Source organism: Helianthus annuus, chromosome 11, assembly GCF_002127325.2.
Source record: "Helianthus annuus cultivar XRQ/B chromosome 11, HanXRQr2.0-SUNRISE, whole genome shotgun sequence".
Taxonomy (NCBI): Eukaryota; Viridiplantae; Streptophyta; class Magnoliopsida; order Asterales; family Asteraceae; genus Helianthus; species Helianthus annuus.
In genome coordinates this window covers 339,953-412,041 of record NC_035443.2, presented here as the reverse complement: position 1 = coordinate 412,041, position 72,089 = coordinate 339,953, and the positions used below count along the sequence as shown (strand labels likewise).

The following is a 72,089-nucleotide window of genomic DNA, read 5'->3' as shown; positions in this document are numbered from 1 at the left end:
TCGGAGAATGCCAGCTGATACAAGCTTTTCAACCTCTTGGCAAGCTGCCAGGCTTCTTTCAGGTGCCAAACTTCTTTTCTTTTGAACCACTAGCTTGACATTCGGTGGTATTCTTAGCTCATGTTCAGCAATGCTTCGAGGGATCCCGGTCATGTCTTCGGGAGACCAGGCGAACACATCGCTGTGATGTTTTAGCAGCTTTTCAAGGTATGAAAGAGTATCTTGAGAGAGGTTGGGGTTGACCCTTATCCGCTGTTCGGGGTACTTAGGGTTGATGACTAACCCCTGCTTGTCTTTCTCGTCATTGGAACTCTCTCCTTCGATCAGGTAAGCTTCCTGAGAGGGTTGAAGGGTTGCAATCCCTTTCTCGGTTGGAAACTTGACAGTGCCATGGCCAACAGATACAGCCATGTAAAATGCATATTGTCCGGGCCTCCCTATGATTACGTCGTAGTTGGAAGGGATGTTGATAACTACGAAGGTTAGTGATCGGGTTCTTTCCTTTAATCCCTCCTTAAGACAGACATCAAGGGTTATTTGCCCCAAAGGCTTCAGGGTTATGTCAGCGATACCCTTTATGGAGGTCCCGGAGGGTTGAAGCCTTGAACGCTCCTCGTTGCTTAGCTGATTGAAAAATTTCTCGAACATGATTTCAGTGGCTGCTCCCGTGTCTATGTATGCTTTGCATGTTTGCAAGGTACCCACGATGGCTTCAACCACAAGGGGACCAGGGAGCGGGTCCTTCCTTGTTGGGGGGAAGCAGACGCACTGAAGCTCCCAATCCTCCAACCGTCGCTTCTTGTAAGGGACCTTTTCGTCAGAATATACCATGTTTACTTCCTTCCCTTTGTTTTCAGCCATCTTATCTCGAACTCCCTTGACCAAGTGGGCAAGTTCTCCTGATTTGACAGCCTCTTCAATTCTCTTTTTCAGCTGGAAGCAATCGTTGGTGTGATGTCCCTTTTCTTCATGGAATTCACAGAACTGAGTGGAGTTCTCGTTTTTCCGACTTTTGGGAAGAGGCCTGGGAGGTCTGAAGTTTTGCTTGACCTCTTCCGTTGCCAGGATTTCTTGAGGGGTTTTGGTGAGAGGAGTGAAACTCATACTCTTATCCCTGCTTGGAGGGTTTCGCCCTTCAACCCTTCGAGGGTCTGAACCCTTTGAGCGTCTGTCGTAAGAATTAAAGTTTCCTCTCTTTCTGGCTGGGCTGCTGCTTCGCCAACCGGAACCCCTTTTTCTTTGTTCTTTGATATCAACAGCTTCTTCTCCCCGGATGTGAGCCTCGGCTCTTTCAAGGGCTTCTTCCAAGGTTTTGGGTAGAGATTTGTTGAAATCTCGTGTGAGATACTTAGAGGTTATGGCGTTCATAAAACCGGCAACCCTCATTTTCTCATCAGCCCCCACGTAGGTTAGCCCTTCTTTCTTGTACCGTTCAATGAATGCTCGTAGGCTTTCATCATCTCGTTGTTTTATCTGGAAGATCACTGTCGCGTCTTTAACGTATCTCCTTTGTTGGGAGAAGTTTGCTAGGAAGCCTCTGCTGAGATCGTCGAAGCTTCGAATGCTTTGAGCTGGTAGGTCGTTGAACCAGATTCTAGCGGACCCAACAAGAGTTTGCATGAACATCAGGCAGCATTCAGCGTTCGTCCATTTTTCTATTCGAGCAGCTCCAGTGAAGATCTGAAGGTGATCTTCGGGATCTTCAGTCCCATCATACGTTCTGATGTGAGCTGGCATCTTGATTTTAGACTGAAAATCATAATCAGCTATCTGTCTAGAAAAGCATGAAAGGTTACTTGGCTTGTAAGGTTTAGCCAGGTCTTCTTCATGTCTTGTGCCTACGTTGTTGTTGTTGCCAGGGTTTCCCTGGGTGGCAAGCACCTGATTGATGAAGTGTTGCCAGGGGAAGTTGGCCATCATTTGAGACATCATGTTGGGTATGAGATTGAAACCCTGAAGGCTTCCCGGCCCAACCGAGCAGCTTACCCCAAGGGGGGTGCTGGCCACAGCACTTCGTGCTAAAGGGAGCACGGATAGGGCTTGCTCCCACGTGGTAGTTAGAGAAGTGGGACAACTGGTCACCGGGGATTGTAGGAGTTGGTGAAGTGTTAACTCGTGTCCCAGAGGGGTACCACTAATAGTTGGTTGGGAAGAGAGAATGGGATGAACAGTGGGGTTCGTCACAGTGGACAGATAAGGGTGCAGGTTTGAAGGGTTGCTAGGACCGGCTTCACTTCTTGTAACGAAGGGTGGTAGAGGTGGTCCAGGAGATAACGTTGGCTCAGGCTCGTCGTAATCTAGACGAATCCTTACACCCTTTTCCCTTTCTCTGTTCACGTGTTGGTTAAGAAGTGATCTCAGCTCAAGGAAGTTATGAGCGACTCCCTCGGGGGTAAGTTCAACGCGTGTCGGAGTGTCAGACACACCAACGTTGGGAGACGGAGCTCCAGATCTGGATGGGGTTGGTGTGTTAAAGGTGAGGAACTCGGGTGTACTCCCCGGAGTTGAAAAAGGCGTTGTTATTGTTGTGTGAGCTTGACCACTTCCCGGGGTAGAGGTGTTAGGGATCTGGTTTACCTCTCCCGGAGATCCACTTTCTGACATGGTGGTTTGGAATGGAAGGAGCTACACGTACCAGGTCTCTTTTGAGGAGAAACAGCGGCGTAGCCCCACGGTGGCGCCAACTTGTTGATGCAACAAATACGGGACCAAGGATGGTAGCTGGACTGGTCAGGCAAAAGGGCTGAAAGGTTTGATTTTGCCTAACGCAGGTCGCGGGGTCCCTCCACGTTTGCAAAACGTGGAAGGAGGTTCACTAGTATATTTGAGTTATTTGCTTTGAAGTTCTTTCTCCAAGATTGACTCGGATCCAGAAAAGAAAGCAAATAGAATGAATGAGATGAATCTGATGAAGAGTTATTTGGAAGTGACAAGAACTCTTCAAATGACAAGAGATTAAGGAATCTCTCTGCTTTTCGGAATGTCCTTGAAGTGTTATTGAGCTGTCTTCTTATAGTGGAAGACACTTCTCGAAATGGCATGGACTATACTAGTGAGACCTGTTTGCTTATGGAGGGTTTCCCCTTTTGGGGTTGAAGGCTTTGGACCCCTGGTTAATAGGGTGTGCCTGTGCAGACCTGCTCTGACTTTGTGAGTTGGTGAGCGTGAGCTGGTGGGACGAGTTGGTGGACATGACTAGTTACTGTTCCTCGATTCCCTCATTATACAGCTTTTCATCCGATGAACCTTTCAACCTTTTAAGCTCTTTGCATATTAATAGTTTTATTTGTCCTTGGGCTACCCCCGTCGTCAGTTTATATTGGTTATTCACTTGTTCATGTAAAGCTTGTCTTTTTAAATAAATATAATATAACTAGGTTAGAATCCCGTGTATTACACGGGTTGAATAAATGTATTTTTATATAACAAATAATATAAAAATATATATGAAGGGGTATGGTCCCAGATCTCGCGTCAGCATCGACCGCGAGTGACCATTACCCTTATCAAAACCCCCACCAGCCAACAACCTACTTGTTCCCATGCGAGAACGCGTCGACACAAGGGTTGAATCCAATCTGTCTAGTGATAAAGGAGGACTTACCTGGAACATGAGAACGGTAGAGTGATGCGACATAGCATCACATCTGGTGTATGAAAACGGAAGTATTCACAGCGATGCGGCCTCGCACCGCGTCCAGTGAACACTTCTATCAATACAAGGAAGCTGGATAACAGCAACAGTCACCACAGGCGACGATGCGGCCAGCACCGCATCTCGCGTATTTCTTGATCACAAGCAAGAGACGCGATAACATCAGATGTCACCGCAGGCAGCGATGCGGCTCGCACCGCATCCTATACGCTCAACAAGTGGGATTGACACCACAGTGCAAGTGGCACCAATGGCAGTCACCTGTCAGGGTTACGTAAGCAACAGACTGACGTGGCATAACATCCACAACCGACAAGCCTGACACACCTGCAAAGGTGCAGCACGTCGTCAGTCCGTCCATCATCCTCCTCCTTCACTCCTCGGCTATAAATACCAACCCCAAACCAGATTTGAGGTATCTCTTCACAACTCTCTCACTACTACTACTATCATACTTTGCTTCCCAAAGCAGATTACTGATTCTTACGCCGGAGAGTGGTAACAAGGAGCACCCCCACCCCATCCTCCTTGTTACGAGTCACGGTTTGTTTCCTTGTGCAGGAGATCAACCCACCGGTGATCCAGACAGCGATCCTCGAGAGGAAGGGATTAACCCTTCTTGACGAGACCAGTGAGTTAATCCTGCCCGGTTAACCATTGTTTCATCAATATATATCTTTAAAAATCTTGTTTATTATAGGGGTTGAATAAATATAATTTTATTTATCAAATAATAAAACAATATATAATTAAAAATCTCGTTTATTATATGGGTTGAATAAATGTAATTTTATATATTAAATAATAAAAAAATGTTGTATTTTTAGAAACCACGTGTATTGTACCGGTTGAGTAAATTTAATTTTATATATTAAATAATAAAAAAGTTACATTTTTAAGAATCTCATGTGTTATACGGGTTGAGCACATGTAATTTTATATATCGAACAATAAAAAGTTATATCTTTATAAACTCTATGTATTATATGGATTGAATAAATCTAATTTTATATACTACATAGTAAAAAAAGTTATATTTTTAAAAACCCCGTGTATTACACGAGTTGCATAAATGTAATTTTGTATGATAAAAAATAAAAATATTATATCTTTAAAAAACCGCGTTTATTACACAGGTTAAATGAATTTAATAAAAAAATATATCTCGTGACTACTTTTCTTGGTGTATGTAATTAATTTTACCTAAGTTATTTCTAATCTCTATATTCTTAATGATATTTCCCTAACAACTTATCCATCTTTTTTCTGTCTATAGTTCCGTTTTAATCTCCAAAATAACATCTTTAATTTTACTAAATTATTTTATAATATTACCCACTCCTTTAGAGAAATTATTATTATTATTATTATTATTATTATTATTATTATTATTATTATTATTATTATTATTATTAAATCTGATAAATATTTTAAAATATTAGATTATCTCCTATACGAATTATTTAAATTTATTTTATATTTAATTTTATAATTATCTTTTAATTGATGGCTTCAATGAATGACATGTGTCCTTTTATTGGTTTCTTTTATTATATAGTATAGATTATGTAGAGTGAATTTCAAGTTTTGTCCTTTATCTTTAGGCCACTTTGCAAGTTTTGTCCTTTATGTTTAAATTTGACGAGTTTTGTCCTTTATGTTTAAAAATCAAGCATGTTTTGTCCTTTATGCTTGATTTTTAAGGACAAAACGTGCTTGATTTTTTAAACATAAAGCACAAAACGAGTTTGATTTTTAAACATAAAGGGTAAAACGTGTTTGATTTTTAAATATAAAGGACAAAACTCGTCAAATTTAAACATAAAGGACAAAACTTGCAAAGTGGTCTAAAGATAAAGGACAAAACTTGAAATTCACTCTATAATGTATTTTTCAGTAAAACTCATTTTAATATCATTTTCCTTAACCGAAATTTTGGTTGATAAAATTGTTTTACCCGTCATGTTTTTTATTAAACAAGTATATTCAAGTAGTTTTGTATTATTTTGAAGATGAAGATGCCTAAAAATATAATTTATATTTAATTATAATATAATTGATATTATAGTTTTTAAATTAGTAACCGGAAATTTCAACCTTAAAACCGTCCAAACATTGTTAACTTCGTGCTCATTGGCTTTAAACAAACATGGGGGACCAGCAAATGAATTGACTGCGCCACGTGTACGATGCACAAAAGGCCACGAACCCTTCACCAATAATATTATAATTACGTAATTATTGAAGCATCTTTTTTTTAATCACCATTATTGGCTTTACTTTAAAAAAAAAAATGGTTTAATATTTGAATTTGGCAGTTGGTACCGACTTTTTTCTCCACCACCAACCTCTTTTTCAATGTGCCTAACCGACCTTTTATGTCATGGAGAAAGTAAAAGTTAATTTGTTTATTCAAAATACAATAAATTTGACAAGTAATAATCAAGAGGGTGTGGTCAGAGTTTCCTAGAGGCTTTATTAAGCCACGTAGGATCCATGTCAGCTATGGAGGCCTTCTTTAAATTGCAGGGTGTGGATGGAGCCCCACCTGAACAAAATTAAAAAAAAAAAAATTGATTGGACCAAAACTAATGGGCCCCACCTGAACATTTCAACCTTGGCGGTACCATGTTGGCGAAGAGAAGATGACGCCCCCCCCCCCTCTTAAAATGGTGGGTGAAGGGGTATGGTACCAAAAAGCCGCGCAAACCTCCATTAAGGTTGCGCGTGGGACCATACTCCTTATCTTAATAAACTTCTTATCAAGAGTCTCGCGCGAGATACACCACTTTCTGCTCTACGTCGCGCGATGTCCCGCCCACAAGAAGTTCGGATATCAACACTTAGCATACTAAAAGAGCACATGGTCATACTAACCCGCGCGGGGTTAGTTAGATGCTCAACAGGAACCGCATAGGAGGGCAGCGTAAGGCTACCTCCAGTGGTACACAAGGTACAAGTGGCAGTGAAGAGAGCCAATGAGCGTCTAGCAGGCTCTGGTCAATCGTGCACCACGATCGTCTGACGAGAAGTACGTAAGGATGCCTACGTGGCACCAATCAGGGGACGGAGACATCTGTCCCACGATCTCCACTTGTCTGCTGATGGCAGAAGAGCAGCAGGGCCGACAACAACGACACGTGGCTCCAATCAAGGTGCGCCAGCACCAAAGAACTTCTAGAAGCCACTAAACGGTCTACACCAGCGAGACAAAGAGCACATCCGTTGTGTTGTCCATTTCCGGCCCAAGGCCCATCAGCCAATATCCTCTTACACCTCTCCGGCTATAAATAGAGACCTCATTCCACAGGTTAAACATTCTACTCCCTCTACTCTCACTCTTAACACTTAATTATCCCCCAAAGCAGTCGCTTATTCTCACGTCGGAGCCCGGTTAAGAGGGAAACCCCCACATTCCCCTCTTAACGAGTGACGGTGTTCTGTTTTGCAGGATTGAACCTCAAGTCGGAGCTCAAATATTCATAAGAAGATTAACCATTATGGTAGAAACATAAACCAAACTAATTAGTCCCTTAATTGGTTCAGTGTTTCTTCAGTGGGTGTGGTGATGGAGCCCATATGAGCGCTATACATGGTGAGGTGGCGGGAGTGACGCCCCCACACCCTCCAGCCTAACAATTTATGTGTTAATAACCGTCATTACTCCCATCCGATTGCCACCCGGTTGCATTACAAATTCAAGTTCTTTGATTGGTTCTGATTCGGATTTCTTTAAATTGTGAATCTTTTAACAAATTTCATTTCCTTAAAGCGAACACATCCTAAGAGGATTTCAAATTATTTTTATAATAACGTTGATGTAATTTTAAATTTACAAATTATATATAAAAAACATTAGAACGGTTAACATAATCGTTTGTATTCATGATTTATTCCAAATCAATCTATTTTTAGTTGTTTGTGTCAAGCTATGTTGGTGATTGTTGATGTGGAACGAAGGTGACCTGAGCAATAGAGTTTTTTAATACGTTAATAAGTTGCAGGAAAATAATTAATGTTATTCTATGTATATGGCTTTCACATGTGGAATTGTTTATTCACAAATCTGCAATTATCTGACTAAAAGGATGCAGAGCACAACCTCTATGCCATGATGATATGTAAAGTTATAAATAAGGGTATAAGGAATGGTTAAACATTTTTAATAGGTAAATTTTCAAATCGATCAATCAAACAGTGTTACGTCATTTTACCTATTATGTTTACCTATTGCTTAAAAACGTTGGCGGTGGTTAGATATTTTGGAATAGGTAAACTATTTAAAAAAAATGTGTGATTAGTTGAGAAGGCATGGACCCCACCACACACACCCCTCTCTCTCCCCTTCCCTCCCTTCACCGAGTCGGTGATCATTCACCGAATTTCACCCTCATTTCGGTAAACATTCAAGCGGCAAAAGGTTGGCGGTGGTTGAGCTGCGGTGCCGAATGGGTTTACCGCCCCCACTCCGGACACCCTAAAACCAGTATTATTATCATTTGTGTAACTGTGTTTGCAATATCTTTTACATTATTTTATTAATCCATATATTAAAACGAATATTTTATACATTTAAAAACTCAATCTATTCCGGTGTCCCAAATACATTGTGGAGTAAAATGCAATTTTACTCCATTTGGTTTTGTATCGCTGACACCCTTACTCTCTATTTTCAAAAAATTGTTGTCTTACCCCCACGTCTGGCCAATTGCATCAATGTTCACCCGTCAGCGTGTGAAAAGACGTTTTTGCCTCTCATAATAAAAAGAATTAGAGTGAACAACACATTTACACCATGTGCTTTAACTCTGCTGACACGTTTACACCCTGTTTTATTAAAGTCGTCTTCCCCGGCAATGTTCCGACCACTTCGGCGATATTCCGACCACCAGAGCAAAACCTGCAACTCGTCTCTAAACTAACCGGGTTCATGCTCGCCTAGTCGAACCTATAACGCATGTACATTGCTCTGTTCAACAGTATCATCCCGAACCCATGACCCGTTTGCAACCAAGTTGCACCAACCCTACTCGAAATCCCATGAACACACAAAAAAATACCGACAATGGAGGTCGGATGTGTGACACCCCGTTAAAAATGTTCTCACTCATACTAGCTCGACAGTGGCTGCCTTAACTTTCGGGATGGAAGTTCTTAAAACTTGGGGATAATGTGACACTCTAGGTTCTCCCGAGCAAATATCTTGTAATAACATTGTGTGTATATACGTTATTAAGTGAAAGTTGCGTGTTGATCTTGATATGCTATGTGATCCTCTTGTTAAGTGATAGGTTGACAATGTGCACGTATGATATACATAGATATATATATACATATAGTAAGCCGAGACCATGAACCCGACTCGAGACCACTCGGTCTCGAGTGAACATTAAACGGTTGGGCCGTGTGCACTTGAGCCCATTCGGAACCCATTAGGGTGTACCGACCTTAGAACGGGTATAAAACCCATGCCCAAGCCTACCTTCTCTCATTTTTGGCATTTCCATCATTCTCCCACACTCACTCACACACACTCTCCTACACTCCTTCAATCACTAAAACCCTAAAGTTCCACCAACACTCTCCTCCCTTCTTCTCGGAACAACCGGCGACTAAGGAAGGAGCTCCCGGATCTCGGTGAATCCCTACACACCTCCACACTTTAGAACCGGTTAGTGCCTCTTTGTGCATAGTTGAGAGATCTTTGATATAGATTCTTGCTTATGAATGTTTTGCTTGACTAGATGATAATTATGGCTAGCTTAGTGATGGATTTGGTGTGATGAAAATTAATAGGTGACTATGTGCAAGGCATGTATTAGTATGACATTGTTGTTGAATGATGATATGCAAGGTGTTAGATAATAGGGATGTGTTGTATGTGTAGTCCTGGAAATATATGATTAGGAACCGGTGATGATACCGATTTGAGTGCATGCTAGGATAAGAATTTCTTAAACACTCATGCATGTTGAATATGTAAAAACCCTAATGATGAACTGTTTGAATGTTGTTATGAATATTTGAAATCCGGTTGTTTGATCTATTTTGATTAGCAATTAGACAAGAAAACATGTTTGTGTGATTTGATTGGATAGTACACAATTACATGAAATTGCAATTCTATTGGTTAGTACATCAGAGGTTCTAGAAGAACTTCATGTGCACGAATCCGTGGTTGCGAGTCGAGACCCCCGGTTGCGACTCGAGACCAACACGTGACAACTCGAGACAGACTGCAAGAACTCGAGACCGGCAAGGTCTCGACTTGAGACTTCATGATCTCGACTCGAGACTGGACTCGAGACCCCTGAGGTTGCGACTCATGCCAGCACTACTCGAGACCAGGTGTTCGTGACTCGAGATCTCCTGGTTGCGACTCGAGACCGCTTGTCCTCGAGTCGAGACCACCTAGGCTAGACTGGGCTGCTTATCTTCGTTATTGGGCCAAAGTGTGTGAACTGATTCATGCGTGTTACTGTTTAATCTATGTTACTGTTGCATGGTGTTGTTATAAACAAGTGTTAGAGTAGGCCCAATAACTTAGTGTATGAATAGTCAATGTGTATGTTGTGTGTTATACATGCTACGTGTTAAATACGTGATTTGTTTGTATCCGAGCTTGACCCTCACTGGTAACCATGTTAGGACGTGGTGACCAGCATACTTGACCAAGTAAACTGCCTGCCAAGCAACCCAAGGTGAGTTCACAACTTTAAAGCATGCGTTCCCGGTGGTTGGGAAACGGAACTAAAAGCAACGCTATCCCCTTGTAAGGGACACAAACCTACTTTTCTCCCCTTATGCGGGACTTTTAGTTAGTTACTATTTATATGGAATGCAACAAGCCATACTAAACGCAACTCTATCACTCAAGTCCCTACTACTTAATATCGATTAGTCGCCGGGGCCTGGCGAACGGGTTATTAGTTGATAGCGCTATTTAGGTCTTACCAGCCTCACACCGTGCCCGTGTATGGGATCGGGAGTGAACTAATAGACTCTGGCAATCCGTCAATGATGATAGAACATTGACAAACGGGGCACTTTACGAAAACGTACGGTCACATAAGTATTCGGTATTGGAAAAACCAGTTTAGTAGCTTACTTAAGGGGTAGCTCCCCTTGGTATAATATAAATGAGTAAATTAACTAGTGAAACAAGTTTTTGGTAATTAAAAACTGGACAACTCGTGGACTCGCCAACATTTTTGTTGATACCCTACTGCATGCTTTGCAGGTACCCAGTGACTCAGGAGCTTGCTACTTGGGGATGTGTAGTGGTCGTCTAACCCATGTGTTGGGTTCTAAATAAACTTGGACTATGAACTTTGTTTTAAATTGTTTTGTCTATGCTTCCGCTACTTATGTTACTATTTGAACTTAAAACTTTTGAACTTGATTATGATATTTGCTAACCCTGTGGTTGGTGAATACTACTTTTGCTATTAATTAAATTGCTCAGTATAATTGGTGGCTGGATCCTGGTCAGTCACGCCCTCAAGCGGATAGTACTCCGCATGTGGATTTTGGGGGTGTGACAGGATGGTCGGGTTCGGTTTTGGCCGACGTTCTAACTCTCCGGCGAGTCTCTGAAGGTCATAGATAGCGAAGCAGATACAAATTGAAAGTGTAGATAAAGTAGTTTAGACGCTGGACGATGTTCGACCGGAGTTACAGAAGTCAGACGTGCTTCCGACTCGGTCCCGGTGGCACCAGGTTTTGCTTCGGTGGCCGGAATATCGCAGGAGAAGACGACTTTAATAAAAGAGGGTGTAAACGTGTCAGCATACAACTGAAGTTTACTACATATATATGGGTAAGATTACCAAAATGTCCTTTTATTAAGGTTACAGTTTTACCCCTCAAAGGGGTACATTGATGTAATTGGCCAGACGCGAGGGGTAAGACAATAATTTTTTTGAAAATATATATTAGCGGATCTTGAACTTAGTTTTCAATAAACTCATGAGGACGGACTCAATACATATAAAATTTTCGATAAAATATATACTACGAAGCGAAAAAATAGAGGCGGCCAAGGACCCCTGGCCCAAGCTAAGATCCGCCATTCATAGTATACTCTATCGAAAGTCAAAAATAACTTAAAATTTGAGAGATTTTTACATGTTTTATTGGATATTTTTTTTGCAATTGAAATATTATGATTTATATAAAAGAAAACAGTAGTCCCTTTATTAACATGTGCAAATAAAAATCACTTCCTGACTGAAGAAAGGCATGAGAGGATACCATGTCCATAGCCATGCCATGCTTTATGCTACTTGAGCATGAGTCAACCATCATGGGTCCTGAAGAAACAGTGATCTAATTAGGGAGTTAATTAGATTGGTTTATGTTCCTTTCATGATGGTTAATATTCTTAAGGATATTTGAGCTCCGACTTGGTAATCAATCCTGCAAAACAGAACACCGTTACTCGTTAAGAGGGGAATGTGGGGGTTTCCCTCTTAACCAGGCTCCGGCGTGAGAATAAGCGACCGCTTTGAGAGTAATTAAGTGTAAAGAGTGAGAGTAGAGGGAATAGAATGTTTAACCTGTGGAATGAGGTCTCTATTTATAGCCGGAGAGGTGTAAGGGGTTATGGGCTGATGGGCCTTGGGCCGGAAGCGGACAACAAAACGGATATGCTCTTTGTCTCACTGGCGTCGACCGCTTAGTGGCTTCTAGACGTTCATCGGTGCTGGCGCACCTTGATTGGAGCCACGTGTCATTGTTGTCGGCCTTGTTGTCCTTTTGTCATCAGCAGACAAGTGGAGATCGTGGGACAGTTGTCTCCGTCCTCTGATTGGTGCCACGTAGGCGTCCTTGTGTACTTCTCGTCAGGCGATCGTGGCGCACGATTGTGCAGAGCCTGCTAGACGCTCGTTGGCTCCTTTTACTGCCACTTGTACCTTATGTACCACTGTGGGTAGCTGTGCGCTTCCCTACTGAGTGGCTCTTGTTGGACATCAATTTAATCCGCGCGGGGTTAGTATGCTCATTTGTTCCATTTTTATGCTAAGTGCTGATATCTGAGCCTCTTGTGGGCCTTGCCTTGCGCGGGATAACCTACAGCGTGTGTAGGTCGCGCGTGAAAAGCCCATCAATAAGTTTTCTGAAATAAGGAGTATGGTTCCGCGCGCAACCTGGGCGGAGGTTTGCGCGACTTTTTGGGACCATACCCCTTCAAGTCCCCCCAGTCCAGTGCTGCACCATGCGCAACGCAAGTGGTTGGAGCTCTGGACTTAATAAGATAAGAGTAATAAGGGAAATGTTCTTTTGATCCTGATTGGTGTGGCGCATGTGAAAAATGTTGTTTTCAATTGCGCAGGTACCAATGCAGGTCTTTAGGGATTGTCGTTTGTCTGATCAAGCGCACGGGTTTATTGGAGGTGACCTGTAGCTTGCGCGGCTCATGTAACTTTTGCATGAAGTTACTTGTAATTATGGCGGGAAACTTCGAAATTTGAACTTCTGACAAGTTGGTGGGATAAGTCGTTGAGTGCGACGTTTGAGTTGACCTCTGGCACGGGTGTCATCATGCCGTCTGCGGCGGTTGCACTTCGTGTCAGGAGAGTGAGGCCCACGCGCGCGTGGTAACCGTCACCCCTGGTTTCCCGCTTGACGTGGCAGCCTCTCGTTGGTTAGCCTAGCGACGAAAGCGGCACGGTTACCCATCGCATTAAATGCGATGGGTATATATATCCGAAGAGAGGTGAGAGATTCTCACTTCTCTTCGTTGCCTTCTTATTCTCTCTCAACCTCTCTTTGAATCTTCAAAGTTTGTTCTTCACATCTTCAAGATTTCTGCAAATCTTCAAGTTTTTCTTCTAGTTTTTTCCAGATTTATTCTCTGATACGATGAGTGAGGAACATCAAGAAATTTCTGCTGGTGAGGAAGGTCCAGTTCCTGTCCTCAAATGGGATCTAGGTCTCTTCGAACAGATTGTTCGGAGTTTCCGGTTCCCACCGGAGTGGGATGCCCGGTATCCGGCTCAGGGCCAGACCGCGGCTGATGCACCACCGGGTTATATTACCCTATATGAAGATTTTTTTCTTCAGGGTAACTTTAGGTTACCGGCTACAAACTTCCTGGGGCATATTCTTCATTACTACAACTTCCATCTGTCACAGATGAGCCCACCTGGGATGGTTAGTGTTCGTCATTTCGAATTCCTATGTCGATCTCATGGCATCGATCCGTCGGTAGAAAAGTTTCGGGCCTTCTACCAGTTGCAGAGGACGATGGGTTTTTTCTCGTTTGCGAGCCGTGGTGCGGCGAAGAAGATTCTGCTAAACCCCCCCAAGAGTTTCCATGACTGGAAACCCAAGTTTTTCTTCATTCATGAAGAGGTGTTGCCAATTGCCATGCCCTTCCGGGATTGGACTGAGGCGATACCGAAGGAAGACCTTCCGATTCCTAAGAAGGCCCAGTGGTATCAACAACTGACCCCAACCCCAAATCGGGTGTTTGGGGAAAACGTTTTGGTCGCGGCTAAGATGAGTGACCAGTGGTCACCCAACAGCAGGGAGGTTCCGGTGTTGAAGATCGGTGATCAAGGTTTGTTATCTCCTTGTTCTTTTTTGCAGTAGCTCGATTTAATTGTTACTTACTTATGTTCATGTTTAGAGGCGCAACTCTATCAAGCTGCCTTCTCCACCTTTGGTGGTTCCATGGGCGTGCGCCCCTTGCGCGACAATGAAGAAAGCTGGTATGACCAGATTAAGGGCAACCTCATGTTTCCGGTTGAAGGTGCCTTTGCTTCGCCGCCAACCGCTACTGAAGGTGCGCAATATCCTAAACCTCGTCCTTTGCGCTCTGTGACTTCTGCTGGGAAAGAGATTCTCTATCTTTCCAGCGAGGAGTCAGTAGGGTCTTCCAACGACGAGCTAAGTTCGTGGTCTAAAATCTTTGCAGGTGTGTTGCCCGACCTGGGGATTGACCCAGAGGAGAAGAAAAAGAAACCCCATAAGAAGAAGAAGACCAAGGTCGATCCGGAAGTGACCAGCAAGGGTCCTGGCCCGAGTCGCGCAACTACTGCTGCTGTCAAAGGTACTCTCCGCCTTCGTCAAAGTGACTTAGATGATTATGTAATAATCAGCGATTCATTTGAAGGCTTGTCGCGTACAGCTAAGGCAAAAACTAGTGCAGGTGGCTCGAAAAGCTCTGGGAGCGCGGGTTCTCGTAACCCTGATGCTGGCGCGACCCCTGAAGATGATGAGGCGGAAGAAGAAGATGCGACTGCCTAACTGATTGGCAGGAAGAGAGGTAGGAGCGAAACCACGGCTGGAGTGGCTTCCGCGCCTACTGCTGTTGTGCTTCCCGTGGTTGGGAAAACGAGCAACTTGCGCTCGTTGTATAAATTTTCTCCGGGTATGTTCTTTGCTTCTCTTCTTAATACTTTTCTCTCTGCTTAATGTACTTGCATTATTTTGGCAGAGATCAAGAAGAAGACCCCTGAGAAGGGTGTCACGTTCAGTGAGGCTGTGTCAAAGAGGCCGAAGATTACCATCAAATCTTCTGATGCTGCTGCTCAGGACGCCGCGAAGGCTGCTGAGGCTCAGCGAAAGGCGCAGGAGAATCAGAAGAGAGAGGAAGAAAGGATGAAGAAGATTGAGGAGGAGAAGAGGAGGAAAGATGAGGAAGAGAGAAAGAGGAAGGAGGAGGAGAGGAAAAGGAAGGAGGAGGAGGAGAGGAAAAGGAAGGCGGAGGAGGAGGAGGAGAGGGTGGCCGAAGCAGCGAAGAAGAGGGCCCTGGAGGAGTTAGAAAAGAAGAAGGCTATGGAGCAGCCTGTTAATGTTCAAGGGCCTGAGGTTACAAACCCTACCCACTCCGCGCATGTCGTTACTTCTAAGGGTGCGGGTCGATATGCTTCAAGCAGCGCGAGCTCTGGTGGTGCAGGAGGTTTTAACCCAAACATGATTGGGGCGAAGGATACCGTCGGCGATATCTACTATAAAACTTATAATGAAGAAGAACGCGGCGATGCTCCTCACCAAGCCCCTTGGAGCTTAAAGCAAAAAGATACATTCCATGAATTTGCCCCTTGCCGCGAGTGGTTTTTGAATTCGTTTACCCCTGCAGAAGTTAACCGGCAAAGGGCGAAACCCCATGAAATGTTATATCGCACCTTCATACTAGGAGAGGCTAACGCTCGTGCTGCCAATCACCAAATAGTTCGTGAATGGCGAACAATGGTTAGAGAGCGCGCCGACTGGGAGGCTTATCGTGAGCGCTCGTTAAAACGTATTGCTGAGTTTGAAAAGTCCAAGGCTGCTCTTGGTGAGGAGAGAGCCAAATTTGAAGCCGATAAGAAGGCTGAAGAATGGGGCCGTGAGGGCTTGCAAAAGAAACTCCACAATGTTGAGGAGCAGCTGGCCAAAGAGAAGGCCGAGTTTAAACGTATTTGTGCCCAAGACAACGAGCGCGCCTACGCGGCTCGACAGAAGATTGTTGATCTTGAGGCTAAAGTTGCTGATTTGACATCGAAGGTAGAGGAGGCGCAGGAGAGAAGGCTGCCAAGCAGCAGATGGAGGTTAGTTTATTTGTTTTCCTTTATTCTCACTATGTTGTTAATAAACCAGCCTAAGTTGTTTTGTCGGTCTCCAGGTTGAGTTGTCTGAGGTCAAGGTGCAGCTGTCTAGCAAGGACAGAGATCTCCACGCCAAGGACGTTGAGATTGCGGAGCTCAAACGTCGCTTGAACGAGCAAATCGACAGATGTGAGTCGTTGGAGATCGACCTGGAGGCCGAGAGGGTTAAGGCTGCTACGGCTGAGGAGGCGCGTGCTGTCAGCACTGCCGCGCTTAACGTGGCTCAAACCAACTACTCCGAGGCCCAAGGAATCGTTGACACGCTTGTCTCGGAGGCTGAATGGATGCGCACTCGTGGAGTAGCGCTTGTAAGTTTGTACTTCTGTTTTTTATGATTCCATCTGGTTAAGGGTCGTTCTTAACGTTTCCCTTTTGTTGAAGGTTGCCAACTCCATCTTAAATGCTGGCGAGCTTGATCGCGCCGTTGCTGCTCTCACAGATGCGGCGCGTGCGGTGGGTCATCGAGGAGGTTACTTGGAATGTGCCAGTCACGTTGAGCAGATACTAGGGCAAGAATTTGACGTAAGCCATTGCTCGGTGACTGATCGTGCCGATGCTGCGCTTGCACATGCTGAAAACTCGTATGACAACCTTAGCTTGCCTATCATGGATCTGGTTGTGGAATCTTTGAAAAAAGACGACTGGTGCCAGCGTCTTAAAGCAGTCCTCGACCCACCAGTTACCGTCGAACTATCCGATGAAGACCCAGCTGGTGATGACGGTGGAGATGGAGATGATGATGGCGACGATGACGATGGTGAGGATGCCGGAGATGACGATGGTGATCGACGCGATGAATAGAATAGGTTGTCAAATAGGTTGTTGATAGGCGTTTGTGCCTTATAATTGTCTTTTGCAACTTGATTGTAAATGCTGCGCTGTTGCGCAAGTTTATTATATGAACCGTTTTCGTTTTTTCCGTTGCAATTATTGCATTGCTGTCAAAACTTAGGTTAAATTAGCTCGAATAAATGGAAGTATTTTTTAAGTAAAAAGTGACCGCCCGGTCTCGCGCTTTGTTCGCGGAGGACCTTGGAGGCGGTTCGTCAGCAAATTTTTAAAATGCTGGAGTGTTTTCGCGCTAATCAAAAGTTTAGCGTGCATTTGTAACGAAAAAATGTCGTAGAACATGTCGTATGTTTTCATTAAGTCTGGAATGGGCGCATAGGCCTTCATACATTAATTGAAATGGCGTTTAGCCGACATAGGAAAGTAAAAACGGCGCAAGGCCGAAGTAAGTTACATATAACATTTGCGCAGTTGTTGCGCGTTCCATGTTCGTGGTAAGATGTGGCCATCTAGGGTGCGTAACTTGTAGGCCCCTTTGCCCAGGACCTCGTGGATCAGGTACGGGCCTTCCCATTTAGGTGCCAACTTTCCTGGACGTTCCGCATTTGACGCTTCATTGTCGCGGAAGACGTATTCCCCTGGGGTGAAGGTACAGATACGGACCCTTGTGTTGTAGTACCTTTCTAGCTGGGTCTTGTACTTGGCCTCTTTGATTCGCGCGATTTCGCGTCTTTCTTCTAACAAGCCCAAGTCAAGGCGTCTTTCCGCTTCATTGTCAACTGTGTTGACCGTTGTCATGCGTGGTGAGGGTAGGCCAATCTCCGCCGGGATAACCGCCTCTGAGCCATAAACCAAGCTGAAGGGGGTCTCGCCGGTACTTGTTTTTGGCATGGTTCGATGAGCCCATAAGATGCTCGGGAGCTCATCAACCCATCCTCGTCGCCTTGTCCCCAATCTGGCCTTTATCCCCTCGACAATGCATTTGTTCACGCTTTCCACTTGTCCGTTGCCTTGGGGGTGCGCAACAGATGTGAAAGTGTGTTCAATTTTCATCTCCTTCATCCACTTCTTGAGATCTTCCGATGCAAAGTTGGTGCCATTGTCTGTTACAATCTTGAGCGGGAGGCCAAATCTGCATATGATGTGCTCCCAGATGAACTTGCGCACAATCATAGCTGTGGTGGATGCAAGGGCTTTGGCCTCCACCCACTTTGTGAAGTAATCGACAGCCACTATGATGAATTTTACGGCGCCGGGAGCATCCGGGAAGGGTCCCACCATGTCAATTTCCCACTGCTGGAAGGGCCATGCAGTGGATACGGGGATAAGATCGTTCTTGGGGCGCAGTGTTTTTGGAGAATGCCTCTGGCAAGAGTCACATTTGCGGATCTCCTTCAGCGCGTCGACATGCATACCAGGCCAGTAGTAACCGGCGCTCATGATCTTCGCGACAACCATCCGTGGCCCGGAGTGAATACCGCAGATCCCCTCATGGATTTCCCTTATCAGGTAGTTCGCATCCTGGGGGTCCACGCAGCGCAGTAGTGGCCCCAGGAAGGACTTTCGGTACAAAATACCGTCGTTCATTTCATATTGTAGGGCTTTGTTTTGGATCTTCCTCGCTTCCGCTTTGTTTTCAGGGAGTACCCCCTCTTGTAAGTACTGGATTATCGGGGTCATCCATGAAGATTTGCCCGTTTCGATCACGTTCACTTGTCGCAGCAGCACCGATGGATTCTTGAGTATCTCTATCCTTACATCTTTGGCAAGATGTTGAAAGGAGGTCGAGGCAAGCTTGCTCAAGGCATCAGCTGGCTTGTTTTCGGAGCGATTGATGTGTATAACTTTGTGAGATTTGAATTGTTGGAGCAATTCTTTCGCTTGTTCCAGATACAAAGCCATGACTTCTCCCTTCGCGTCGTATATGCCATTTACTTGACTGGCTATTAGGAGTGGGTCAACATGTGCGCGCAAGCTTTTGGCTCCCATTTTGATGGCGAGGCGTAAGCCTGCCAGAAATGCTTCGTACTCAGCCTCGTTGTTGGTGTTTTTGAAGTCCAACTTAATGGCGTAAGTAAACTCGTGATTCTCTGGGCTCACCAGGCGCAATCCTGTTCCCGCGCCATCTTCATTTGATGCCCCGTCGGTGTAAAGCATCCAGGTTTCATCTGTTGCATCTTTCTCGGGAGTCTCTATCAGCTCGCACTCCTTGATTTTATCGGCCGGCACTTCTGTGATGAAGTCGGCTAGGACCTGACCCTTAATGGCCGGGCGCGGCCTGTACAAGATGTTATGGCCGCCCAGTTCAATGGCCCATTTTGCCAACCTGCCTGATGTCTCAGGCTTCTGTAGTATAGTGCCAATGTGGAAATTTGTAAGCACAGTTATCACATGGCCTGTGAAGTATCGGCGCAGCCTTCGGGAGGCGTGTAATAGCGCGAGAACCAGCTTCTCCATTGTGGAATATCTTGTTTCTGGGTCAGTGAGTACCCTGCTGACATAGTAGATCGGGGTTTGTACTCCGTTTCTGTCGACCAACAATACTGACCCTACTGCCTTATCCGAGGAGGACAAGTACAGTACGAGGGGCTCCTTTTCAAATGGTGCAGTCAGGGTAGGGAGTTCGATCAGACACGCTTTCATTTGTTGAAAAGCTGTTTCGGCCTCCGGGGTCCATTTGAACTCTTGTTTCTTCACACAATTGCGCAACGTGCTAATGAAGGGATACGACTTTGCGGCGTGATTGGAGAGAAAACGATTAAGCGCGGCCAGCCGGCCGGCCAGTCGTTGCATTTCCTTGATGTTTCGCGGTGAGGGCATTCGTTCTATAGCTTGTACTTTCTCTGGATTCACCTTGAAACCGCCGTTTGTGACAATGAAGCCTAGAAACTTCCCTTCTTCCATGCCAAAGGAACACTTGGCTGGATTTAGCTTCATATTTACGCTGTGCAATGAGTTGAACGTTTTCTCGATGTCTTTCAACATTTGGTCCTCCTCAGGACTTTTAACCACTAGATCATCGATATAAACCTCAATATGCTTTCCGATGTCACCTGCAAAGGTCTTGTCTATCAAGCGTTGATATGTCGCGCCTGCATTCTTCAGGCCAAAAGGCATCTTTGTGTAGCAGAAGATTCCAAGATCCGTTCTGAACGCTGTCTTGTCTTCATCTTCTAGCTTCATCTGCACTTGATGGTATCCTTTGTAGCAATCCAAAAAGCACTTCCATCGGTATGGCGCGAGAGAATCTATTTTTTTATCGATCTCTGGCAAGGAATAGCAATCCTTTGGGCACGCCTTGTTGAGATCAGTGTAGTCTACGCACATGCGCCATCCGCCATTTGATTTTTGGACCATCACGGGGTTCGCCACCCAACTCTGATATCTTACCTCTCGCAAGATCCCGGCTTTGAGCAGCTCACATACCTGCTCGTTCATTGCTTTTGTCTTGTCTGCCCCTAGGCTGCGCCTTCTTTGGACCTTTGGCTCGACAGATGGGTATGTGTTTAAGCAATGCTCGGTGATGTTGCGCGGGACACCGGTCATGTCTGCCGGTGTCCAGGCAAATATATCCATGTTTCGAAACAGCAGTTGCTTTAGACGTGTTCTGATTTCTGACGAAATGGCATGGCCAATTGTCACAGTCTGCTCAGGGTATTTTCGGTTCAAAACCCATTTCTCTGGCTCGGTCGTGGAGACCTTCGCCGCCTTTGTTGGGCGCAGCTCTTCAGTTGACATTACTTCTTTCTTGTCATATATGATTGCTACTCCTGTCTTGGTTGGGAAACCTATCGCAGAATGAGGCGTTGAAGTCACCATGTTTAGCTCGCCTTGTGTTTCCCTCCCAATAAGCACATCATGCCTCGATTTCACTGGCATTACCATGAAGTTCACATTTGTTGTTCTTGAGTGTTTCCCGTCAGAGAGCGTGACGGGGAAACTGATCTGTCCGAGAGGAAAAACCATCTCGTTGCAAAATCCAGACAAAGGATAATCGACTGGCTCGAGTCGCGCTTTATCCTCCTCATCCAACTGATTGAAACACTGTTCGTAAATGATGTCGGCAGTACTTCCCGGGTCTATGAATATGTAGTCAGTTTCATAATGCCCGATTATACCGGTAATGACCACGGGACGTGTGGCGCGAGGTCTGCCGCGCACTACCGGAAATATAACTTGCTGCTCTTGCCAAGAAGGTTCATAAGGGCGTTTGCCTTTCTCTTTCGCGCTATACCTGGGTCCGTTGACCATGTGAGTCTCTAGTCGTCGGACCTTTTTGTGGTTCCCTTCATCGTGGCGCTGGAGTTGACGGGTTTCCTTGCGTACATTCTTCACTAAATGGCTTAGCTTACCGCTTTTGAGCGCTCTCTCGATTTCTTGGCGCAAGCTATAACAGTCGTCGGTCAGGTGCCCTGAATCTTTGTGAAAATCGCAGTACAAGTTGGGGTCTTGCCCTTTCTTGTTTGTCATTGGCCTGGGAGCCTTGAAATCGATATTCTCCGTCATCAATACCTCCTTTGGCGTTTTTGTGAGCGGAGTCCAGTGTTTGTCACGATTGTCGTCTCTGACCGCCTTCTTGTAACCGATTCGGTCAATCGTTTCTCGCGCATCTTCTCTGTAGCGCGGCCTGTCGTCACGGCCTCTTGGTCTCTCAGACTTCCAGTCATGACTCTTGTATTTGTTACGCTTGTTGTTGTTGTCGCGCGTACTTCCCCTTGAGAATCGATCTTCTGGGTAGTAGCCCTTTCCACCAGCAAGGGACTCCTCAGTTTGCGCGACGATTTTTACGGCTTCCATTAGTTTATCCCACTCCTTTGGCATTCCATCTTTGCCTGTGATGGTTCTAATGAGACTATCGCAGCGTATAGCCTTTTTGAAGTGACAGCGCATGAGTTGCTCATTGACGCCGCCTATTTCCAGACACTCTTTGTTAAAACGCGTGATGAAGTCCTGCAGACCTCCACCATCTCTTCGCCAAATATCTTCTACTTCGGCTGTGTCACGTTGGTAGCGACGTTGTTGGCTAAAGTAGCTTAAGAATTGCGTCTTGAAATCTGTCCATGATTTAATCTTCCCCGGCGGAAGGCTGTCAAACCAGGCGCGAGCCGCTCCGGTAAGAGTTTGAATGAACAGGTGGCACCACATGGGCATGTTCCAACCTCCCATGCAGCCCATACTCGTGAATGTTCTGACGTGATCGTCTGGGTCAGTCAACCCATTGAATTTCCCAACAGTTGGGGGTAGCTTCTCTCGTGAAAGCGGCGCGAGTGCAATTTTCGGGATAAACTTGGAGTGTTCCGCAGCTTCCGCTGGTCTGTATGCCAGGCGGAAATCTCTTTCAGCTTCTTCTGTGTAGCCAATGTGTTGTCTTGGCTTGTAGTACTCATGGTTTTTTGGTAAACGATTAAAGACTGACGATTCCTCGTCACCTTCCCATGTGGGATCATACGGGTCCGTTTCTTCCCATTCGTTGTTCATGTTGCGCGGCGTGAGCCGGCTGTGAACAGGGCCTCGCTGAAGGTTCGACGATAGTCGTAGTAACTATCCGTTTCCCCTCTTGTATCGCGCGTGTCTTGTACGCTTAAACGTCTTGTAGGGGGAGGCCTGTTGATTCTGCCTTGTAGATTGGCTGGCGGGGGCATTTGGCACACCCCCTGACTCTGAGGGGTGACCAAGGACGGTTCTGCCGTCAAAACTGCTTGCTGCGCGATCAGCGATTGATATGCTGCATTGATGGTGGCGATGTTCTTGGCATACCACGAGGCTGGGGTTTCGCCTTCTGGTAAGCCTAGTAATGCAGATACATTTTGAGGTGGCGCTGTGTTCGACGGTCCTTCACCGTTGTTCCCTGGGGTGACCACTTGGGTGATGCGGTTAATGCTCCCGCGCGGACCCCCAGTATTGGTAATTTCAACTTCGCCGATTTCTTCGATTTGTTGGGCTTGGAAGTTTTGGATTCCTTCACCCAACGCCATGTTAGAGTTGGTTCCGAAACCGAACTCTGGAATGATTCCTTGACCAGTCATAGTCGAAGGATGAAAAAGATGTCGAAGGCTCAAATAAAAGAAGATGAGGGTGGTTATAGAAAAAATCGGTGGGCGCCAATGAAGAAACAGTGATCTAATTAGGGAGTTAATTAGATTGGTTTATGTTCCTTTCATGATGGTTAATCTTCTTAAGGATATTTGAGCTCCGACTTGGTAATCAATCCTGCAAAACAGAACACCGTTACTCGTTAAGAGGGGAATGTGGGGGTTTCCCTCTTAACCAGGCTCCAGCGTGAGAATAAGCGACCGCTTTGAGAGTAATTAAGTGTAAAGAGTGAGAGTAGAGGGAATAGAATGTTTAACCTGTGGAATGAGGTCTCTATTTATAGCCGGAGAGGTGTAAGGGGTTATGGGCTGATGGGCCTTGGGCCGGAAGCGGACAACAAAACGGATATGCTCTTTGTCTCACTGGCGTCGACCGCTTAGTGGCTTCTAGACGTTCATCGGTGCTGGCGCACCTTGATTGGAGCCACGTGTCATTGTTGTCGGCCTTGTTGTCCTTCTGTCATCAGCAGACAAGTGGAGATCGTGGGACAGTTGTCTCCGTCCTCTGATTGGTGCCACGTAGGCGTCCTTGTGTACTTCTCGTCAGGCGATCGTGGCGCACGATTGTGCAGAGCCTGCTAGACGCTCGTTGGCTCCTTTTACTGCCACTTGTACCTTATGTACCACTGTGGGTAGCTGTGCGCTTCCCTACTGAGTGGCTCTTGTTGGACAGCAATTTAATCCGCGCGGGGTTAGTATGCTCATTTGTTCCATTTTTATGCTAAGTGCTGATATCTGAGCCTCTTGTGGGCCTTGCCTTGCGCGGGATAACCTACAGCGTGTGTAGGTCGCGCGTGAAAAGCCCATCAATAAGTTTTCTGAAATAAGGAGTATGGTTCCGCGCGCAACCTGGGCGGAGGTTTGCGCGACTTTTTGGGACCATACCCCTTCAGGTCCATACATACATGGTGGGTTAACCGGAGAGATCTACACACCTTTAGTTAGGCTAGGCCATGTGTCTAATTCTTAAATCTTGGCCATTAAAAACATACACTTTGTCTGTGTGTATCTAAAACTTCAATGTTATTGGACATAACTCACGGTCAGCCTACTTGTCTCATATATAACGCCCGCCTTGCGAGAATCATTTGATCCGAATACTATTGCGCATGTTTGAAGTGATTATTTGATTATTGCGAGAATCATATAATCACTTTCCCACTCTGTTTTAACAGATTGCAAACCTCTCTCTCTAAAACGTTTGGCCTCTCACCTCTCTTTCTCTCTCTAAAATGCTTGGCGACTGTACATCGCTGCCCGATCCAAAGAGAGATAATTTAGAGAAAGATTTAAAAGTGAAACCAAATAAATATTTATTTGTTTGCAACTACACAATTGTTGATATAATGTTTAATGTTAATGTAAAGGGAATTTGGCCTGTAATAATCCCACCTAGACCTCATTGGCCATTAATAATCCCACCTCTGAATATTCCCTCCACCAGTCCCACCTTTCATCTATTTTTCCTACAATGGTCCCCCGTTAAAAAAACTTAACGGAGTTAAGCTTTTTTCCAAATTACAAACAGATTTTTTAGGGGTTTTGATTAAAACGACGATACGAGTCCATTGATGTAAAACTTTCCTCGAAACGGTGCTCCAAACGGTGCTCCAAACGATGAAAATGACACTTCAATTTGGGTGTTTAAATTTCCAATTAAACAAAATCAAGTCACTTGGATCACCATTTCGGAGTAAGTTTTACATCAATGGACTCGTATCATCGTTCTGATCAAAAGCCCTAAAAAATCTGTTTGTAATTTGGAAAAAAGCTTAACTCCGTTAAGTTTTTTTAACGGGGGACCATTGTAGGAAAAATAAGTGGAAGGTGGGACTGGTGGGGGGAATATTATGAGGTGGGATTATTAATGGCCAATAAGGTCTAGGTGGGATTATTACAGGCCAATTCCCCGTTATGTAAAAAATCCATTATTATAAGTTGAAGTAATGGCTAAAGTATGATTAACGAGTCAACACATATGTCATGTGTGTAACAAAGTCATACGTTAATGACATTATTGTAGTGGGTGACATGAAGTTACAAACGCTAGGCTGTCGTTGCAACGCACGACGTGGGTAAAAAAACTAGTTATATATATATATATATATGTATATATATATATATATATATATGCCTAGGGTTTATTCATCCTATAGATGCACTTGTGTATGTTTACCCGGTTCTAACATAATATTAGTCATTAAATGAACATGCTGCTCATATACAAATCCACATGAATGCTAGTTAACATATGTAATCATCGAGGTTGATTCATGAACCATAAATTTAAATGAAAACGTAGGGTTTATAGGATGAACTAGAAGCATATACGACCGAAATGTGTTGATCTGTTATGAGATTGGGCAAATAAGATCAAACACCGAGATGTAGTTTCTACGGCAAACGAAGCGGGATGGAGAAAGAGAGTGACGAGCTTAATTTACGCACATTGATCAGAAAAAACCCATCTTGACCCGTTTTCCTTTTCTTTCCTACCCATCCTGACCCACCGAATCTTTTTTTTTTCTTACTTTTAAATATGTCCATCATAACCCCCTCAGAATTTTAGATAACACAAAACAACCCATAAGCTTGTAATTAAAGTCCAAAACAGCCCAAATGGTTGAGTCAAGATCGCCACCTCTAAATTGATGTCCTACCACCATATAAAGTAATATTGGGTCACTTAAGGCCATCAAGTTTTAGCAATCATCTCGGTTCATCCTTATGGTGTGAGAATTACCAACATATGACACATGCATGGAAACCGGAAATATGGAAAGTCCGACTTTCTTTATGACCTACCCGCTTTTCAAAGTCGCTCAATTGTAGTTCAGGTGTTCCATAATCGTTACTGGAAGAAAAACCTTTTTTGTAAAATTGATTTTTGATTATGAAATTATGTAGTTTTGCATTATTTTTTGAGTTGAAGTTATTTTTTTATGGAATTATATGGTTGGTTGTCAATTCGGTATTATCACCCATTAGGGTGAAGGGGGTGCACCCCTCATGAGATGGGGAAAATTTTCACCCACCCAATCATGACGTGTCATGTCAATTTCCCTCTTATACACCACTCTTGCCCAAAAATACAGGGGGTGGTTTCACTAAAACTAACAACCGTAATACTTGCCAAAATAAAGCAAATCACCAAAGTCAATAACCATCCTCCTATATCTCCTGGAATCACTCCTTACCACGTTTAATTTACATTCAAATTGTATAGTCAAGATTAGTTGTAAATGAGCATAATTATCTCCTTGTATTTAGTTTAGTTTTCCTATTTATATTGTTGTAAATTGGTTAATGAAATCAACAGAAAGTTTTTACTCTTTCATGGTATCATCCTCAAGGTCCTTTCCCCTGTAACTCTCTTCCATCGTTCTTTCTTTTCTTCTCATCACCATGTCCACCAATATCTCTTCCTCCTCCACTACCACCACCGAAACTAAGCTACCCATGGCTACTATTCTCCACATGCTCACCATCAAGCTCTCCTCCACCAACTACCTGTATTGGCAAAACCAACTTCTTCCGCTTCTCGCTAATCAAAACCTACTCGGACATGTTGATGGCTCTCTCTCTCCGCCATCCAAAACCATTACCACCGCCTCCGCTGAGCAACCTAATCCCGCTTACACGGCCTGGTCGATCTCCGATCAGCAGGCCATTCTTATCCTTAACTCCTCTCTCACCGAAGAAGCTGTTGCTGAGATCCTTGGTCTCACCACGGCTCGTCAAATCTGGACCGCTCTTGAAGCAGCCTATAGCAACACTTGTCTTGAACGGATGCATTTGCTCCGAGACAACCTTCGTCGCATGACAAAAGGATCCTCCACCGTCGCTGATTATGGTCGCCGCTTCAAAGCCGTCTGCGATCAACTCTCGGCAATTGGCCATCCCGTTAAGGACACAGACAAAACCCACTGGTTCCTTTGTGGCCTTGGTTCCACTTTTGAGAGTTGGTCAACTGCCATTCGTACCACCCGTGATCCGCTCCCTTTCCGCGATTTACTCACTAAAGCAGAAAGCCAAGAGCAATTTCTCTTGGCTATCAATCCTCCTTCTACACCTTCAGTTGCCTTTGTTGCCCAAACTAATCAAACACGAAACCCTTCCTCCTCCCAAAACCGAGGTTCACGCCGAGGACAGGCCACTGGTTCCTATAACCGAGGCCCACAATCAAACTTCTCCAACTCCTCTTCAAACACCCCTCGTCGCCCTCCCCACTGCCAACTCTGCCGAACAAATGGCCACTATGCAAACAAGTGTCCAAAGCTCTCATCCTTTGTTACATCAGCCTCTGGTAATGAAGATATTGCTCGTGCATTTCACGCTCAATGTCACGTGCAAAACGAGGATGCTCCGGACTGGGCTGCCGACACCGGAGCCGATAGACACATGACTGATGACACTGGTAATTTAACGTCTTTTACTCCTTACAACGGTGCATCGTCGGTCACCTTCGGTAATGGTCAGTCGTTGCCCGTTACTCATAAGGGCCATGTCTCTTTAACCAAACATGTTAAATTGAATGATGTTTTGGTTGTTCCATCTTTAACTCGTAACCTACTCTCCATTAGCAAGTTGACAAACGATTTTCCAGTTGATGTTCTCTTCTCTAATTCTTTTTTTGTGATTCAGGACCGGAAAACAAGCCAACCTCTCGCTCAAGGTCGGTGTGAAAACGGTCTTTACGTGCTTCGGGACAAGTCTTTTGCTTATGTTTCGTCTAATAAAGCCCCTTTCGAATTGTGGCATAATCGTTTGGGTCATGTTGCTTTTGATATTATGTTTGTATTAAAAAGACTTGGTTATTTATCTTTTACATCCATTTTACCGAAGCCAACTTTATGTTCCTCATGTCAACTTGCTAAATCACATAAATTGCCGTTTACTAAAAATGAAAAACGTGCCTCTTACCCCCTAGATCTCATCCATTGTGATCTTTGGGGACCATCACCAATAACTAGTACCGATGGCTTTAAATACTATGTTGTGTTTGTGGATGATTTTTCTAGATTTACTTGGTTATATCCACTTAAGCACAAAACCGACTTCTATTCGGTCCTTCAAACTTTCATGCGTTTCGTTCAAAACCAACTCTCACGCAAAATTAAAGTTTTTCAAAGTGATGGTGGCACGGAATTCACAAACCAACATGTGCGAAAAATTTTTGATGAGAATGGCACATTTCACCGTTTCTCGTGTCCATACACCGCTGCTCAAAACGGTCGAGTCGAAAGGAAACATCGACACATTGTAGAAACCGGTCTTGCTATGCTCTTTCATGCAAGTGTTCCTATCACTCATTGGCATGATGCCTTTAGTTCCGCCACTTATATCATAAACCGCTTGCCAACAAAACTTTTAAATGACAAATCGCCATTTGAATTATTATTCTCCTCGACACCTAATTATTCTAATTTTCGGGTATTTGGGTGTCGTGTGTACCCATATTTGCGTGACTACGCTCCTCATAAACTCGCACCTCGAAGCATACCATGTATTTTTTTGGGATACTCTTCCCAATACAAAGGCTACAAATGCTTCGATCCCGCGTCCTCACGTATGTATGTAACCCGGCATGCTCGGTTCGATGAAAACTCACTTCCATGTGTCGATAATTCCTCACAAACAGATATTGCATCTCTGTTTTTATCATCATTCAATGATGATGTCTCCACACCTCAACCCACTGATAAACAAAAGCCCAATAAACCCATCTCACCATTTCAGCCTTCGGCCCAATCCAACACTTCTCCAACTCCAACTCCAACTCCTCAGTCCACTTCTCCTCACCCTTCGGCCCATTCACCATCCATTCATCAAAGCCCAACAACTATCTCCACCCTCTCCTCATTATCGGCCCAACACCCTTCAACAACTCATCCACCAATCTGTTCCATGTGTGATTCTCCATCGGTCCATCAATCCCCCTTCACACTCCACCCGTACAACAACCTCACTCTCCATCATCATCACCAACCCCTTCAACACCCTCCCCGTCCACCCTCTGCCCCCCATCTTCACCCGTACCCTCTCCCTCTCCTCCCCCCATAGCTCCGTCTCATTCCATGACTACTCGGTCTAAAGTTGGCACCGTTAAACCAAATCCGAAATACACCTCATATCTTGCTACCATAAACCACTCCTGCCTTCATGCGGCACTTCTCACAAACAGTGTTCCAAAAGGCTTTAAAAGTGCCTCTAAACACTCTCATTGGATGTGTGCCATGCAAGATGAATTTTCGGCTCTTACTCGAAATCACACTTGGTCCCTTGTGCCTCGCCCTTCCTCTACCAACATTGTTGGATCCAAATGGGTTTTCCGAACTAAATTTCGTTCTGATGGCTCCCTTGACCGCCACAAAGCACGTCTTGTCGCCCAAGGCTTCACTCAAATCCCGGGTATCGACTTCAATCATACGTTTAGCCCGGTCGTGAAAGCCTCCACCATTCGCATTGTCCTCTCCTTAGCCGTCATCAACAGTTGGCCTCTCCGTCAACTAGATGTCAACAATGCGTTTTTAAATGGTCACCTTTCGGAAACAGTTTACATGGAGCAACCTCCCGGTTTCATCGATCCTAAATTTCCAAACCATGTGTGCAAATTAAACAAAGCACTCTATGGTTTAAAACAAGCTCCTAGAGCTTGGTTTCAAAGGTTGAGTTCGTTTCTCATTTCCTTCGGTTTCACATGCAGCCGTGCCGATCCCTCGCTTTTCATTTACAGTCAAGGAGATTCCATCTTGTATCTTCTTGTCTACGTTGATGATCTCATCCTCACGGGAAACAAAACCTCACTCATTACCTCCTTTACGGCTCGTCTACATAGTGAATTTGCCATTAAAGACCTTGGATTGCTAAGTTATTTCCTCGGCCTTGAAGTCATCCACGATGAAAAGGGTCTTTTCCTCACTCAAACCAAGTATGCAAATGACATTCTCACTCGAGCCGGCCTCACCGAAGCCAAACCCGTACCCACTCCTCTTGCATCCACCGATTCCTTCACTAAAACCAGTAACCTTTTTTCCGATCCTACCCTTTACCGCTCTCTTGTGGGAGCTCTCCAATACCTCACTATTACTCGTCCCGACCTTTCATATGCCGTTAATCAAGCCTGTCAATACCTCCATTCTCCAACTGATCATCACTTTCAACTGGTTAAACGCATTCTTCGTTATGTCAAAGGAACAATCTCTCACGGTTTAGTTTTTACTAGACCAACCACGGCTTCCATTTTAGGATATTCGGATGCGGATTGGGCTAGGTGCATTGAAACCCGACGGTCAACTTATGGTTACTCAATTTTCTTAGGTGGAAACTTAGTCTCATGGAGTGCGAAGAAACAACCAACAGTGTCACGCTCAAGTTGCGAATCCGAATATCGGGCAATGGCGAATGCTGCAGCTGAAATAGTTTGGATTACTCATTTACTACAGGAACTGCATGCTTTACCCAGGTCTCGGCCGACTCTATTATGCGATAATAGAAGCGCTTTGTTTATGTCTCAAAATCCCGTCTCTCACAAGCGTGCTAAACATATAGATTTGGATTATCATTTTGTGCGGGAACTGGTCATGTCCGGGAAGCTACACACCAAGTTCATTCCTACCAAGCTTCAACTTGCGGATATCTTTACGAAAAGCTTGCCGAGACCTTTGTTTAAACATTTTCGAGATTTGCTTAGAGTTCATCCACCGCCGTTTCGCTTGCCGGGGGGTAACAACCGTAATACTTGCCAAAATAAAGCAAATCACCAAAGTCAATAACCATCCTCCTATATCTCCTGGAATCACTCCTTACCACGTTTAATTTACATTCAAATTGTATAGTCAAGATTAGTTGTAAATGAGCATAATTATCTCCTTGTATTTAGTTTAGTTTTCCTATTTATATTGTTGTAAATTGGTTAATGAAATCAACAGAAAGTTTTTACTCTTTCAAAAACCATTTTTTTAAAAGGCATGACTGGTTGAAAGAGAGTGGGCCCACCACTACCCCCTCTCCCTTATTTTCCCCATATGCGGTGACAAGTCCCCGCATTCACCTTCACCGCGTGACACTTTCAGTGTTGGTGGCACCTTCACTGTGCGACACTTGGCTTCCCCGCTCACCTCCCTGCGAGCTCCCCGTTCCCCCTTACAAGTGATTAAACCGTTTCTAAGCCTAACCACTAAGGGGCTTTTTTGGCAACATCTAAATGGTTAAGTGCTGAACCAGTAAGAGGTCTGAACCATTAAGAGCCTGTATAATGCTTAACCGTTCAGAGGCAAATGTCTGACCAATTCAGATTAGAGGTCTTAACCATTCAGAGGCAAATGTCTGAACCATTCAGACATTTGCTCGTGAAACAAACAGTCTGAACCATTAAGTGCTAAACCAGTAAGAAGTCTGAACCATTAAAATCCTCATTAACAGGTAAACAAACAGGCCCTAACTCGCTCTCACTTTGAAAAACAGGAATATGCTTTGAAGCATCAACCCCACGCGACGTCAAGGACAATATTGGTATTTCACTAGTGACTACATGTATCATGTCATGTATGTTGTATGTAATGATGTCTGGACGTGGCCGCCTTATGCTGAGAGGAAAATATCATTGCCACGTATGCAACCTTAGATCCCTAATCTCTCACACACCCAGCTAAAGATCTTCTTCTTCTTCTTCTCTATTTTTCATTTTTCTTTTTCTAAAAAACATTTTATTATTTCTCTCTCTCTCTCTTCATCCCTAGTTTTCTTCTCTCTCTGAACCCTCTCACACTCGCCAACTAACTCCGTCGTTCATCGATTCTTCTTCGCTTCAGGTAACATATGTTCTTCAATTTCTCATCTATTTTTATCTGTTTTTGTTTTAATTGTTCTTAAGATCTTCAGATTTGTTACACATATATATATATCGTATTTGCAGTTTGTGCTTGGTTATTATGAATTTAGTTACCTTCAATCACCTCAGGTTAGGCTAATATTCCAAATTGTATATGCTATGTGTACCTTTTTAGTATTTAATTGTTCTCTATTGATATATGTTAGTAAATTTTAGTTAATTCAGGTGTTTGATTCGTAATTTTAGTTTAATTCAGGTGTTCATATAGATATAAATTTTACTGCAACGGATTTTCGAAATTAGTGTCATATTTTCTTCTAGGGCTTGTTTGTGTGTGTTAACTTACCTTTTTACTTGTATGTATTTAATTTTATGACTTATTTTGATCATCATCTTATTCGGTAACTCCCACCAATAGCAAAGCTAAGGTAGGGTCTTCTGAAGAGGGTAAGATGTAGACAACCTTACCTCTACCCCATAGGAATAGAGAGACAGCTTCCGGTGAGACTCTGGCTCGATAGTAGTTTTGCATCAAGCCTTGGACATAAGGTACGTAACACTCAACAATCGGGACAAAGGCCGATTAGTGCATGTACCCTTTTGTCTTTCGGCTATCAACGCCACCACATGATGCATGATTAACTGTCGGCCGCTTTTAACGTTATTTTCACCAAATTAGTAAAATAACGTTAAAATTAGTGCAATTTCACTTTTGCCCCCTGAGGGCCCACACATATATACATTATATGTGCACACCACAAGCGGGGCGTCATATGAGTTATTTTGATGTTTTACATAATTATTTGGTTACATAGAATAGAATAGGATAGGTTTTGTTTTATAAAAGATTTTAGAAGGACATGATCGATACTTCAATTTTGAAGGTGGATTGAGACATGGTTTAAAAAACCGTTGACACGTGCGCCTCTAGGCGAGGCGGTAAGAAAACGTGTATGAGTGGTATCATGTTTGTACGTACGCCTCTAAGGGCCGAGGCAGTGAGAAAATGTGCGCCTCAGGGGAGGCGCTTCATGGGTTTATGTGTGTTTTTGATGTTTTAGACTTTTGGTGTCAATTTTTTATTTTTTATAAGATATACTATTTATATTTTTTTTAATTCTGCCTCTTGAGGCGAAGAGAAAACGCCTCGAGGCTCGATTCCGTTCGTTTAAACCTTGGATTGAGATAGCTATTTATTCCATATGTTATGTTCTTGACTTCTTTCTCCCAAAACTATTCTGTATTTATTTATTTATTTATTTGTTTTTCTGTGATCTTGAGATATCCGTTTCCTTTCTGCTTATCCTGTTGATTGTATTTGCCGTAAAACTTACTTCATCTGATACTGGTTATTCTATGGTTACAGGCTGTTAGGTAGTGTTATTCGACCGGGCAACTAAGAGAGGCAATAATTCTGTTTTAGGACTAACGATTTTGAGTTGTTCTTCGTTGACCTCAAAATTGCTCTTGTTGTAATTAAACTGCGTTATAGGAGACATCAGCTGCTGTATAAAATGCTGAATTACAATCTTCTCATTCTTGATTGGTAGCAGTGAAAATTGAAGCTTGCAGCTTTCACCTTTACTATGTCAGCAGAAAGTCAGGGTGAAAGCGTTCATATGGCCGCTACATCTGAAAGGTGGATCGACGGTCTACAATTCTCCTCACTGTTTTGGCCTCCACCACCTGATCCAGAGCAGCGTAAGGTATATATTATTCACACACTTGTTTGAACACGTGCATCACCGTAAATTCTGCATTAAGTTGATTGGTTATTAATGAATTTAACATGCATTTGATGATGACAATATAGCTTATAAGTTTCTGGTTCAACTATAATGGTTTTTCAATTAATTTTGTACGCAGGCACAAATTACAGCATATGTTGATTACTTTGGTCAATTCACATCAGAGCAGTTCCCCGAAGATATAGCCGAGGTATTTAATTATGCACAAATTTCAAAGACATTCTAGTCCTCGTTAAGAGATGTTATATTAATTACTATTACTAATATATTTAATTTGCAGTTGGTTCGCCATCGTTATCCAACAAGTGAAAAACGCCTCTTTGATGATGTCTTGGGTATTGTCTTTTGCTTATGAATTTGCAGTTTTTCTTGATTAGATTTTTGTGACAAACTATTTCTTTAATTAATCTCAACTCTCCAGCAATGTTTGTCCTTCATCATCCGGAACATGGGCATGCTGTCATTCTACCTATAATTTCATGCATCATTGATGGCACAATGGAGTATGAACGAAGCACTCCTCCGTTTGCTTCTTTCATTTCATTAATCTGCCCAAGTGCTGACGTAAGTCAACATTATGCTCAATAAAATATATTTTTAATGTTGCTGACGAAATGTAGTCAACTTTGTGCTCAATAAAGATTTATAATGTAGCTAATATAGCTCCTGAAATGCAGAATGAATATTCTGAACAATGGGCGCTGGCATGTGGAGAGATTTTGCGAATATTAACTCATTACAATCGACCAATTTTTAAGGTTGAACGGCCACATGGCGAAACAGAAAGTAGCAGTGGCAGCCAGGCATCAACAAGCAACTCTACAGATGGTGAATCTTCTTCACAATCTCTGCATCATGAAAAGAAACCACTGAGGCCCCTGTCCCCTTGGATCACTGATCTGTTGCTTGCTGCACCTCTAGGCATCAGAAGCGACTACTTTCGTTGGTAAGTGGGAATCTGATCATTGTAGAGTAAATCTTTTGTTTTCTGTGTATTATATGCACTCTATACCATAACTTATCAAACTTTATTGCATTCATAGGTGTGGAGGTGTCATGGGAAAATATGCTGCAGGAGAACTTAAGCCACCGTCAGTCGGTAAGTGGACTAGTTTACATCCAACCAGTTTGTGATCTGCATACAATTATGCTAGAATGCTTTGACCCTTTGAGTTTGGCATCTTACATATATGAGTAAATCATGTGGGATTGCTTAGGTAATGAATGGTTTAGGAAGGGCCACACTGAGGGTAAAGCCGTAAAGGAAAATACATGAACTTGGAAAGATTATGTTACATACCAAACGAGAGAACTCAACCCAAAAGACTAGTCGGGTGGGTGAGAGAGCCCATTTGGTATATAAACCCCACATCAGTTGCCCATACAACCGATGTGGGACAAGTCCCATACCTTGCAATGGTATTAGTCCATAACAATCGACCCGCCTTAAGGGCCAACGTCCTCGTTGGTCACGACTGGCTCTTTCGAGGCCACCACTCCGAGCCCCGTTGGTCATGGCCACGTTGGTAACGGCTGGCTCTCTCCAGGCCACCACTCCGTGGGCCACCACTCCGAGTTCTAGCTCTGATACCAATGTTACATACCAAACGAGAGAACTCAACCCAAAAGACTAGTCTGGTGGGTGAGAGAGCCCATTTGGTATATAAACCCCACATCAGTTGCCCATACAACCGATGTGGGACAAGTCCCATACCTTGCAATGGTATTAGTCCATAACAATCGACCGTCTTCTTCAAATCACTGCCTGATTCTTCAATGTTACAGCCATCTCCGATCATCTGGGCTTTGATTTCGTCAACGTCGTCCCTCAAAGATGCCAGAATGGCATCTAATTGTGCTGCAATGGTTGCTAGTTGATCCGCCAAATTCCGGGTTGTAAGTGCCGTTTGATTTCCCGGCGATGGAACCAAATGATAAAACCCAGAAAACTAAACTAATCAGCTACAGATGTTAATCCATTTCGAGAAGGATTAAGTTTCCAAAACAGAATACAATTCTGAATTTTCTAAAAATATAAAAACCATACTCCTAAACTAAACACAAAGAAACACATTTAAACGTAAACTAAACAGCAGCTACTTCCTATTTTTCAGCCCCAGTCACCCACTTCCTTTTCCTAATTTCCCTCCTGAATTGAGTCTGATTTCGTATCAATACATCCTGGCCGGTGAAACGACTTGTCCTCAAGTCGCTTATCTGATATTTATTGACTGTTATACCAAGCGATGAGCCATTCCATTATAGCTTGACCGGTTTCCTGGACCCCATGATTGTTTAGAACTTTAGTAGTAGGCTGGGAAGTATCCAATGAAGCAGTGAGTTGTCTACGAGCCGCCTTGAACGTTGTAATATGAATGATAGGGTGGATGCAAGAGCCCTGTGGAAGCGCACACTCATAGACTATTGGGTCCACCTTATCAAAGACTATATGGCCCAAAAAATCTGGGTGATAACCTCGCATCCCTATGTTTGGTCAAATCTTCCCTTGAGAGGTTTAGTGGATCCAAATCTTCAATCTCCGGATTTGTTTTCAATTGAGGAAGTGGCTGCGTTAAAACAACATGCTCATTCTCATGACAAATCAATTTTTGGGGGAAGTCCTTTTGAAGTTGGTCATAGTTCTGGGAAGTACAATCAGGGACATCGATCCTACCAGCATTATACACGGTTCTAGATTTCTGTATAAGCACTTCAGCCTCCGGTTCTTCTTTATTCAATTCTTCATCAGTTGGCGTCCCTTTTATGCCCATCTCCACTGTCTTCTTCAAATCACTGCCTGATTCTTCAATGTTACAGCCATCTCCGATCATCTGGGCTTTGATTTCGTCAACGTCGTCCCTCAAAGATGCCAGAATGGCATCTAATTGTGCTGCAATGGTTGCTAGTTGATCCGCCAAATTCCGGGTTGTAAGTGCCATTTGATTTCCCGACAATGGAACCAAATGATAAAACCCAGAAAACTAAACTAATCAGCTACAGATTTTAATCCATTTCGAGAAGGATTAAGTCTCCAAAACAGAATACAATTCTGAATTTTCTAAAGAGTTAATTGCCATTTTAGTCCCTGTGGATTGGCCCATTTTGCCAGTTTAGTCCAAAGGTTTCATTTTTTACATCTGAATCCAAAAATATTTCATCGTTGCCATTTTGGTCCAACTGACTTAACTCTATCCATATTTGTCAAGTCTGCCAAGGGCATTTTAGTCATTTTAGCCATAAAGGGTTAATAAAAAGAAAAATGAAATGACTAAAATACCCTTGGCAGACTTAACATATATGGATGGAGTTAAGCCAGTTGGACCAAAATGGCAACGATGAAACCTTTTTGGATCCAGGTGTTAAAAAAGAAACCTTTGGACTAAACTGACAAAATGACCCAAACCACAGGGACTAAAATGGCAATTAACTCTTTTCTAAAAATATAAAAACCATATTCCTAAACTAAACACAGAAACACATTTAAACGTAAACTAAACAGCAGCTACTTCCTATTTTTCAGCCCCAGTCACCCACTTCCTTTTCCTAATTTCCCTCCTGAATTGAGTCTGATTTCGTATCAGATTACAACTTCACTAATTCGATATCTTTTACACCAATTAAATTATTTTTAGCATTAATTTATATAATATTGTATTGTTGACAGAAGGATAACACATGATGTTTATGTTCAGTGATGGCTTCTTCACGCGGATCTGGAAAGCATCCACAATTAATGCCATCTACTCCTAGATGGGCAGTTGCTAACGGAGCTGGTGTAATTTTAAGTGTATGTGATGAAGAAGTTGCTCGATATGAAACCGCTACTCTAACTGCAGCTGCCGTTCCTGCTCTGTTACTTCCTCCACCGACAACCGCCATGGATGAGCACCTTGTTGCAGGCCTTCCTGCTTTAGAGCCATATGCAAGATTGTTTCACAGGTTATAATTTATAAAGCAGAATATATGCTGTTTTTTGTTACCGAAGATCGTGACATTATGTTTCAAACTTGTTTCTGTTCCATGGTACTTTAGGTATTATGCCATTGCTAGTCCGAGTGCCACACAAAGGCTTCTTCTTGGACTGCTAGAGGCACCACCATCGTGGGCCCCAGATGCTCTTGATGCAGCTGTTCAACTTGTTGAACTGCTTCGAGCAGCAGAAGACTATGCATCTGGAATGAGGGTAAGTTGATTGTAAAATTTAAAGCTTAAGCTGTTTTTTTTTTCAAAACTGCCAATATCATTGCCATCTGAGTGTTGCTTATATGTTGATAGATCCACACACGGGCCTTTGCGCATGTGAGTTCACCGTAGGTCGAATGTGTGCTTGTTTAATCTATTTTGCTTTGTTTTCTTGGTTAAAACTGGATTTAGTTCTATAAACTTTCTTGTTGCAACATGGGGACATTACTTGATCTGTTCAACTGTCTCTATGCTTGGTTAAATAATTTTTTTTTATTATAACACCTTGATTAAGTCATTAAACTATGTACCTGGTCAAATATTGCAAAATATGTGACTCAAAACGTCTATTTATGGGTTGTTCTTACGTATGTTTATATCCTCTTTCTTTTATCCAAACTATTTCCATAGACTAGAAAATCACTTGACTAACAGACTAAAAGCTGACTCTACTTGCTTATTAAAACATGGTTGGGGAGTTTAAACATGACTTGATGACCAATAGGGTTGTGTGCTTATATAATAATATGGTATTTGCACATTCAGTTCTATACAGCAATAATATGCTTAAATCTCTTCGAGAAACCCAGTTCTCTATCCTGTTCCCTAATACTCCCTTACACTCTCGATCGTCTGTTTTCTTCATGACCTTTGTTCCAGGTCAAAGTTTCACCTTTAGGTTTTCATGTCGAGTTAGGGTCATCAATGTTATAGAACCTATCTGTAAAAGTACATTACTGTGCTCATGTCACATTTCATGAGTTTGATTCATACTTTTCTAAAGACCGTCGCCTCTGGTTGTACAAACTGAAATCTTGGTTTCAGTTCTTTCATGCAGACTTTACTCGTTGGAAGGACTAGACTGCCGGGCTTTGTAAATCCAAAGGTCGCAGGTAGGAATCTCTTCCTGCTTCTCATTGGGCCCAACTAAAACAAATATTTATTCAGCCAAAAAAGTTAACACAAAGCTTCATGGTGGTTGAAGTTTACAGACGGATCGTCTGCTGTTTCTGTACTTGATTTTAGTGATGATTGATATTTCAACATAAGCACACAACTCCCCTGATAAATTTAGTTAAGCTTTTCTTAATATATATAAAATCAATAAAACGCAATGCCTGAAGATTTCAGGGCTTCAAGCTAGTAACCAGGTCCAGTGAGTCATTTGTGAGTGACATATCTATTGATATAAACTGTCATAGCTTTGATTTTTGTTTAATCAGGTTTAGTTAATAGCTTTTATGAAAGATGGTCTTATTATTTTTTTTTTCTGAATGCTATGACTGAGAGTAATATATATCGTTGAATATGAAAATATGATGTCTAATTATAGTTTCAGTTGTTACACACACACACACATATAAATCTCAGTAGATGTTATCAAAGGTTTTTTTTAAACCACATAAGGTCTTTACTTATCTTTTTAATTTTTTTTTTTTTTTACTTTTTAGCTGCCTAGAAACTGGATGCATTTGCACTTCTTGCGTGCAATTGGAACCGCAATGTCCATGCGAGCTGGCATTGCAGCAGACTCCGCTGCTGCTTTACTTTTCCGGATACTTTCCCAACCTGCTTTGCTTTTTCCTCCGCTTAGGCCAGTTGAACCTACTGGTGATTACATTTCAACCCATAAAAAACAGGTATGCGTTTATCAGTTTATCTCCACTGTTGTAATTGTACGAAACGTAAGCTACATAAAACCGGAAACTCAAATTATATATACGCAGAGACAAATGCCAGCAGCTGAAGCAACGATTGAAGCTACAGCTCAAGGGATAGCATCAATGCTATGTGCACACGGGCCTGAGGTTGAATGGAGGATATGCACGATATGGGAAGCTGCGTATGGCTTAATTCCGTTGAGTTCATCTGTAATTGATCTTCCCGAAATCATCGTTGCGACCCCTTTACAACCACCTGTATTATCATGGAACCTATACATACCCCTCCTTAAAGTTCTTGAATATCTGCCACGTGGCAGTCCATCTGAAGCATGTCTCATGAAGATATTTGTTGCTACCGTTGAAACAATCCTTCAAAGAACATTTCCAGCAGAATCTTCGTTCGAACACACAACAAAAACACGATACGTTTTCGGGTCTGCTTCCAAAAATTTGGCGGTAGCCGAGCTTCGAACCATGGTTCACTCGCTGTTTTTAGAATCATGTGCCACTATCGAGCTTTCGTCTAGACTACTTTTTGTTATTTTGACTGTGTGTGTTAGCCATGAAGCCCAGCTTCATGTGGGAAAGAAACCAAAAGGCAAAGGGGGTAAAACAGTAAATAAACAAGGACCTGTTGCGGCTTTTGATTCTTACGTTCTGGCTGCTGTTTGTGCTCTTGCTTGTGAGCTTCAGCTTTTTCCTTTGATTTCAAGAGCAGGTAGTAGTAATCATTCAAATACCGAGGACGTTTCAAAAAACGTAAAGCTGGTTAAATCTGCAAATGGTTTCCAGAACAGTATCGATTCGGCAGTTAGTCACACTCGCAGGATATTATCAATATTGGAAGCGCTTTTTTCTCTAAAACCGTCGTCTGTTGGCACGTCTTGGAGTTATAGTTCAAATGAAATAGTCGCTGCAGCTATGGTCGCGGCTCATATTTCCGAGCTTTTTAGACGGTCAAAGGCTTGCATGCGTGCACTATCGGTTTTGATGAGGTGCAAATGGGATAAACAAATTCACTCTACAGCATCTTCACTTTATAATTTGATCGATATTCATGGTAAAGCAGTGGCATCAATCGTCAACAAAGCAGAGCCGTTGGATGCACCCATCTCAAATCATCACCCTATTGTATGCTTAAACGGTAAAAAACAAAATAGCTGTGAAACAGAAACAGGGGAGTCATCAACCGCACATCAAGTCACTGTAAAAACTATGGCAACGGATGATAAAGTTTCTAAGTTATGTGATGACATGGACAGCAGCTCTGAGAAAGGGATAATGAGTTTTCCGTTTAATGCTTCAGAGTTGGCTAATTTTCTTACAATGGACCGACATATTGGATTTAATGGCAGTGCACGTGTTCTTTTAAGATCCGTACTGACGGAGAAACAAGAGTTGTGTTTCTCCGTTGTGTCGTTGCTCTGGCATAAGATGATCGCATCACCTGAAATGCAACTTACTGCAGAAAGCACCTCTGCTCAGCAAGGATGGAGACAGGTAATCTTTCTATTTTTAACAACGTCCATCTTATACTAAAAACCATTTCTGATACTTGTATCTCAGTATTGGTGCGTCTATGTGACACTTTCAATTTATCGTTGTTTCTCGACACAGGTGGTTGATGCACTCTGCAATGTGGTGTCAGCATCACCGACAATAGCTGCAACTGCTATCGTTCTTCAGGTCCAGATTTTGTTCATCTCTGGATTGTTTCTAAACATTTATTGATTAGCATTATCGTTTGACAAGTATTTAGCCGTCAGTTATATTTAATTTATTATTGTTTAGTCACTTTCCTGGTTTTATGTATTTGCATGTCAGGCCGAGAGGGAATTACAGCCATGGATTGCTAAAGACGACGATCTTGGTCAAAAAATGTGGAGAATAAATCAAAGAATCGTGAAGTTAATTGTGGAGTTAATGAGAAAACACGACACCCCCGAGTCGCTAATGATTTTAGCCACTGCATTAGACCTGCTACTGCGTGCCACTGATGGCATGCTTGTTGATGGAGAAGCTTGCACCTTACCACAACTTGAGGTTTTTGTTCTTATTATCATTCGTGTTAAACCATAACATATAGTTCACATAATGTATCAACATGTTTGTGACGCTGTTTTATGTCAATATTTGGTGACGTGTTGTTTATTTCATGCTCGATTTCAGCTTCTGGAAGCAACAGCTAGAGCAGTTCAGCCTGTTCTTGAGTGGGGAGAATCAGGGTTGGCAGTTGCAGATGGTCTCTCTAATCTACTCAAGGTAAAAAAGATAAACTAACTTTAGAAAATTATAAAATAAACACATTGGCTAATTATTTGTGTCTGTGATAGTGTCGCCTGCCAGCTACAGTACGATGCCTTTCTCACCCGAGTGCTCACGTGCGAACACTCAGCATATCTGTTCTTCGAGCCATATTGCAAGTGGGGGCAGTAGGTGAAGATGCGAATGCCATCGACTGGGAAGCAGACCTGGGGAAATGTCTAACCTGGGAAGCGAGGAGTCGAGTTGCAACTGGAATGCCAATTGATTATCTGGATATTGCTGCAAAGGAGTTGGGGTGTCCAATATCCATCTAATCTAGTCGATGGCGATAGGGTTGTACAGTATACATGGTGCCTGCTTGATGATTATATTTATAGACTCGTTATCTTTTACTTATGCATAGAGAGAGATATATGCCTTTGCCTTTGTATTTCAGATTGTATCACAAATTGATCTTTGGATACTTAAACTTCTTCTGTTTGGATACAACATATCTCTATTCTCTACTTGTGTTTTCAGTTTCATGTCATGTTCCAAATTAAATATATTGGTGGTTTTTTTTTTTTTTTGTTATTTACTCTAGAATGTTACAAGTACTTATATTGATTATTATGAAAACGAAAATGAACCAAAAATAATAATAATAATAATGAGATTTGATTTTTTCCACACTACAATTTAGAATCATCATCATAGGTTAAACAAAGAAACATTTGCTTCACCAAGATCCTCATATCAGAAAGTGATAAAAATAACACAAATAATGGTAATTTAATCAAAAGAAAGAAATTTTGGGTATCAACAACTAACTATGCTTTAGACCTTCTCACCCGCGATTGAAGTTTGGTGATTGTTTTTGGGAAGCAAATGAGCGTGGCGTTCTTTGCCGCCGGGTTTTGAAGACGCATTCCCGTACCAAATCATGCCCACTATGGCTATGATCATCCCAATCACCACATGAAGGTTCAACCCTTCTCTCCCAAAAAATATGAACCCCAAAATCAAAACCAGTATGGTTTTCATATGCCCAAGTACTTGGAACGAGACCGCTGTGAATCGCCCGATGCAGATGAACTGGCTCAGATTCGTGCCTACCGCAATTGTGCACGATAGGAGTATGAACACCTGTGCCGCTAAAACACTCAGTCACCCAACAACAAAAAACCACTACTTTGTACCATCGTGCACACAGATTGTAATTGAAGTTAATGAAATAACTGTATATGAAGTGAAGTACACTCACCGTAGATGGTAGATCATATTTAAAAGCGTCCACTCTCTTGTCAGTCAACCAGTAATCCAAAAACGGGCCCAATACTAGCAAAGATCCAGCCTGGATAGGTGCGGTATGTCCCAGCAGATTGAAGGAGCTTAACGAGTATTTCCTTTGAAGGTAATGAACGTACTGTATTGCACATAAAAAGTCAGATTCGGAACAAGGCAGTTCATTCAAAATTAAGAAAAGGTGTTTCTTTTGCAAGAATCCATGTAACGATTGAACGCTTCATTAAAGTTGAGGGATGGAAAAATTACGTATTGCTGAAGAGAGGTGGTCCATACTGCAATGAAAGCAGCAAGAAAACCTTTGGCGTTAACACTCACATCAGTAACAGTGCAGACAGCAACACCCAGAAGAACCACCAAAATACTGAGTTTTGTGTCTCTTGAATATCGAATCTTATCAAACACAACTTCAAATAAGCATGATACAGGGATCATACTCAACTTTGCGATCTGACATTAACAAAATACAACTCAGCATAGATATTTCAAGATCAGAACGGGAGGGAGACCGAAATGAATATTATTATTACCTGGTAGAATCCCACTGAGTTCCACATAAGACTGACGTTCATCCCGACAATAGAGAAGTTAGCAAAGAGGACAAATTTCATAAGTTCTGAAGTGGGTAGATGGGATGGTTGGATGTAGCCCAGCCACCTAAGAACAAGGGTCATCAAGGTGGTAGTAACGAAATGCAATCCAGTCAACGTTGTTGCTGCAAGTAGAAATATGAATATCTAGTCTAGTCTAGTAACCGGATGAATTTTTAAGAAAATATGTTGGCAGAAGAAGATACCAAAAGTGAAACCATATGTGGCCATTAACGCTTTGTTGACTATGATGATCCCCACGGAAGTGACTATGTTGAACATCCATGCTGCAGCATCTACTGCCGCCTTTTTATCAGCCTTACTTGATGGAGGCATTTTCAGTATCGTTGATCCCGCATCCAATTTCTTGTTTGTTTTGTCACAGATATTTTTTTTTCTGAAAAAATATATCAGATTTTGAAGAAAGGTTAGCATTCATTCATATTAGTTTACAAAGTTAAGAAGAGGAATCAAGAAAGAAAGAAAGAAAAGAATTGATGCAGGCAGCAGCTAGAAGGAGGAGAGGCGGCTACAATTAACATTGGGTGGGGGGGGGGGGGGGGTTGGTTCTGTCCATAAATGTCTATGGTAACAATAACGGATGACTGTAATCATCGCACACAGGGCATAAACATACCTGGCTATAATCTATCAGCAGCATCAACTATATAATAATAATAATAATAATAAATTTAAAGGGGAAATATGAATGAAGCAAGCACTGAAAACCTAGTGTCTGTGAAATTAAAAAATCCTCTTTGAAAATCTTATTAATGATTGATGAAGGATAATTAATTATTAATAAAGAATGAATGATACTAAAATAAATAAATCTCTAGTGAGCAAGCAAAGCAAAGCAACAAATGCGGCTAATGGAAACACCTAATAATACCTAAAAATCCTTAAGCAGGCTATCTTTATTTCAAGTGCAACTTCAACTTGAGTTGAATAACAATAGAAAATGAATGAATGAAATTGGAAGAAGAAGAAGAAGAAGAATAGGTAATCAGATCCGCAATCAAATGAGATGGAGGAGAATACATGAATTGAAATGATGAGCAAACAGAAAATTCAGATCTATAATTGTTGTTTGATAAGGAGGAGGAGGAGTAAGTAGCGTACCTAAATCAATCCAATCGAATCGAATCGAATCGAAATAGATGAATCTGGATCTCCTCCTCACTGCTTGCTGTGTGTGTGTGAGGATTGAATGTTGATGTGACTTGAATGAAATATGTTTCGGCTGTCTGTTGTGTCATTGATTGCATACAATACAAGGATGCTTCTCATTTTACTCAAATTTTATTTTAGTTTTTTAGATAGAAATTACAGTCACACTTTTGCTTCTTTTCACCTACATTTTTTTAGAATGAACAACCATCTTTTATTAATAAAAACAAAATAATTATCAATTATAAAGCCTAGTTTTGCTTGAAATTTCATCAACTTTACTTCAATCCATGATAGACAGCATTCAATTTGGGAAAATAGGGGGGGGGGGGGGTTATGGAACCGAGCAAATAACGCTTCAGAATCCATAAGGAGGTTCAACGATTTGGTAAAACTATAATTTTTGTTTCATTTATAGAAATTTTTATATTAATAATTCTATCTAAACAAGTTATGTGTATTTATGCAACCTCCACCGTCATTGTCATCATCATCGTCATCACAACTCTATGTTTCTGTTGTTAATTATCATCCAAGCCCTATATTATTCTCAGACCTCCGCACTTCGGTGGCAATCGCCACACCATGTTTCTACCTTTGTTCCCCTCTATAGAGAGAGTCCTCCTCAACCTTTGGCAACGCGACATCTCAGCGTCACCTTTTGAACTCCGATGTTCCTCGTTTTTGTTAATTATTGTGGTTTCTTTTGAGTCTTTAGTATTATGCTCCCGCATCCCCTATCTCTTAAAGGCTCTGCGCTCCCGCATTCTGATTGATCATGTGCAATGTTGTAATCCTGTTGTTCCTTTATCCCCCGCTCCGCAGCTGCTGGAGACTTAGATTTTGAGCCTTTTGCGGTACTGATTGATGTTATGGGGGATTACTTGGGTTGGTCGGGCTGTTTGTTTGCGAAGGCCGAAGGACTTAAAAATAAGTTCCTAACCAGGCTACTAAGTGCCAAACTCTCCTCTATAATAAGGGTGGGGTATCCGAATCGACCTCCAAAACTGATTCCGGATATCGTGATCTTGGATCCAGGTCTAGGTACTTTTTCTAATTCAGATTCTCTTGGGTACAATACCGAAGCTAAGTATAAGTAGATGAAAACAGCTTGACCAAGAGTTGCTAGAGCGGATTATTCAGCTAAGTCAGTAAAGCCGGAAAAGCCTTGCTCTAAAGGAGCTTGGGGTGAAACCCTTCTATAAAGGGGAGTTTTGTTTGGCAGATCGACTTATAGTTGCTTCGGATGTAGCATTTGATGGGGATCTTTCAGCAGCGGGAAGTTATTTGAATTTTATTATATTAAATAAATAGGTGATCCGCGAACTCTTCTGCTGCTGCTGCAAGACCGAAATTTTAGGTTTTATTCGAAGTTCATATTTTGAGTCTTGGATGTGCACCCAGGGGAAAGGGCTAAAGCCAATCATTCCGAAGGAGTCTTGTTTCCATTCCCAAGTGTTGGAGTAGGATACTTTGTAGCGCCCAAGGGAATTGGATAAGGAGAAAGTCTCTTACTTTCAAGGTTATGAGCGGGTGAAGGATGTGATCCGGGGCCGGGGCTGGTCACAGATATCACCTATCGTTGCTGAGGAACTACTCTCCTCAGGTATTAGCATTAGCAACCCCCGCTGAAAGAATGAATGCCCGCTCATATAGATTCTATTTCGTGCTTTGCTATAACCTTCCTCGCTCATTTGACTTTTCTTTGGCCTAGTGGGCATGAAAAAGAAGACTGGAAGAGGTATCAACACCCACATTCATCAATAAGAGTAGGAGTCATATAGGTATCACCAGTTATTGTCACACCCCGGCCGCGTATAACATGCAACCGCGGCGGAAACGCCGGGGAGTGTTGGGACAGAATTTAATTGTTTCATAACCATGGAAATTAAAGTTACATTTTATTTATTAAACAATCGTAATACACTGTCTTAAACAGGAAAACAAAGAGTTCGTGACATAATTAAACTAGTCTATCTTCATTTTTAGTCTCTAAGGCACAGGTCCGCCCTAGTGTCATGATCATCATCCTATGGAACAGCTCCTGAAAACACATGTGAAAGTAGGTACGTCAGCATAAAAAATGCCTGTGAGATACATAGGTTTTGTGAAAATGGGATTCATGACTTGAGTTTAAAGAAAATGTTTAATAACAGTCAGTCATGAACCTTGTAATTTGTTTTGCTTTTGTAAATCTTATGAAAAACGATAAAATCAGATGATGTGTATAGATAAATGTAAGGTTAAACGAATAACCAAGTAAACTGAGTTGAATTTGTTTGTAAAGCAATGCCTTGTAAAAAGTATGTTATTTGTATAAAACGTAATATGTCTAAACTGAAATGATTTAGATAACGCTACGATATGTAATATTATACAAACATTTATATATAGGAAGTACCAGCGGCGTATCCACCATGATTGTATCATATTACATACGCCACGTTACTCAAACCATTTACCCAAACCAACCACCATGTAAATTGTTCATGTATAAACCAATTGTCAAGTGTTATTGTGCAAACCATATCGAAATGTCTATGTTCGATGTAAACCACAAAATGTGTATATCAATGTCTAAATGTTTATGTTTAATGTTGATCATGTAATGTGTACTCAAAATATATCATGTATGGCAAGCGAAATGTATCAACTAGACCATATGTAAAGTGCACAAAAACAAGGTATTGAAGTAAAACATGGTTTAAATCAACGTTATGTTTTGTGGGACAAATGCATGCTATACTGATACAGACATTTATGCGGTATTGTGAAATATGCATACATCCAAGCCTTGAGACTGTGGCGATAAACCCTTAAACAAATTAAAGGTTTATCTAAGTTATGTATATCGAATTCGGTCATTCCTTCCAATCCAAACAAACCCAGGATTTCAGGAACGGGAGTTGTCAATTCCTATGGTACCACTACCTATTAACGAACGGCGTAGCTAATGTTAATGAATTTATTGTTCCATGTTAAACAAACCAAATGTCATACCAAAATGAAGGCATGTGATGTAAGCAATTGTACTAAGTATGCACACAATGGGCATAAATAGCATGAAATGTAATGTGAAACAATGTACTAAGTACGCACACAATGGGCATACATAGCATGAAATGTAATGTAAAATAATGTACTAAGTACGCACACAATGGGCATACATAGCATGAAATGTAATGTAAAACAATGTACCAAGTACGCACACAATGGGCGTACATAGCATGAAATGTAATGAAATCATGTACTATAATGTACTAATGAACATAGCCGGTATATGATGTGAAAACATGGAAAGCATGAAAGTAACAAGTAGGCACATGTGTTTCACCCCAAAACAGTTTAGAAAACAGTAAAAGATGGGGTTCAATGTACTCACCTGAGATTGCTTTGAATTCCTTGTGTAATAATCACACAATGCTAGAGATCACGGAATATCAAACGGCACCTAATAGGTAGCTATGTTAATATACCGGACCAAAATCGGAAGGACGGATAGTATGCGGGTTCGTAAACCAAACGAGTATGGAGACTCGTGTAATATGGTTTAACAAAGCCTACATACTAAAATGAAACATAACCTAAGTGCTTGCGACCCATTACGACCCGTTTAGGTAGCTTATGCTACCTTAACGCGTCGTTCGCGTAGAACGCGTTTGGAACGCCTAACATCGTGGCCATAAGGTATAACCTCGGAAGGTTATAGCTATGGTCACCTAATGTGTTTGGTCGGATCCTAATGATTGACCAAATGGGTCGGGTTTGAAAGTATAAGCGATGGTTTAGATCGCTTACCTTACGACCCTATATAAGCACTATACTAAAAGTGACGAGCTAAGCATGTTAGAACATGCTTAACTAAGTTTAGAAAACAGGTTTGGCATCAAAACAAACGGCTTTGATGCTCACGAGTAGTTTGGTTACAAAATACGCAAGAATGCGCATTTTGGCCGAAACTACGACTCGTCACTGAGCCTAGATAACGTGGTAATCAGTAGGTATAGTCGCCATGGACTATAACCATCGTGATCATGCTCACGTTATGAAGTTCCAATGAACTTCGTGTTGACCATAGGCTGCTCAACGCAGAAAGTCAAACAAAACGTTGACTTTCGGACTCGAAAAGCGAATAAAAGAACGAAAGAACACTTACGAAAGGTCCCCGAATGCTAATCTAGATCAAAATGGCTCAGGTATGAAACAAAGGTTCCAACTTAGAGATTTAGATCAAATTTTTGTGGGTTTTAACCAAAAGGGGGGGGGGGGGTATTTATAGGAAAAGTAAAGCCGTTAGGATCGTTTCTTGAATATCGTGCCACGATCCAAGCCGTACACTTGTCAAGATGTTGTGGTGGCTTAATGTGACCTTAACTCTACTGATTGTGAAAGGGCATTGCCCTTTGGAGTGTTTGAAAGGCCAAGTTTTGCAAGAAAACAAAGTTTCTGCAACTGTAGGGGCCATGCGGCCCGCATCAGGATCAGAAAAAACTCAGGCTGGCCGCCTGGGCATGTCTGATCTGCACATACTTTCAGAAATGGCAGTTTTGGTCCCTGTTGCATGTTTAAGCCATTTCCGACACTTCTAAGGCCCATAAAGCAAATTTTAAGGCCCTAAAATGATGCCTAAACATTGTGGACATGAAACATGCTCAAAAATATGTCGGATGTTGGTTCGTTTGGCCGTACGATCGCGATGTTCGGTTAATTACGACGGAATGCGCATAAGCGCGAAAAATGATCCAAATGACGCGACGAATGGATTTTTCTCATGCCAATCACTAAGGCATAATATAAGGATGCTTACATAAATTTTTGGATGTCCGGATGTATTCAGAACGTAAGTTATGCGCGAAAGTGCAAACTTGTGCACTTTTTGACACTTTTAGTCCCTCAATGATCCAAAAGTTTGTTTTAGCATACCAAACCCCTCAAAGCCTATTTCTAAGCTATGTAAAGGATATTTATGGTATGTTTAACTTATGGACATGTTCCGGAATGTTCGTTACAGTTCAAATTGGCATACTTTTGCAGTTTGTCAAGTTTAGTCCCTGTAAGCGAATTAACTTGTTTTTGCCATACCAAAGCCTTCAAAACTTATTTCTAAGTTATGTAAAGGTTATTTAAGGTATGTTGAGTATATGTTGATGTTCCGGAGTATTTGTCGCATTAAACTGAGTATGTTTACGTACCAGTTTGCGTATAATTCTCCAGAAGGCGATGTAGAGTTTGAAATTAAACAAAAGTCAAAACATGAAAAATGTAAAACACAACCAAACAAACATTGGGATCAAATAACATTGTTTTATTGATAACTGAACTGTTCACAATGATTACAAGCACAAATGTTACAGTCTCCCCTACTTGTGGAAATTTCGTCCCGAAATTTATTTAGAGGAAACTCGTGGAAAAAGATGCGGATATTTCGCCTTCATTTGATCTTCACGTTCCTAAGTAAACTCGGGTCCACGTTTAGATTCCCAGCGAACCTTGACCAAAGGAATGCGCTTGCGTTTTAGCCACTTGACTTCACGTTCCATGATTTCCACCGGTTTCTCAACAAATTTCAGTCTTTTATCAACACGAATTTCGTCAAGCGGTATGTGGAGGTTCTCATCAGCTAAACACCTTTTGAGATTGGACACGTGAAAGGTTGGATGAACATTTCCAAGTTCAGAAGGTAACTCAAGTCTGTAGGCTACCTTACCGATTCTTTCGACGATCTTGAATTGTCCAACGTATCTTGGTGCAAGTTTTCCTTTCTTTCCAAATCTGATCACACCTTTCCAAGGTGAGACCTTAAGTAATACACGATCACCGACTTGAAAATCCAAGGGCTTGCGTTTTAGGTCCGCGTAACTCTTTTGACGGCTTCTAGCTGTCTGAAGGTTATCACGAACTTTCTTAACCTTATCAGTTGTCTCTAAAATGAGGGCAGGTCCAGTAAGTTGAGCCTCGCCAATCTCATTCCAGCAGACTGGTGAACGACATTTTCGACCATAGAGAGCCTCGAAAGGAGCCATGTTAATGCTGGAGTGATAACTGTTGTTGTAGGAGAATTCAATCAACGGAAGATGTGAATCCCAACTACCACCAAAATCGATCACACAAGCTCTAAGCATATCCTCCAGTGTCTGGATTGTTCTTTCAGATTGACCATCCGTTTGCGGATGATAAGCTGTGCTCAGATTGAGTTGGGACCCCATAGCAGATTGCATGGTTCTCCAAAAATGAGAAGTGAAACGAGCATCTCTATCAGAAATGATGTTCAAAGGAACACCATGTCGAGCTACAATTTCATCCACGTAGATTTGAGCAAGTTTGTTACCCGAAAAATCCTCACGGATTGGCAAGAAATGCACTGACTTGGTAAGACGATCAACAACTACCCAGATGGCATCGTGACCTTTCTTTGTGCGCGGGAGTTTAGTAATGAGATCCATAGTAATGTTTTCCCATTTCCAAACTGGGATCTCTGGTTGTTCCAATAAACTCGTACTTTAGACCTATCTTGTAACGCTACGTGCTTATGTGAAACATACTATTTAATGATTGTTATGACTTTGTGCATTGTATTAAGTAATATGTGTGTGTATGTAATCGGGCCCAATCCGAACCGCACAATACCCATTCAACCGCACAAGCCCGTTTGGGCCGTATTGTTTATGCTCGGATCATGGGGCAGCCCATTGAGGGTTCGGCCCACTTCCCCTTTTGCGAATACTCATACCCATTAGGTGGGTTTTGACTCTCATAATTGGTAAAACCACAAAACACATATCAACCCTAATCACCTCTCTCTCTCGGTTTCCCTTGGAACGGAACGGCAGCCCTTACCCGAAGTCACCCACCTCGTGCAAGGCTAATCTACTCGGCTCTTTGGTTAGTAATTCTTGATTGTTTTTGCTATGTTTTGACGACATATTTTATGTGGTGAACTAGGGTTTCATGCTAGCAGAATTATGATTATACTTGGAACACATAAACCGAATTGATTCATATAAGATTTTGGGCAATTAACGATTGATATGGTTGCATGTTGTTGATATGATCTAGGTCTGAATGTACACCACTGAAATCATGATTCTCGGTTATAGGTGGGACTGTTATGGTAGTTGATATTGTTTTGGCATGATAGATTGTATGTTAGCCTGAAAATCCGATTGATTGCTTGTTGTGATAGCCATTGTTCATGTTTGTTATATTAGGGTTTATACGAATTGATGAATAAAATCCTTGATTTGATCGAGTATGGGGTAAATTGCAAACTGTTAGTATTAATTGATTGAGGGCTTCCTGCATTGAAATGATGATGATTGTTATGATATTTAGAGTCCATATTAATTGATGATTTATTTATTTGATCGAATAATTGAGTATGCATGAAACTGTTATCTTGTTGATTGGTCAAATAAAAGGAAACTTGGTAATTGATTTCAAGATAATAGTCGTGTAACCGATTTCCATAATAACCGGATAATAAAACTAGTCGCACAAGACATCTTGGTCGCACAAGATGTCTTCAGTCGCACAATTCAAACCAGTCGCACAATTCAAACCAGTCGCACAATCCAAACCAGTCGCACAAGCGGACCAGTCACACAAGTGGTTCAGTCGCACAAGGTCATTCGGGTCACACAAGACGTGTGGGCCCGAATGCCTGGGCCGCACATGGTTGTGTTTAATGTCTTGACTGTTATGTGTTACGTGTAATGATCTGGCATGTTAGTCGAATATCTTGGAATGTAAACTTGTAATATGAACCCGTGAACGTGCTAAACATCTAATATGTGTCACTTGATGAGTACATGTAGTGCAATGTGATAATTGTGTGAAAATAAGACATATGTTACTGTTGGACTTCATGAACGACTGTTGCAACTTATATGATGATGTATGTAAATTACTTGTGCAATGTGAATGTAGAATACGTGATTCATGTGTATACGGAACTGATAGTTATCGGTAATCACTTTAGGATATGGTTGATCAACGTGAAACAAAGTGATAAAACATACCGAGCAAATCTCAGGTGAGTTCATTGCATTTTCTCAAGCATGCGTCCCGGTGGTTTGGGACAACTGGTAAACATTTGGAAGGGAAACTTTGGGTAAACAACTTAATCGGTTTTGGGTATTGAACATGGAATCTATTATCGGATTGCCTGGAGGGCAATGGGGGTAATTAGTTGATAGCGCTATTAGGTGGGAAACCTCACACCGGGCCGTAAGGACGGGGGTGAACTAATTATCTGGGTTTCACTATGGTTGTTAAGAGGCACACTCCTCGGTTACGTAAGGGCGTTTTCCCTAGGGTAACTAGCGTGAACAACATAGTGGGTTGCTAAGAGGCACACTCCTCGGTTACGTAAGGGCGTAGTCCCTAGGGTAACTAACATGAGCAACATCGTAACACAACATTGAATCGCAATAACATATATCTGGTAACACAACACGTAAGCAACACTTTGAACTCACCAGCGTAGTCTGACACACTTGTTTGCATGCTTGTAGGTCGTTAACATTTGGAACATGGACTTGCTATCTGGGAGTGCTGGAGTGGTCATGGATCGAGGCTCTTGGATTAACTTACATTGGACACATTGGTTTTAAGTATTATTATGAAACAATTGCTAAACAACTTATTACATGCTTCCGCTACACGACTTTTGAGAATTAATATCATGTTGACATTTCATTTTGGTAATTAATGTCATGACTTATTTAAATATTTATTATTGGTTCAATGTGATTGGTGGCTCGAACTCTGATGCGTAACACGCCCCGCGGGGTTTCCGCAGGTGGAATTTTGGGGGTGTTACACAGCCTTAACCTTAAGACAAGTAAGGCATTTGGATACGTATAAGGCAATGTCTTTCTTCATACCAGGCCACCAATACTGAATACGAAGATCCTTATACATCTTATCTGAGCCAGGATGAATAGAATAACGAGACTTATGGGCTTCATCCATAAGCAAGGTACGAAGATCATCTTGGCTTGGGACCCGCAAACGGTCCATGAAGTAATACGATCCATTGTCCTTCAGTTCTAGAGCAGGAGTTATGTGATAAGGAAATTCCTTATCCATCAAGCCTTGTGAAACACAAGATTGTTGAGCCTGAGAAATTCGGGCTTGGATATCGGATTGAGCTTGAATAACAGATTGGACACGAACAAAATGAAGCTTAGTACGTTCCTTGCGACTCAAAGCATCGGCCACGACATTCGCCTTACCAGGATGGTAGCGAATCTCGCAGTCGTAGTCGTTTAGAAGTTCAACCCAGCGTCGCTGTCTCATGTTAAGTTCTTTCTGATTGAAGATGTGCTGAAGACTTTTGTGGTCTGTGAAAACCACACATTTTGTACCGTACAAATAGTGTCTCCAGATTTTGAGAGCGAAGACAACTGCACCCAACTCAAGATCATGAGTGGTGTAGTTCTTCTCATGTATCTTCAATTGCCTTGATGCGTATGCTATGACTTTGTTTCTTTGCATCAGGACGCAGCCAAGACCTAATTTATATACATCGCAATAAACGACGAAATCATCATTGCCCTCAGGCAAGGTTAGGACAGGCGCGTCGCAAAGTTTTTGTTTCAAAGTCAGAAACGCTTCCTCTTGCTTGAATCCCCAATCAAATGGCTTGTTCTTCTGAGTTAGAGCAGTTAAAGGAACTGCAATCTTTGAGAAGTTTTCTATGAAGCGGCGATAATATCCCGCTAGACCAAGAAAAGAACGAACTTCAGTAGGAGTAGTAGGTGTATCCCAATCCTTAATCGCACTGATCTTGGAAGGATCTACATGAATACCTTGTTCGTCGACAATGTGTCCTAAGAATTGAACCTCTTTAAGCCAGAATTCACACTTGGAGAATTTGGCGAAAAGCTGCTCTTTCTTTAGGAGTTCCAACGTAAGACGAAGGTGTTGCTCATGATCAGCTCGCGTCTTAGAATATATCAAAATGTCATCGATGAAAACGATGATGAACTTATCCAAATAAGGTTTGCAGACCCTATTCATCAAGTCCATGAAAACAGCATGAGCATTAGTCAAACCGAATGGCATGACTGTGAACTCATAATGTCCATAGCGAGTGCGGAACGCTGTCTTGGGAATATCTTCTTCATGCACACGGAGTTGATGATATCCAGATCGCAGATCAATCTTTGAAAAATAAGAAGCGCCTTGCAATTGATCAAAGAGATCATCAATGCGAGGTAGGGGATATCGATTCTTGATGGTAAGCTTGTTAAGCTCACGATAGTCGATACACATCCTAAAAGATCCATCCTTCTTCTTGACAAAAAGAACGGGAGCACCCCAAGGTGAAAAGCTAGGACGAATAAAACCTTTGTCAGAGAGCTCCTGAAGCTGCTTAGATAACTCTTGCATCTCAGACGGTGCAAGACGATATGGAGCTCTGGCAATGGGATTTGCACCAGGTACGAGATCAATACGGAACTCGACTTGGCGTGCTGGGGGTAGACCAGGTAACTCTTCAGGGAAAACTTCAGAATAATCCCGAACGACAGGAATATCTGAAATAGACTTACCTTTGCCTTTATCTGCTGTAACATGTGCTAAGAAAGCCACATAGTTCTTCCGTAGATACTTCCGTGCTTTAAAACAAGACATAAGTTTGAGACCACCGGCAGGCTTCTCACCACGAACCTGTAGGATCTCGCCTGTCGACAGCGGCACACGAACAATCTTCTCAGAACAAACTATCTCTGCGCGATGCTTAGATAACCAATCCATACCCACTATAATGTCGAAGCTTCCAAGTTGCATAGGCGTGAGGTCAATAGGAAAAATATGGTCGTTAAGGTTCAACTGACAGTTGCGTAGAACAGAATTAAGAACAATGGGTTCACCACTGGCAACCTCTACTGTCAAAGGTTTACCTAGTTTCGTTCTAGACACACGAAGCATTGGCTCAAAAGACAATAACACAAAACTCTTGTCGGCACCCGAATCAAAAAGAACAGATGCAGGTTGATTATTAATAAAGAACGTACCGTTTACCACTTCATTGTCTGCTTGTGCCTCTTGAGCATTCATGTTGAAGACTCGCCCTCGAGCCTGAGCCTGATTCTGGTTTGCATTCTGGTTCTGGTTGGCTAGTCTTGGGCACCGGTTTCTGTAATGGGTCAGATCCCCACAGTTATAACAAGCACCTGGTGGGTATTGTGGTCGTGCAGCTTGACCCTGTTGAGCAACTTATTGAGCAGGGTTCTGAACTGCGCGATTTTGAGCAAACCGACAAACATCGGCAAGATGACCTGACTTCCAACAGTTAGTACAGAAACGGCACTGATGTTGTGGCTGATGGTGACTGTTGCATCGATTGCACAAAGGTGCACTTCCTGAATAGGGCTTCTTTGCTGGAGGCTGTGCGGGTTGGTTGGGAGCTGCCTGGTTAGCTTGGGCAGTGACAGCATAGTTCTGGGAAGCCTTACGCTTCTTTGCCCTTTTCGATGAACCAGAATCCTTTCCATTCTTGTTTTGACCTTTCTTGCTATCTTCCTTGTCAGACGACTGTTTCTTGCCCTTGTCACCCTTCCTGTGTAATTTATTCTTCCGAATCTGCGACTCAGTCAATGTCGCTGATAACTCGATTGCCTGACGGAGTGTGGTAGGGTTGCTACCAGTGATAATGTCTTGTACCGAGTCAGGCAGGCCGTCGATGTACCTTTCGATAGCCTTGTCGAGTGGGGCGACCATAGTCGGGCAAAGCAGACTCATCTCCTCAAACCTATCAGTATATGCCCTGTGCTCGCCACTATCTTGTTTCAAATCATCAAACTCATTCTCCAACGCTCGTTGTTCATGACGAGGACAAAACTCCCTCATCATAAGAGCTCTTAGTTCAGCCCATGTCTGTGCTAGAGCAACATCTGCACCACGGTCTCTCATTACCCCATTCCACCATGTAAGAGCCCTCTTCTGAAACACGCTCAAAGAAAACTCGACCTTGCGATTATCCGGACACTGCACGTGGCGAAAAGTATTCTCGATGCTCTCGAACCATTGAAGAAGCCTAGTTGCTCCGTCAGAACCACTAAACTTGAGTGGTTTAGCCGAATTAAAATTCTTGAAATTGCATGTACCATTGTTGTTGTTGTTGGCTTGGTTCCATTGAGCAAAGAGATTTGGGAATTGGGCAGCCATCTGCTGTGCGATAATTTCTGCCAGCTCGGCAGTTGCTATCTGGTGTTCGCGTCGAGGAGGCATTCTAAAAGAGGAAAACATGAAAGGAAACGAGTGAGATGATTGGATGAAGAGAATGAGATGAAACAGAATCAACAAAAGTAAAGATGGTGGTTACGCATTGCAAAGCAAACAAGCGACACGAAATGTCTAGTCAAAGTAAGTGGGTCAAAAATAATGTATCGCGAAGACATGTTCGCCTATAAGTGAACACTCACCCCAAGAGTTCCCAGGTAAGAGTGACTGGTCCGATTATGTGGATTTGTACGAACACTCTAGCCTTAGACAGAAAACCCAGGGTATAGGCATTCACACTTCCAGTTCGCACGTGTTTACACTATTTAAGCCCAAAACTTCGACGAGATTTTGAAAATTCAAAAGGGTTCAAAACCATATAACAGAGGGTTCAAAACCTAGTAATCAATCATCCTAGAACAGATGATTAATTTTCAAAGCGGATTCGGAACCGAAGTTCCCGTTGTGGTTATCACCTAAGGATAGGTGAAGTGCATGTTTTATAATCTAAACACAAGATAACTTGTGTTAGGGTCCTAGAAAGTTATAGTCTAGGTCAAAGCATTACTAATAACCTAATTCCCTATAACCATTGGCTCTGATACCAACTCTTCTGTCACACCCCGGCCACGTATAACATGCAACCGCGGCGGAAACGCCGGGGAGTGTTGGGACAGAATTTAATTGTTTCATAACCATGGAAATTAAAGTTACATTTTATTTATTAAACAAGCGTGATACACTGTCTTAAATAGGAAAACAAAGAGTTCGTGACATAATTAAACTAGTCTATCTTCATTTTTAGTCTCTAAGGCACAGGTCCGCCCTAGTGTCATGATCATCATCCTATGGAACAGCTCCTGAAAACAAATGTTAAAGTAGGTACGTCAGCATAAAAAATGCCTGTGAGATACATAGGTTTTGTGAAAATGGGATTCATGACTTGAGTTTAAAGAAAATGTTTAATAACAATCAGTCATGAACCTTGTAATTTGTTTTGTTTTTGTAAATCGTATGAAAAACGATAAAATCAGATGATGTGTATAGATAAATGTAAGGTTAAACGAATAACCAAGTAAACTGAGTTGAATTTGTTTGTAAAGCAATGCCTTGTAAAAAGTATGTTATTTGTATAAAACGTAATATGTCTAAACTGAAATGATTTAGATAACGCTACGATATGTAATATTATACAAACATTTATATATAGGAAGTACCAGCGGCGTATCCACCATGATTGTATCATATTACATACGCCACGTTACTCAAACCATTTACCCAAACCAACCACCATGTAAATTGTTCATGTATAAACCAATTGTCAAGTGTTATTGTGCAAACCATATCGAAATGTCTATGTTCGATGTAAACCACCAAATGTGTATATCAATGTCTAAATGTTTATGTTTAATGTTGATCATGTAATGTGTACTCAAAATATATCATGTATGGCAAGCGAAATGTATCAACTAGACCATATGTAAAGTGCACAAAAACAAGGTATTGAAGTAAAACATGGTTTAAATCAACGTTATGTTTTGTGGGACAAATGCATGCTATACTGATACAGACATTTATGCGGTATTGTGAAATATGCATACATCTAAGCCTTGAGACTGTGGCGATAAACCCTTAAACAAATTAAAGGTTTATCTAAGTTATGTATATCGAATTCGGTCATTCCTTCCAATCCAAACAAACCCAGGATTTCAGGAACGGGAGTTGTCAATTCCTATGGTACCACTACCTACTAACGAACGGCGTAGCTAATGTTAATGAATGTATTGTTCCATGTTAAACAAACCAAATGTCATACCAAAATGAAGGCATGTGATGTAAGCAATTGTACTAAGTATGCACACAATGGGCATAAATAACATGAAATGTAATGTGAAACAATGTACTAAGTACGCACACAATGGGCATACATAGCATGAAATGTAATGTAAAACAATGTACTAAGTACGCACACAATGGGCATACATAGCATGAAATGTAATGTAAAACAATGTACTAAGTACGCACACAATAGGCATACATAGCATGAAATGTAATGTAAAACAATGTACTAAGTACGCACACAATGGGCATACATAGCATGAAATGCAATGAAATCATGTACTATAATGTACTAATGAACATAGCCGGTATATGATGTGAAAACATGGAAAGCATGAAAGTAACAAGTAGGCACATGTATTTCACCCCAAAACAGTTTAGAAAACAGTAAAAGATGGGGTTCAATGTACTCACCTGAGATTGCTTTGAATTCCTTGTGTAATAATCACACAATGCTAGAGATCACGGAATATCAAACGGCACCTAATAGGTAGCTATGTTAATATACCGGACCAAAATCGGAAGGATCGGATAGTATGCGGGTTCGTAAACCAAACGAGTATGGAGACTCGTGTAATATGGTTTAACAAAGCCTACATACTAAAATGAAACCTAACCTAAGTGCTTGCGACCCATTACGACCCGTTTAGGTAGCTTATGCTACCTTAACGCGTCGTTCGCGTAGAACGCGTTTGGAACGCCTAACATCGTGGCCATAAGGTATAACCTCGGAAGGTTATAGCTATGGTCACCTAATGTGTTTGGTCGGATCCTAATGATTGACCAAATGGGTCGGGTTCGAAAGTATAAACGATGGTTTAGATCGCTTACCTTACGACCCTATATAAGCACTATACTAAAAGTGACGAGCTAAGCATGTTAGAACATGCTTAACTAAGTTTAGAAAACAGGTTTGGCATCAAAACAAACGGCTTTGATGCTCATGAGTAGTTTGGTTACAAAATACGCAAGAATGCGCATTTTGGCCGAAACTACGACTCGTCACTGAGCCTAGATAACGTGGTAATCAGTAGGTATAGTCGCCATGGACTATAACCATCGTGATCACGCTCACGTTATGAAGTTCCAATGAACTTCGTGTTGACCATAGGCTGCTCAACGCAGAAAGTCAAACAAAACGTTGACTTTCGGACTCGAAAAGCGAATAAAAGAACGAAAGAACACTTACGAAAGGTCCCCGAATGCTAATCTAGATCAAAATGGCTCAGGTATGAAACAAAGGTTCCAACTTAGAGATTTAGATCAAATTTTTGTGGGTTTTAACCAAAAGGGGGGGGTATTTATAGGAAAAGTAAAGCCGTTAGGATCGTTTCTTGAATATCGTGCCACGATCCAAGCCGTACACTTGTCAAGATGTTGTGGTGGCTTAATGTGACCTTAACTCTACTGATTGTGAAAGGGCATTGCCCTTTGGAGTGTTTGAAAGGCCAAGTTTTGCAAGAAAACAAAGTTTCTGCAACTGTAGGGGCCATGCGGCCCGCATCAGGATCAGAAAAAACTCAGGCGGGCCGCCTGGGCATGTCTGATCTGCACATACTTTCAGAAATGGCAGTTTTGGTCCCTGTTGCATGTTTAAGCCATTTCCGACACTTCTAAGGCCCATAAAGCAAATTTTAAGGCCCTAAAATGATGCCTAAACATTGTGGACATGAAACATGCTCAAAAATATGTCGAATGTTGGTTCGTTTGGCCGCACGATCGCGATGTTCGGTTAATTACGACGGAATGCGCATAAGCGCGAAAAATGATCCAAATGACGCGACGAATGGATTTTTCTCATGCCAATCACTAAGGTATAATATAAGGATGCTTACATAAATTTTTGGATGTCCGGATGTATTCAGAACGTATGTTATGCGCGAAAGTGCAAACTTGTGCAACACTTTTAGTCCCTGAATGATCCAAAAGTTTGTTTTAGCATACCAAACCCCTCAAAGCCTATTTCTAAGTTATGTAAAGGATATTTATGGTATGTTTAACTTATGGACATGTTCCGTAATGTTCGTTACAGTTCAAATTGGCATACTTTTGCAGTTTGTCAAGTTTAGTCCCTGTAAGCGAATTAACTTGTTTTTGCCATACCAAAGCCTTCAAAACTTATTTATAAGTTATGTAAAGGTTATTTAAGGTATGTTGAGTATATGTTGATGTTCCGGAGTATTTTTCGCATTAAACTGAGTATGTTTACGTACCAGTTTGCGTATAATTCTCCAGAAGGCGATGTAGAGTTTGAAATTGAACAAAAGTCAAAACATGAAAAATGTAAAACACAACCAAACAAACATTGGGATCAAATAACATTGTTTTATTGATAACTGAACTGTTCACAATGATTACAAGCACAAATGTTATAGTTATGAGAGTAATAAAGGATTATTATTATTATGTAACGATTGAAAGAACTGTAACTGACAACGCAATAATTTTTTATTATCACCATCACCATTATAATTATTTTTATTATAACTTGAGTGCTTTTGCTGAGATGCAGACTCGGACTCAGGCACCTAGCCCGCTTGAGCAATTTTCCATTCTCCCATTGATTCCTATGAATATAGGAAACTTGTATTTCTCATTCACAAATTCATCTTTGTTTATGCTGCTAACTCTCAGTTTGGTCCTACTTCTGATTCATTTTGTTACTAAAAAAGGAGGAGGAAACTTAGTACCAAATGCTTGGCAATCCTTGGTAGAGCCTATTTATGATTTCGTGCTGAACCTGGTAAACGAACAAATAGGGGGTCTTTCAGGAAATGTTAAACAAAAGTTTTTCCCTTGCATCTTGGTCACTTTTACTTTTTTGTTATTTTGTAATCTTCAGGGTGTGATACCTTATAGCTTCACAGTTACAAGTCATTTTCTCATTACTTTAGGTCTCTCATTTTCTATTTTTATTGGCATTACTATAGTGGGATTTCAAAGAAACGGGCTTCATTTTTTAAGCTTCTTATTACCCGCTGGAGTCCCACTACCATTAGCACCTTTTTTAGTACTCCTTGAGCTAATTTCTTATTGTTTTCGCGCATTAAGCTTAGGAATACGTTTATTTGCTAATATGATGGCCGGTCATAGTTTAGTAAAGATTTTAAGTGGGTTCGCTTGGACTATGCTATGTATGAATGATCTTTTGTATTTTATAGGGGATCTTGGTCCTTTATTTATAGTTCTTGCATTAACCGGTCTGGAATTAGGTGTAGCTATATTACAAGCTTATGTTTTTACGATCTTAATCTGTATTTACTTGAATGATGCTATAAATCTCCATTAAAGTGGTTATTTATTTATAATTGAACAAAAGCGAGTCTGAATGGGTATACCTAGTCATGGAGCATTCCGAGTATTTGCTTTAGGGATCGTTCCTGCGCATCTGCTTCCTTTATAGCAGTTATTGCTCTGGTTCCAGAAGGTATAGCTCTTGCCTCGGCTTCGCCTTGGAAATCAGAGACTGTTCCAATTTCCTACTGAGATAGGCAAGCGGAGGAAGAACTAGACGTATCTTGCTAGGCAAGACAACTTAGAATGGATAGCTTCGCTAGGTGCCGCGCTATCTGCTGCTGCTGGGTTGAGGAAAGACTCATCTCATTTTTCGTCTGATCGTCTGCGTCTTGTGCCTAGCTTCCTACGAGCGGAGGAAAAGAAAAGCCTTTTTTCAAGTAAGTCAGGGAAGGAAGAAACTTCACTGCTCGGTAATGGTGACCGAAGTTATGATCGGCAATCTGGAAGGTGGAGGATGTTGAAGATGGTGGTTGTTTTGGGTGGGTCCCACAAAGATGGTTGGATGGGGCTAATTGGGTGATGGGGTTAGGTAGGGATGATTAACTAACTTTATATATATATCTAAATGTTTTAATTATTTATTTAAGTAGTTGGGGTAATTTAATAATTTCACTCCAACTTCATCGGAAAAGCTAATGGCCATCTAGTCAGGAGCTATTCGAGTAACATGTGAGAATACCACAAGGAACAAACATGTAATTTTGGAAAGTTAGATACCAAAGATGAAAAAATAACAAACCACAAGGACCATCTAGACAATTTACTCTTTTTATAATCAGGAAAACAAGCTCTATAAATACTAGAATTCATTGTATAGACAATAGAAACCTAGAGGGGGGAGGGGGGTGAATTTATTTTCTTTGATTAGCCACTAATTTGAATAGTTTAAGTTTGTTGAAACCTAATAATGGTAATAATAGTAGCAGTAGCAGTAACAGTATATCGTTCAAATAATAATAATAATAATAATAATAATAATAATAATAATAATAATAATAATAATAATAATAATAATAATAATAGACAATGAATACAAAGAGTTAAGGGTAAGGAAGATACAATAAACAAGAAAAAAATGATGGAGGAGGCTTGTATTTATAGGCAAGATACAACAATAAAAAAAAGACAATCCGACCAAACCACGGTTGATCCCACGGTCCATGGATCGACCGTGGAACAACCAGTTTTTGTTTTTAATTTGTTTTGAATCGTGGACATTGTTTAACAACTATAATATGCCTCTGATACCTTTTCCACACTCATACCTTTGATTTTTTACCTTTTAAAGCAGCCGCTTAACATCTATTAAGAAATATGTTTATATGGCGGTTTAGAAAAATTGACTTATGACATAGGGTTTTTCAACCTTCTATGGTTTGTCCTTAGTCATCACATTTCCTTTTGAAGAAGCTACGTTGATACTTGTTTTTATCCATCCATTGAAGCTTCCTTAGCTTTGAGAAAAGTGATGGACTTAACTTTGCTTGATGAAGGTGTTTCACTAACATTTTTAAAACTTAATCCACTTTTGTCATTTTATGGTTTTTGTGCTTTTAGTATGTCATCCAAAATCTCACTACTTTTATTAAAAGTGTGCATATTATGTTGGAAAGCTTTCATTCTTTCTTTAATATTTTCATTTTCCGTTTTGAAATCATTTGATTCTTGAAGTAGAATTTCCACAAGAGCTTTTACTTCTAAATTTTCTTTTTCAAGTTTCATAATTACTACTTTTCAAAACCTGATTTTCACTTGATTGCATTTCAAGAGCTTTTACCTTTTCTTTCAAGGATTTATTTTTTTGATAAATTTGGAACTAAGATCACATAAAACATCATATTGAAATTTTAGTTCATCATAGTTATTTTTAACATCATTATCAGTAGTCAAAAGTACCTCATTTGTCATGTTAGCCATTAGATAAGTTTCACCTTTGGTTTCTGTGACAACCCTTGTCTAGCCATGTTATTATCCATACGATTAAATTACGTGCAATCATTTATGTGAATATATAGACTTAGTTTAGTGTTAACTAGGCCATACAATGTGTTGTATATGCATGACTAGGCACGATTTATAGTATGTCCGGTAAAGAATGCTACCACCAACGAACACATTAGTGCTAATTCAAGTTAAAACGATCGACACGCGGTCTAAAATAACAAACAATGGTGATATACAAATTACAAAACGACAAAACCCTAATTTACGAACACTTGAAATGAGAGACAAGTGATCCCATTTATAGGCTGTGGGCGGTGAGGGTGCACGACCGTGCATTTGTACGTGCACAATCATGCATGTCCTTTTTGTCGGGAGAATCTTCAGAACCTGGTACTTTGGTGTCAGACTCAGGTACAAGCACGCCCATGCTTGGACTATGCACGACCGTGCATAGGGACAAGTGTTTAGATAGGATCTTCAGTTGTGTCTGGCTGTCGTACTTGTGTTTCTTTTTGTCTTTTCTGTTTTGTCTCTTTTGTGACATAGTCAAACACAGTCGTGCCTCTTCATCTATTGTCTTTTTCTTTGCTTTTTTAAGGCTAGCTTGAGGCTAAATGGGCACGCCAACATTGTGCATGACCATGCCTAGGCTGCATATTGCTGTTTCTCTTCCCTTTTTGTGGTTTCTTTTACATCATTTTGTTTTGGAAGCCAAAAAAAATGCAATTATAGAAACTAAACGATTTAGGTAGTATTTCCTCATGATAAAACATCAAACGTACATAAAAATTAGGGTAAATATGCATATAAAATACGTATAACTGATGACACATCAATACCCCAATCATGCAAGGCTGTTTCAGTCTGCCAGAAGAAGACTGTTTATTTTTTAACCTCTGCAAGCTGCTGAACATCATACAAATTCTAATTACCATTTTAACACGATGAATATCATAATCAAACAACATAACAGGCATGCGTAACACCAAAATTAACAAATCATCTTCAATAGCAGCAAATTCAGCAATCAATTAGCAAACAAATCGTTGAACAACTGGTGTGTATTTTATCAAACAGTTGGTGATCACTATACTACCACTGTTCTAAACATTCAAACAATGTTCTCAAACTCATCATTATTATCATCATATACACAATCCCATTTGCAGAAAGATCACACCAATATACTAAAGAGTAAAAACACTTTTTTTCATCAATTTATTTCAATTTTGTGTAACACCCCGAAAATATAAATCTTTATATAAGAATATAAGGATTTCATAAACAAGAAATAAACATGTAGAAACTTTAACCTAGTTAAAGTTTACAAGTCTTGAAAATAACTTACACTTAGTTAAAACTCTTGTATTTAAAAAGAAATGGCAATTAAGGGACTAATCTTGCCAAGAATCAAAAGTTAAATTGTTAATTGTAACAAAATTAAACCAAACACACCAAATTAGTGTGTCTGGTCGATAGAAGCAAGGCAAGGGGCGACCCCCATTGTTCCAAAACCCTAACATCACCATTTCTTGCAAATTGAAGGCTCAAATCCTAACCAAAACAAAATCCGAGCTTAGAATCGTGTTCCTCATCGCGAGAGGGTTAAGAGGTATGTAAAATTTTGTGAGAATTCACTACTTGAAATTCTCATGAATCTAGCAAATCTGAAATTTTGTTGATGCATGATAGTAATTAGTTAGATTAAAGATGATATAGTGTCTAGGATTAAAACTGACGAGGTGTGACCCGCGTCGCTCACCCGACCCGGTTACAACCTTTTATATTTACATAAATACCCAGAATTATTCTAGAACCTTCCATATCTATAAGGAAGGTGCATAACTAAATCTCCCACTTTTCGGGAAGATCATGTAAATCTCCACCTTATCGGAGCACATCCTAAAATAAGGGAAACCCTAATTGAGAACCTATAAATAAAGACAAATGCGTAAGGTACGATCATCTAATTCCCATACACTTTTCCCTTCATATACTTCTCCAAAAGAACGAATACTTATTCTCACGCCGGAGGGTGGTTACAGGAATAACCCCATTCCTGTAACGAGTCCTAACGGTGTTTCTGTTTTGCAGCCACACGTTCGGGTCATTGATCGTTGAAGTTTCCAGAGTTGTTAAGGTCAGTGTTTCTTCATTGGCGCCATCCGTGGGACCGAGCAAGAACAACAAAGAGCTTCATGGCAAGTGATCAGAACATGGCTGGTCAAAGAGCGACGAATGATAATCTGACGCTAGGGGCGGGAGGCGTAACCGCCCCAGTATCATCACCGGCCGTTACCAGATCGTTAGATTTGGAGTTCGAGGCGGAGGGGCCACCACCAGGGTTTGGTAACGTTACCACCGTCTCTTCCCAGGCCGTGGTTACAAACCCTTACTTTTACATGCCCTCACAAACACAACCCGGAAGGGTGGAGGGAGCAGGCAGCGGCACCTCAGCCCCAGGGGCTGCTATTTCTTCACAGACTTCGCGTCTTTTCTCCACCCCAGTCATCACCTCGGCGAGTCCTAGCATCTTAGCACCTGGAACCAACACTCCCCAATACTACCAACCGTTGATCTCCAGCCCAATGCCACCGTTGTATTCAGCCGCACTCACGGCAGCATTGTCCACCCCGCCTCATCAGCCGGTCATCATGCCAACGGGAGTAATGAATGCCCCTGTCACGCCAGGCAATCAGATGTATTTCCCGGGATATTGCTACGCGCCCCCTTTCGGGTACTTACCCTCATACGGGGGAACAGCCTATCCCCCTCAGGGAATGACACAAGGGATGTCACAGTCGCCCTACGCGGCTTACATGCCGCCGTGGTGGAACTTTCCGAGTCCACAACCAATGTATACTCAGGCGTCAACTGAACCCGTACACGACAGGGAAAACGCGGTCCGACCCCGGTTTACTCCTTTTGAAAACTCCGGTCCAGGAACAGGTCCCGCCCCGGGTGCAAACAACCCACCGGCACAAACAGTGAACTTAGAAGAGGACGAGTTAACCAAGCCATACAAGCCAGTAGATGCAACATTCCGATCTAAATTTACACGCCGTATCGCCGAAGCCCCTATTAAGGAAAAACCAAAGATGCCCCAAACAGTCGGCAAGTACGACGGCCTCACCGACCCGGATGATCACCTTAATCTATTTAAGAGTGCGGGTGAGGTGGCTTGTTGGCCCATGCCCCTTTGGTGCAAAATGTTCGTACAAACCTTAGTAGGAGCAGCGCGAGTATGGTGGGACAGCTTACCCACAGGCGAGATAGACAGTTTCGAGGATCTGGAATCAAAGTTTATCCTACAGTTCAGTCAACAGCGCCGACATACGAAAGATAGGAATGAATTACTCCATATCCGTCGTCGAGACAACGAAACGGTAGAGAATTTTATCATCAGGTTCAATAAAGAAAGCCTGGCGATACCAGGTGTCACTAACGATTTGGCATGCGGAGCTTTCCTCCAGGGGGTTAATGATGACGAATTACTAAGAACGTTGCATGGAAGGGACGGGGTACCCCCGACCATAGACGAGATACTGCGGATTGCCAAAGTATACGTTATACAAGAAAAAGCGGTAGCGGCCAGCCACGCGGCTAACAGAAAGAAAGAAGCCTTGAAGAACCAAGAAGAAAAAGACAATCGGGGGTCTAAAAGTAAACACAGGGGAGACCGATATCAGCGGAACGACAGAGACTCGCGTTACGATAAGCATCGGAGCTCATACTCAAGAAATGAAACGTCAAAACCCCGTTCTGAATATCCCAATCTAAGCAAGACCCCGGCAGAAATTCTGGCCTCGGAAAACCTCAGGCTCAACCCACCAAAGCCGCTGAAAGATAACCCGAACAAGGATACGAGCAAGTACTGCGAATACCACAAGGGAAGTGGACACGACACCAACGATTGTTTCCAGCTTAAAAAACAAATCGAGTACTTCGTAAAGTCAGGAAAGTTGGCACATCTGGTGCGAGATATCAAGCAGGGTCCGCCGGTGGTCAAGGAGGAAAATGACAAGGCGGCAGGAAAAAGGCCGCGAGAGTTAAACATGGTCCATGCTGGTATAGGAAGAGGGGCTAAACGGAGTTTCTCCACCCTCGAGCCTTGGATGTTGGCAACAATGACCATCGAACCACGAATGGAAGATTTGCATCTTACCACGGACGCCCTGATCGTTTCCGCGGCAGTAGGAGATTACCGAATGAGGCGAATTTTGGTTGACACCGGAAGCTCAGAGGATATCATATACGAGCACTGTTTCGATAGAATGCAACCGGAGGATAAAAAGCTGCTCGAATCGGTACATGCTCCCATTAAGGGTTTTACAGGGGAAAAGGTGGATCCCATTGGTCAAATCACCTTCCCGGTAACCTTCGGGCAAGCACCCAAGGAAAGAACAATACTACTAACTTTCCTCGTGGTCCGCGCCGAGTCATATCACAATGTAATCATCGGAAGGTTCACTTTGGGGAAGTTAGACGCCATAGTCTCCACGGCAAGAGGTTTTATGAAGTTCCCAACACCGCAAGGTATTGCCACGGTGTTTCGAGATAGAGTTGGAGAAGTATTGGACACCAAACGATGCCGTCAAGGCCCCGCAGGGGTTACAGGGCCAGAGAGGTGGGTACTGAGCACACGCCACCCGGATCAAATGGTCACCATCGGCGATACTCTGTCCCCAGAGGTAAAGAGCAATTTGAAACACTTGCTAAAAAGAAACGTAGACATATTCGCTTTCGAGCACGCCGATATGACCGGAGTCCCTCGCGATAAAGCAGAACATAAGCTCTCCACGCTCCCAGGCATTAAGCCAGTCGCCCAGGGTAAACGCAGTATGGCCCCGGATCGCCGGGCAGCGGTCGTTAAGGAAGTACGCAAGTTAGTGGAAGCTGGAATCCTCAGAGAAACACAGTATCATACCTGGGTGTCTAACCCGGTCATGGTTAAAAAGCCAGATGGCACATGGCGGATGTGCATTGACTTCAAGGATCTGAACAAGGCGTGCCCGAAAGACGCATACCCGTTGCCGGAAATTGATTTAAAAGTTGACTCCCTGGTACCGTATCGATACAAGTGTTTTCTAGACGCATATAAGGGATACCACCAGATCAAGATGGCCAAAGAAGACGAAGAAAAAACAGCCTTTCACACCGACGTCGGCATTTTTTGTTACACCAAAATGCCTTTTGGGCTACGGAATGCGGGAGCCACCTACCAGCGCCTCATGGATAAGGTTTTCGAAACACAGATCGGGCGGAACTTGGAAGTTTACGTAGACGACCTGGTCATAAAAAGCAGCGAAGAGAAACAAATGTTGGCAGACATAGAAGAAACTTTCCAGCGGCTCAGAAAGCATAACATAAAGTTAAACCCAAAGAAGTGCTCTTTTGGGGTTGAAGAGGGAAAATTTCTGGGGGTAGTAGTTACCCACAACGGCTTTAAAGCCAACCCAGAAAAAATAACCGCCATATCGCGGATGCCATCCCCCCGAACGTTGAAGGAAGCTCAAGCCCTAAATGGACGACTGGTAGCAATCAACAGGTTCCTTGCAAGGCACGCTGAAAAATCACTGCCGTTTATAAAAACGCTGAAAGATTGCCTCGACAAAAAGAATTTTAAATGGACGGCAGAAGCGGAACGAGCTTTGCAGGAAATGAAGCGGTTCATAGAAAAACTACCCACGTTGACCGCGCCCAGACACGGCGAAGTGCTAAAAATGTATCTGGCGGCGGCCCACACAGCGGTAAGCGCGGTGCTCATGGTTGAACGAGAAGGGAAACAAACACCCATATACTACATAAGCCGGGTGTTGGCGGGGCCTGAAACGCGTTACCCTACACTGGAAAAGCTGGTATTAGCATTAGTACACGCCACCAGGCGATTAAGAAGATACTTCCAGGCACACCGCGTACAGATCTTAACTAATTACCCGCTACAGCAGATCCTGCACAAACCTGAGGTCTCGGGTCGGTTGGCTAAATGGGCTATCGAGTTGGGAGCCCTGGATATCGAATATCAGAAACGCACAGCAGTCAAGGGACAAGTTATCGCCGATTTCTTAGCCGAAATACCAGAAGGAGAGGTAGTCACGGACCCGGTTGTCCAAGACATACCAGAAACGAGCACAGCGAGGCAGACTTGGAAGTTGTACACAGATGGATCGTCTAGTGGTAAAGGGTCTGGGGCAGGTTTGATGCTGATAAGTCCGGACCAAATCAGGCTAATGTACGCCTTACGTTTTGATTTCGAGTGCTCCAATAACGAGGCGGAATACGAGGCGCTACTGGCTGGTCTACGAATGGCAAAATCCATGGGTGCAGCCAGGGTCGACGCATACGTCGACTCACTGCTGGTCAACAATCAAGTCAACGAAACATATGAAGCAAAAGACGAGGCAATGGCGAGATATCTGACAAAAACCAAAGAGCTCATGAACTCTTTCGATAAAGTCACGCTCAACCACGTGCACAGAGGGAAAAATCAGATAGCAGACGCCTTAAGCAAACTTGCCACCTCCGGCATGGAAAAGGAAGTCAAGGTTGAGACATTACAGACACCTTCAATTGAACCGCGTAGCGTCTCCGCTGTCACAATGGAAGAACCCTGTTGGTATACCCCGATCCTGCTTTTTCTCAAAACCGGCGAACTGCCTCCCGCCAAGGGCGAGGCACGAAAGATTCAAACGAAAGCACTGCAGTACGAGGTCAGCGATGGTGTCCTGTATCGAAAATCTTACCTGGGTCCCCTCCTACGATGCGTCTCCCCGGTTGAAGCGAAATACCTCATCAGTGAAATACATGAGGGTATATGCGGTATACACGCGGGTCCTCGAGCAGTGGTCGCTAAAATTCATAGCGCGGGGTATTACTGGCCCGGGATGCATGAAGACGCCGTCAGAGAACTGAGAAGATGCCTCAGCTGCCAAAAATTTGCCCCTCAAACAATTCGGCCCAAAAATAGTCTAGTACCGGTGACATCGGCTTGGCCTTTTCAGAAATGGGCTGTAGATATTGTGGGACCTTTCCCGCCCGCTCCCGGGAAATTAAAATACTTAATCGTGGCGGTGGACTACTTCACCAAGTGGGTGGAAGCAAAACCCTTGGCTAAGATAACGGCAGAAAACGCCAAAAAGTTTCTCTGGGAACACATTGTATGCAGGTTTGGCCTACCGCTCTACCTGGTAAGTGACAATGGGACGCAGTTCACGGATAGAATTTTTCAAGAATGGTGTGCCGATCTCCACATTCAGCAGATCTTCACGTCGGTAGCACACCCACAGGGTAATGGGCAGGTAGAGCGGACGAACAGAAGTTTGTTAGAAGGTATCAAAAAACGGCTGGGACACGAGGGAAGCTCGTGGGTGGAGGAGTTGCCACACGTCCTTTGGGCGCATCGAACAATGCCCAAGACCAGCAACAACGAAACACCATTTAGCCTTACCTATGGAATGGAGGCTATGATACCTGCTGAGGTAGGGTTACCATCGTTACGCCGTCTCGAAATAAAAGATAACAATGACCAATCGCTGAGAGAGGGCCTAGATTTATTGGAAGAGAGGCGTGAGGCGGCCGCCATTAGCGAGGCACGTTACAAAAAAGCACTGGAAAAGTATTACAATAAGCGGGTGTCTAAATTAAGTTTCAAGGTGGGCGATTACGTCATGCGCGACAACGAAGCAAGTCGAGCGGAACCAACGGGAAAACTAGGCCCCAACTGGGAAGGTCCCTATGTCATCCAGGAAGACTTGGGCAAAGGAGCCTATCGCCTGTCCCGACTAGATGGCACGCCGGTCCCGCGCAGTTGGAACATCGCACAGCTGAAGAAATGCTATTTGTAATGCCTTGCTCCTAACAGCAAGAGTCAATTACCTTTTCCAGTTCGCATTTGTAACCCATCATGGGATTTT

The 72,089-nt window shown here is 42.3% G+C and overlaps 3 protein-coding genes across 6 annotated transcripts; 2 read left to right on the top strand and 1 right to left on the bottom strand.

Moving 5' to 3' along the window:
* The first annotated feature begins 31,722 nt into the window (after window positions 1–31,722).
* On the top strand, window positions 31,723–42,386 carry LOC110889056 (protein GIGANTEA). Of its 4 annotated transcripts, none has more exons than XM_022136549.2 (16): window positions 31,796–31,945; window positions 32,050–32,094; window positions 33,519–33,671; window positions 33,832–33,903; window positions 33,994–34,048; window positions 34,135–34,277; window positions 34,391–34,659; window positions 34,757–34,812; window positions 37,406–37,652; window positions 37,746–37,896; window positions 39,347–39,535; window positions 39,623–41,059; window positions 41,177–41,245; window positions 41,384–41,602; window positions 41,729–41,821; window positions 41,893–42,386. In XM_022136549.2, exons 3-16 carry the CDS (start codon window positions 33,552–33,554, stop codon window positions 42,136–42,138), a joined length of 3,366 nt encoding a protein of 1,121 aa, XP_021992241.1. In that variant the 5' UTR covers window positions 31,796–31,945; window positions 32,050–32,094; window positions 33,519–33,551; the 3' UTR covers window positions 42,139–42,386. The 4 variants fall into 4 exon arrangements, with proteins under 4 accessions (XP_021992242.1, XP_021992239.1, XP_021992241.1 ...); XM_022136548.2 differs by having other exon boundaries at window positions 33,332–33,671; XM_022136550.2 differs by lacking the exon at window positions 32,050–32,094 and having other exon boundaries at window positions 31,723–31,945.
* A 68-nt stretch (window positions 42,387–42,454) lies between these two features.
* LOC110889057 (UDP-rhamnose/UDP-galactose transporter 6) lies at window positions 42,455–44,965 on the bottom strand. The gene is made up of 6 exons (XM_022136553.2): window positions 44,821–44,965; window positions 43,905–44,095; window positions 43,639–43,823; window positions 43,358–43,558; window positions 43,068–43,229; window positions 42,455–42,949 (listed from the first exon to the last, which is right to left on the bottom strand). The coding sequence occupies exons 2-6, from the start codon at window positions 44,032–44,034 to the stop codon at window positions 42,641–42,643; spliced, it is 987 nt and encodes a 328-aa protein (XP_021992245.1). The 5' UTR covers window positions 44,035–44,095; window positions 44,821–44,965; the 3' UTR covers window positions 42,455–42,640.
* A 16,347-nt stretch (window positions 44,966–61,312) lies between these two features.
* Window positions 61,313–62,676, top strand: LOC118483836 (ATP synthase subunit a-like). Its single transcript, XM_035979458.1, has one exon. The coding sequence runs from the start codon at window positions 61,313–61,315 to the stop codon at window positions 62,222–62,224; it is 912 nt and encodes a 303-aa protein (XP_035835351.1). The 3' UTR covers window positions 62,225–62,676.
* The last annotated feature ends 9,413 nt before the right edge of the window (window positions 62,677–72,089 follow it).

Coding starts and splice junctions, on each gene's coding strand:
- LOC110889057 (XM_022136553.2), bottom strand. CDS start 44,034: ATGCCTCCATCAAGTAAGGCTGATAAAAAGGCGGCAGTAGATGCTGCA. Junction 43,230..43,357: donor CCACCTCTCTTCAGCAATAC/GTAATTTTTCCA, acceptor TGTGCAATACAG/TACGTTCATTACCTTCAAAG. Junction 42,950..43,067: donor AATATGATCTACCATCTACG/GTGAGTGTACTT, acceptor TTAGCGGCACAG/GTGTTCATACTCCTATCGTG.
- LOC110889056 (XM_022136550.2), top strand. CDS start 33,552: ATGTCAGCAGAAAGTCAGGGTGAAAGCGTTCATATGGCCGCTACATCT. Junction 34,278..34,390: donor TAATCTGCCCAAGTGCTGAC/GTAAGTCAACAT, acceptor CCTGAAATGCAG/AATGAATATTCTGAACAATG. Junction 41,060..41,176: donor CTCAGCAAGGATGGAGACAG/GTAATCTTTCTA, acceptor TTCTCGACACAG/GTGGTTGATGCACTCTGCAA.
- LOC118483836 (XM_035979458.1), top strand. CDS start 61,313: ATGAGAGTAATAAAGGATTATTATTATTATGTAACGATTGAAAGAACT.